Genomic DNA, 60,336 nt, shown 5'->3' with positions numbered 1-60,336 from the left:
CTCTTTCATATGAAATACTAAAAAATTTATTGTTAATTTTGGAAGCTAAAGAAAAATTTTATTTGATTACAATAAAAGAATATTTGGCGGTATATTTTGATTTGTCAAATTACTAATATAAAATATAAATTATATATAGAGTGCGAATGATAGAGAGAAACAGAAAAAAGAGAGATAGATAAGAGAATGTAAGAAGGAGGTTTAGTAATTTTGGAAGAAAATATTTTTTCTAAATTTTAATAAGAGAGTGTCATATGACACATTTTAGTTATTAAATTAGTTAGTAATATATAAATACAATATATAATATAACTATATTCAATTTTAAAATTTTAATTTTATTTGAATGTAATTAGAGAATGTCATGTTGTATATTTTGATTATCAAATTTATAATTAATAATTAATAATGATATATAAGAGAGATAGAGTAAGTAAAAGAATGAGAGATAGAGTAAGTAAAAGAATGAGAGAGATAGAGAAAGGGTGAGAGATGATGGAAGAATTCGTTAATTTTGGAAAGAAAAATTTTATTTTAATTGCAATAAGAAATTGACATGTGACACATTTTGGTTGTAAAATTAGTAGCATATAATAGATATAATACATGTGTATTTATATTTTAATATATATTTTATATTGGTGGCTGACTTTAGTGACTAATTTTAGTGTACATACCCTTTATTTAGTAAAGTTTTAGTCTTGCATGGAATGATTAATTTCATTAAAAAAACTTTTACTGTAAATTTTATACATAATCAATTCTGCAATCAAATCACAAAAATTTATTGAATAATTAATTTACAAAGAGAAAGAGATTTCATTATTTGAACCTAAATTTAAAAAAAAAAAATTGTGATAGTTTAGTTTGAATTTTAGTCTTTTTTAAATTTATGTTTTTTTATCTCTCTTACACAATTATATATTGACATGTATTTTTTTATATTATACGAAAGATAACCAATAAAATATAATGGCACAAAATATTTACGAAAACACTATTATTAAATATATTATAAACAATATTATCAACATATTAAAATAGCAAGAAGATACTTTTTAATTATTAAATTTTTGATATGTTAATTAAGTTATTAAAATTTTATTAATATACTTAATTTTACAAATGTTGATATATTTATATTAATTCATTATTATTTTTTTGTATCATTATTAAAAAAAACGAACACTCCCACAATCCAACAATTTTTTAAACAAATATAAAAAATAAAGCTTACAAATATATCTTGTAAAAAAATACTAATTTTGTTCTCTTAATAAAATTTTTAGGGTATCATAATATTTTTTATCATTATTTTTTTTAGAAAAATACAAACAAATTAAGGAACAAATAAAGCTTAAGCAAATGTCGGGGGTTCGAATCCCGCCTTGTGCATGCAGCAACCCATTGGCCAGCGACAAACCCTTAAATGGAGCTCAGTACCGCGACGGATTAGTCCTTGACTTGCCGGGTTGGGGGATACCGTGGGAAACAAAAAAAAAAGGAACAAATTATTAAAGAAATAAATTTTATTTTATAATCTAGCCAAAAAAATTATTGGACCTTATACTTGAGTAGTTTGATTTTATTTTGTATAATGACCCAATAATATTTTTGTCTAAGATCCAACAACACATGAAGTAACCTCAAATGACAATTCTATCCACAAGGTAACTTTTTAGTAATTATTACACATTCACTTAACCTTTCAGAATATTAAAAAGTTATAAAACCAAACCCACCAAGTGTCACTATTTTATTTGAAAGTCAATTCTTAGCCATCTTTAGTCATTAGTATTTTGACTACCAGAGACTTCACCTATATATATACCACATTTGAGATAACTCCAAGTCAAGTATGAAAGAGTCCTGCATTATATTATCAATAGTACAATAGTATAAGTGATATTTTTAACTTATAGATATGAATAATAATATTGTATTTCATTATATTTCTTTATTATTTCTCAAGATTATCAATTATTATATTCCATATTACAAACCTAGCAAGAAAAAACACTTGCCTTCTTATCAAGATCAGGAGAAAAAGGTACTTTGTAGATTCCTCATAAACACTTCAGTATCTGAAGATGTGCTATATGGTTAGTGGTAAAATCTTGGCCATGAAAAATCATCTCTAATTTGCCTGCATTGTAAATCAACATAGACCCCAACAAAGTATGAAAACAATGGCATACCTGCAGGCTAGCACCAAATCCGCTCTCTGATTGGGACCGAGATACTTGTACTCAGACATAGCATCACATACCATATCTAAAAATGTTTCTCTCTGAACAAAGCAATAACCGTGTAGCTACCTGGTTTGCTTTCCGACCAAGTCCCATGAGAAAGTTGTCAGGCTTTATATCTCTATGTAGAAAATCTTTGGAATGCACATATTCTATTCTAGTCATCTGCATCCCAACAAAATTAAGAAAGAGTCAATACCAAACGCGCTCTTAGCATCAGAACACATAACACACAACAAGATTTATAATAGTGATGCACATGACAATTTTCAGCAGAACTGTATAGCAGATAAAGAATGCTAAAACAATTCATCTGTTTCATCTGAAAAAAAATGAACAAAAATAAAACAGAGAAGTGGTTAATTTTCTGGCACAGTTGTTACCCTTATAACCAAAAAATAAAATAAAAGTGAAAGCAAAGCAAGGTCACCATTTGATCAGCCAACATCAATACTGTCTTCAATGAGAACTTCCTTCCACAATACACAAAGGGATCCTCAAGACCAGGCCCAAGCAAATCCATCACGAGAACATTATCCTCCCCATCTACACCAGACCATCTTATGCTAGGAATGCCACCTACATATTAAGAAAATAAAATCTCAAAAGTCAAAAGTTTAGGCCCTTTCTAATTTTAAGTTTTTAAAGATGTGCTCCGATAATGGTGGTTTTAACTAGGGCTGGAAGTGAGCCGAGCTGAGCCGAGCTAGACCAAGCTCAAGCTCGGCTCACGAAAATTGAGCTTGGCTCACGGCTCGACTCATTAACAATCGAGCTTATTTCTTAAGCTCAAGCTCGGCTCACCAAAAGCTCACGAGCTGGCTCGAGCTCACGAGCTGGCTCAAATAAGAGAAACATAGATACATAATCTATAATTTTATATCAATAAATTATAACATATATTTTTAAAAATATTTGAAAAGATAAATTTTATATATTGTTTATCTATCAATAAATTATCATTTTTTTATTTATGTCCTATATTAAAATTATATGTAAAAAATAAATATAAATATTAAATAATTAAGATTGTTATATATATATATATATATATAATCGAGCCAGCTCACGAGCTAATGAGTTGAGCTTATCCAAGCTCAAGCTCGGCTCATTTAATTTATGAGCTCAATTTCAGGCTCAAGTTTGGCTCACCAGCTCACGAGCTTAGCTTATCGAGCTGTTAACGAGTCGAGCTCGAGCTGGCTTATGAGCTGGCTTGACTCACTTCCAGCCCTAGTTTTAACCGCCAAAATCCCGGAATGCTACCATTTTATGCTCATTAATTATGGCACCATCATAAAATGCCATATTACTCGAACATTACGGCAGTTTTAAAGAACTGTCGTAATGTAAATACCATTTTAAATTCTTTTTTTTGTAGTGACTTAATTGAATAATTTGATTAATTTAAGTTGAATAATTCTGAATTTGATATTTATTATGTTTGAGATTAAATTTTATTGGATTTTATTTTATTAAATATGATTATCTAATAAATATCATAATTGAATTAATTATATTTCATTGAGTTAATTAAGTGAATCAAACTCATTTTTTTTCTCTAAATTTAGATAAAATAATAACTCAAGATTTAAATTTATTTAAAGATAATAAAATTAAGAATTATTGCTCTATAAAATATTAAAATGTTTGGGATAGAGAATGTTAATAGAGAACAATTATCTAAATTAAAATTCAAATGACATACAGAAGACACTAATTAGTAGTAATTGTCAAATAAAAATATTATTTATAGGGATAAATAGTTATTTTTAATCATCAAACATTTAACTGCTGATAAAATTAATTACGAAAAAATTAGTATTAAATTACTATTAATAGGAGTAAATAGCTATTAATATTCTATTTATAAAAGATTAGTATCGTTTGACAAAAATATTCTGTCATTAAATTTAAAATAAATTTTGTTAAAAATGATATAAAAATCCCAAAATACCATTTTATCATCTTCTCCATTCCAATCTTTTAACTTAATTAAATTCATCATACAACTCTAATAATAACGACTCTAATCCCTCACTTTACCTCCCTCGTTTTTTCACAAAACGACCTCCTTCTTTTTCTTCTTATAATAAACACCATTCTTCTTCTAAACACCAAAAGGGTGACAATAGGGGTGGTGGTAATGCATCGAAAAAACCGGTAACAACAGCAGAAGATTCTAAAAAATTGTATACTCCAGAAACCACTGTTGATCGTAGAGAATGCCACACTGCTAACGACGCTCAAATTGCCGGCAACAATGGCAAAGTTGATGCCTTGCCAGCTGTACTGGTGGCAGCGCCGACCGCCGATGGGTGTTCACCAAGTTTGGTGGCTAATAAATCAAGGAGCTTCGCTCATTTTAAAGGCTAACAAGGTGAGTAGCGAGCAGGATAATATCTTCTAACAAACAAAGCAGCAAAAGTAAAGAGGAACAAGAGAGTCCTGATTCAATGTCACTGAAAATGAAGAAACAAAACAATATCTCCATTTCACTGGAAACTAAAAAATAAAGATCTGTCATGGATATTGGTGGTGGGAACTCGTTGCCATTCGCGGCGGACGGCGGTGAAGCAAAAAATGTGTTATTTTTATGATCCAGAAGTTGAAAAGTGAAGATGAAAAGGGTATTTTAGAAATTTTATAAAATTTTAAACGGAATTAATTTTAAATTCAACAATTGGATATTTTTATCAAACGATATTAATCTTTTATAATTATAACATTAATTTAATTTTTTTTATGATTAATTTGGTCAATAATTAAATCTTTGATAGGAAAAAATGATCATTTACTCTATCTATAGAGTTAAGTAATAAAGTAATTTTCATTATACATTAAAATCGTTTTCAAAATTTTAATTATACCGGTCATATTTTTAAAATTGACAAAAATATATCATTTAATTCATAACTAATTTTTCATTAAATATGTACTAATATGATTCCACGACATAAACTATTAGTAATTCGTGTCATTTCATGATTTAGTATAATGATAAATCAATCAACAATATATATTATGCTGAAGTGACCATTATGACACACATTACAATACTAAATCACTTATTAAATCAATTTTTTTTTTTTTTACTAAAAATAGGAAACTCGAATCTACAACCTCTTAATTGAGTATGGAGAGACTATGCCATTTGAGCTATTACTCATTGGCCACTTATTAAATCAATTATAATATATTTATATACGTTATTTAATTAATTTTTAATATATATTTTAAAATAAAAATTTAAATACAGTTAATTTTATATAAAATTAATAATTAAAAATTCGTTAAATAATTTAATTAATTTGATTAAATTTTTATCTATTTATTTTTAACTATCAACTTTGGTTAAAATTGATTGCAACTAACTTTCTAGCATATTTTAATTATGCACACGATTATTACCAAATTGTGCGAGATGAATACAAGGATCAATTATTGAAGATTTAACCATTTCTTTAGTAGATGCTCGAAGATGAAAAGTTTCACTCGCAGATAACAGCGCGTGAACTTTGAACGTTCAGCAATGATTCACGTTAGGGATAATAATCCCAAATCCCTAATCTCCTAATTGCCAAAACCCTAAGAATTTCCCTCTCGAAAAAGTCAACCTCACCGGAGTTTCGCCGGTGATGGAGCCCCTCCAACTGGAGAAGCGAACAAAGCCGCTCTGGAAACCCCCCAAGACACGGGAAATCCCTTCAAATCACGTTATGGAGTGTTCATCGCAGAAGAAAACTAGGGATTTGCCGAACTTGACCGAATGCCATGCGTGCGGATTCAAGTTCGACGTTTGCACCGGTAAGAATGGACTCAGAACCCTTTATAGCGAATGGCGTGTTGTTCTTCTTTGCAGCAAGTGCTTTTCTTCTGTTGAATCTTCTCGAATTTGCACATATTGTTTCTCTGAAGCTTCTTCCGATTCGTTTCGTTGCATTCAATGTCGGCATTCAGTGCACCAGAACTGTTTCTTGAAATACAGGAATGCTGCACCATGGTCTTATTCCTGTATAGGTTCTGAATTTTCTGTTTGTGTGGATTGTTGGATTCCCAAACCAGTGGCAATTTCTAGAAGTAGAAGAAAGGTTAAGGGTGGAGTGATCAAGAGAAAGGGTAGGGTTATAGTAGAGAAGGTGAATTCTAATTCAAGGGTTTTGAGAGGTGGGGATTTGGTGAGATCTATGGAGGATGTGGTTAAGGATGCAAATCATGATATGGAAAAGAAGGATGATGCAGCTGCTAAGGCCAGAGAGGAGGCGGTAAAGAAATCTGTGGTGGCTAGAAGGGCTGTTGAAGTGGCAAATAATGCTTTGAGCTTGGTACCGAACAGAGAAGAGAGTGGTCTTAAGGTTGATGATGTAAAGTTTGTTGATGGTTCAGTGATGACGTCTGAGTTGCATTTGAATAGCTCATCGAAGACTTCAAAGAGACAATGCTTATTGAATACAAGTTGCTTGGATACTCCCAAGATATGGGATTCAAGTCTTGATTCATCGTTGAAGAGATTGGATTCATGGGATGCTAGTGGTTATGAACCTTCTATTTCTGTAGGATCTTTGGATGGTGGTTCTTCAAATGACCTGAATCGTCGCTGCATTGGCACAAGTGACATGAAAACTTGTGCAAATGATGGTGGACGCACAGCTGAAATCAATGCTGAAGAGATTGAGGATGAGGTCTTGAATGAAGGTGAGGGAAGTTGTTCTTTTCGGTTGATAAGCCATGGAGGAGAAGACAGTGGGTTAGAATCTGATCGCAAGCAAGCAGATCCTGCATTGTGTGGGGATGAAAGATGTAATGGAAAGCCTGATCGCTATTTCTTGAAGTATATGAGGAGAAGGTGTAGGTTAAAACCAAATATAGAAAGTAAACCCAATAATAATAAGGCTTATCTTGAGAGTCATGACGCTGCTGTTGGGCTTCGATCCAATTGTTCTGGGGAATTGAGAACAATATACAATGCTTCATTTCGGTCTTATGCTCCTTTGCAAGCACGCATCTGCTTGCAAAAGTGAATATTTCAAAGCACCTTCCTGGAAGTTAAGGGAACAGGTGAAGTGAATCTTTTCTTCTCCCTGTTTATGGTTAATAGTTAATTTGTTGTTTTTGTGTGTTGTCTTGTATTTGCTCTTCTGCTTTTGCTTTTTAAGCTGTGGCTGTTTTTTTTTTTTTTTTTTTTTTTTTTTTTGTTGGGGGGGGGGGGGGGGGGGGGGGATACGGGATATTTGGTTAATTCAAGAATTAATGGCTGTGGAGTGGATAAAAGATCATCAATAACCTTAGTGTTCTTAAGAATTTCTTTGATTAGGCAATGCAGCAGTTTTTATAACTTCACATTTGGAAGTTCATTTTTCATACATAGTTGTAACATTTGAGGCTACCAATTTCATAAGAGAATTTCTCAAGTTTATGTTTGTCCTCCATATGGAAGTTTGATTGTACCTGTATGATCGGTCAAGTCTTCCACTGTTATTTTTGCTTGTTTAGATTCTGTGCCTAATTTTGCTGACTTTACCCTGAATTCTCAATGACCTATAGTGTACAGGTGGGAAATTAGTTGGACAAGAGTCACAGACTGGAGACGAATGCAATATTCTGAAAATCATGTCATTTTGACTGAGTACCTTAACAATGGTGGCTGGGAATTTTTTGGTAGTTCTGTAGTCTGTTTGTTGTTGTAAGATGGTATGGTTTTCAAGTTTCAACTTTAGAAAGTTTTCATTCAAATAGGAATAGAGTGCAGTCGTGCTACATTCAATGGCTCTAATTGGTTTGGTCATGATAGGGCCTGATTTTTGAGTTCTTAGAAAATTGTAAAATGAATACCCGGGAAATTAGTTATTGAATCCAAATTTTGAGTATCCTGATTTGCTTATTACATTATTCAGATTTCTAGCAGTTGCTTTAGATCATTGGTCCGACTGAATAGATTGGTTAAGTTTGTGGAGTTGCTTGGCCCCGTATGTGTAGCTTCTTATCCTATGCAGCGATGTGTGGAATCATGTAGGTCCTTTTCTTTAAAGGCCAAGGGTTTGTCAAGTTTCTATTTCAAGGCTTGGATAATAATCAATTCACTTGCCTTAAAAAGTGAATGGTTAAGTAATAAGTATATCTTGGGAGGTCTTATGGTTTATTACTTTTCTACATTTGTGAAGTGTTTGGTTGGAGTGAAAATGAGGTACAAGTTTTTATGAATTACTTTCTTGTGTAATTTACTCATGAAATAGGTTTCTACCCTATTTTTACCTCTTAACCAAACATTTTTATGATGCCCGGACATATGATACAGCTGTTTGTTTAATTGTTTTACATATGTTACCACACTGCACACTCTATTACTGAAAGTGCAATTTATGATGTTATAAGTGCTGAACTTTGTTGTAGTAAGCTTCCATTTTCAATGTGGACATGTCCATGACCCCTCCAAGATCATCCCATACCGCTAAATATGAATAATCATTCATATGCAAGCGATTATTATTTTCCCAAAGTCGCTTGAGTACTATAATGATAATAGTGATGAAACCCCAGGAAATGAACTAGTAATAGTGCATGGGGAAAATAAGTACGTTTTCTCAGTATTATATCTTGGCAATCGACATCTGGATATTCATTATTATAAACAAAATTGCAATAATCTTCTAATTAAAGTCGGATACAAGAAATTAACATTGACACCCAAAGAGAAACTCTTACGAATTTAAATAATTCCGCATTGTGTCCGTAGGCATTGGGACATGTTAAATGACTATTAGAATTTATTGTTTTCATTAATTAGTCATCAATATTTAAAAATGTGAGTTAAAATATGTTGTTTAATTATTAAACTAAAATAATTGAGTTAATAACTAAAAATTATGACTAAAAACAATAAATTCTAATAGTTTTCTAGGGTTTTTCTTATTTAATGACACGAGCAAGCCAGTTTGACAAGTAATTTCTTAATATTGGACAATATGTAGTTATGTATACGCTGCATATTTCTTTTATTTTACTTTTTAGAAAACTATTAAAAAATCGTAAAATTTGTTAATAAAAACGAACAAGAGAATGGAGGACGGCAACAATATGCATGTTGACAAACAAAAATAGAATGTTGATATTGTTACCAGTAATAATGTGAATATGAAGTTAATTAATTTATGTCAACTCTCTTTGCTTAGATACTGTGATTATATGCCACCAAGATGGGGGGAAACCTGAATTTGAATTCCATTTATGAGCGATAAGAAGACACGAAATCAAGAACAACACTATTCGTTAAAAGTAGTTTTCTAATTGGAGAAAAAGAGAGAGAAATGATGACCTTTTGAAGCAAAAATAAGTACATTCAAAAGCTGGCATTCTCTCCATATAATTTTTTATAATGATGAAAGGTTAGCATAGAACCGATGGTACGGTTTTTTACATATAGCTTAATTATAGTTGCTGCCACTCTGCTCTTAAAAATGACAAATGATGTAACATAAATTGGAGGAGAGAAGGCAATAGGAGAATTTCAATTCTCCGAAGAGGCATTCCTATAATTTAATGGTTAATTATAATATTATGTTATACTTTAGGAAAGTTATCCCATATACCGGTCGAAAAGTGCGGAACATGAAATTCAGCGTACGATCAAGTAGCCCTGTTAAATTTTGTTTGTTAGTGAAAAACAAAAAGTCAAATATAACCTTGAAAATGAATATGGAATGACATTAATGACCAGCTATAAATGCACAAAAGGTGTGTGGCTTCTTAAAGGGTACTGGTAGAGTAACTTTGGGAGCTTGGACTCTAACCCTTTTTGTGCCCAGTAACACAATTTTTTAAATACTTGTCTAATTTTAAAAATTTCTATTAAATTCTCTTTAATTTCTATTTAATTCTCTCTATTTTTTAATATAATATTGTATAAAAAAATTACATTACTTTTGGTTTACTTGTTAAATTTAAAAATATGAAAACACATACATTTGTCGAACTGAATTTATTTTTTTATAAACTTTTTTTTTCATTGATTTATTTATAATTTTTCATCATCATTACTATTATTCTATCACTGCCATTATCTATTGCTATTATAATTGTTACTATAATTGTTGTTGTGGTCATCATTATTGTTATTACTATTGGTTAATCGTGAACAAATTCTATTTAATTAATTAATTAATCAATAAAAATAATAATTGTGAACAATTTTTCTTTTAATTCTTTTGTAAATGCAGTCTTTTATTTAATTTGGAAAAAATAAATATTATTTAAATTATAATTATTTTTATAATTTTTTTAGGTAATCATCTTATAATAAATATATTAAGAATATGTTTAATTATTCTGTTAGTCTTTGTAATTTTATCAAATTTGTAATTAGATTTATATATTTTTTTTCAATCATGTTCCTACACTACCTTTAATTTTATAATTAAGTCTTTTTGTGTCAAAAATATTAAAATCAACGAAATATTTCCTCTAAAAAATTTCTGGTCAAAGTTCTAATTAAATTTTTAATTGTGGGTACATTCAATTTGTATAAAAATATTTCATTAACTCTAGCATTCTTATACTGGAAAGGATTGAATTACAAAATATAAAATAATATAAAAATTCAATTAAAAGAAAAAAATTTAGTAACCTAATTATAAATTTGATAAAATTATAAGGACTAATAAAATATCAAATCTTAAGAATATAGTTGAATCAAATTTCAACTCTTTTTTATATATAATTAGACTCTTAAATATGAACTCTATCAAAGATTTTTTTTTTTCGTAAATTAAAAGTTTTTTCTTATTTTTCTGTAAAAAAGAATTAGTAGTGAATTTTTTTACTTTCAAATACTTTTATTATGTGCTCTTTAAAACTAGTTATTTTAATTTTGAAAAATATTTTTTTTTGTTGTCTTTTTGTATTATAGTCATAACATATTGTAACACATACATTTAGTTTAGTTTTATAATAATATCTCTGATGTTTTAAATATATTTTAGTTTTATCTTTGACAGTTATTTTAGTTATACCTCTAAAAATATTAATATCATATAACATGACAAATTGAACTATTAGTAATACCTGAGTTTAGTACTGCTATATGTAAGTGACAAATTAGCATAACATTATGAGGTTATTAATTTGCCATTAACTATTGGTTATTACAATCAATTTTTATAAAATTAGTCGTGTGATTCTTATTATGAGTAATACAAAGCAAAAAAATACAAAGTTAAAAGAAGAAAAAGGTGCTTTCAATTATATTAAGTATAAAATAGACATAGATTTCATATTTAATTAGAATAGAATTAAAAAAAATACAAATATGTGATATTTTTATTTTAATTAGCAATTGAGGTATATATATATATATATATATATTCACTCATAATCTCATATAATGGGTATTTATTACTCTCTTTTTTTTATGAAATATGATAGTATAATATTTAAATCCTAACTATTATTGCATAATCCATGACTTGTTCTATTCATTTTTTTTTTTATGATAGTTATATTCTATCCTATCTATGTAACCATGAATAATTTATATAATAATTTTGGTAAATAAAAAATCAATAATTTTGTGATAATAAATAATACTACATACATCATTGACTAAACTAACTGTATTTAATCAAATTTGTTTTTTTTTAATCATAAATTAATTAGAAAAATACCATTCATAAACCTTAAAATTTAAAAATATGATTGATTATGCAATCATATTGATGATATCAAATTAAACTTTTAGATATACTCATTAATCATTAAAAGAAGAACCCCTATTGTACTTAATTTAAAATATTTTATTTCTTATAAAGTCTATCAACTTTACTCTATTTTTGATTAATATTCAAAATTCCTACTAAAATAACTTTTTAGGTTTTACAAAATATAACATACATAATTTTAATTACAAACAAAATTAAGAACTTACCATTATTTTCTATCAAATTTTAAATGAATGTTTAAGCTCATTATAAATTAAATATATTTGTAAGTTAAAAATATTATGTGCATATAAAAAATTAAATATTAAGATAATTACAATGTATTAAGGTAATACATAGGAACGGAGTTATGTTATATTTTGAAAAAAAAACTAAAAATTAATTTTATAAAAAAAGAGTTAAATAAAAATTTATACATAATTTGTTAAAAAAAATTAAGAGGGAGCGTTGTCCCTTTTACTTTATACAAGATTTTGTCTTTGTTTATACATATTAATTTACATATTTTTAATTAAATAATTAACTATTAAAATAATTAAACTTAACATAATAGAATAATAAAATAATAAATAAATAATTAAACTATTTTATAGTACTATAATGAAAAATTTTATGAAAATTAAATAATATTTTTATACACAATAACTGAATTTTTTTTATATACATTGCATGATTATTTTGTGAGACTCGTTAAAAAAAAAGAAGAAAAATAACGCCATTTAGTGCAGCTCAGCCAAGACATATCACATATGGCGGCTAGAAAAAATGGCTTTTAAAATTTGTCTACGAGGACAAACTGACAACTTCAATGTACAAAACTTGTTAAAGGAAAAAACGGTTACATGTCTACATGCACCATCCAGTCTTCATGTTCATCCGTGTTTCATTCGCCTAATCTGGACCTTATATTTTTTTTATTATTATATCTAAATGGTTAATGTTGTTGGAATATCATATTTCAAAAAGGATATCGGCATACGTGAACATCTTCCTATACTTTATATATTTCTAATTTAATTACGTGATGTGCACTTTAATTTTCAAATTTTAAAAATCTGTAAAATTAACTTTATAATTATAAACAAAAAATATATATGTGTTATTTTATATATTTTATATTTTAATACGTAATTTATACGAATATGAATATTTAATAGCATGCTTGAATTATAAAACAGGGTAAGCTGTATCTGTGTGCTGATTTCCGGCATCATATTTTTGTATTAATAAATTATTTTAGGCAAAAGTAACAATCAAGAATTGAAAAGAATCTATATATTCTGAGATATCTCATTTCAAAATCTCCTTCACTAACCTGTGCGATGGCTGCATTTGTACCCTCTGATATGGTTTCAACCAACCATAACAATGGTGGAGTTTTAGTTGTTGCAATCAACAACAAAGACGAGAAGGGACAACAAATGATGAGTGAAGAAAAAGAAGAAGAAGAAGAAGAAAAGAAGATTGACTACTCGCAAAGAGCACAGTGGCTTCGTGCGGGTGTAATGGGAGCCACGGACGGATTAGTATCAGTGGCTTCGTTAATGATGGGAGTGGGAGCGGTTCGAACCGACGCAAAAGCAATGCTTCTTGCTGGTTTTGCAGGATCAGTTGCAGGAGGTTGTAGCATGGCAATAGGTGAGTTTGTTTCTGTGTACACACAGTATGAAGTCGAAGTTGCTCAAATCAAGAACAAAACAATTTCTCAAGACGTGCAAATGGTTAAGAAAGCGTTACCTAATCCATTGCAAGCTGCATTGGCATCTGCATCGTGTTATTGTTTAGGTGCGGTGCCTCCTTTGGTGGGAGCAGCGTTTATTAGAGACTACCGTACAAGGATTATGGTGGTTTTGGCGGTGGCTACTCTCTCTTTGTTTGTGTTTGGTTGGATTGGCTCTGTCCTTGGAAACACACCAATGCTTAGGTCTTGTGCTAGGCTTCTTCTTGGTGGATGGATGGCTATGGCTATTACTTTTGCCTTAACCAAATTGTTTGCTTTTACCGGTTTGCAATTCTGATCACTTATTATTATTATTAACTATGTGATGTAATTTTCTCAATTTACTCATCAAACTTTTTTGCTTTCTCCAATCACTTGTAAGTGTGATGTTTTTTAAATTCTTAGTCACGAAGTTAATAAATAATCGAAAACTGTTAGATAATAATTTAGAACAAATATGTTTAGTAGGCTCAACTATTAATTTTATACAAAATTAAGCATAAGTATTATTTCACATAAATATAAGTATTGACCAAAAATGTTAGGATGAGTATGAGTATATTAATAGAGAGTTGAAGTGCGTGCAGCGAGGAATGGTATTTGTATTTGACACGTTGGTGACATGAAAGTTAAGAGGTGTCAGCAGGAAGTTGCAAAGTGATAGGAAGAGGTATGGGGGTGGTTGTATGGGAGTTGTTGTGGTTGCTAATGGTGTTGACAAGTTGTTGTGAGGGTCAGTTTATTCTTCAAGTGGGTTTCTACAGAAACACGTGTCCTGAAGCTGAGTCCATTGTCCATGGCGTAGTGAGAGACGCCGTTGCCTCTGACCCCAACATGGGGGCGGCCTTGCTCAGGCTTCACTTCCATGACTGCTTTGTTGAGGGATGCGACGCTTCCATTCTCATCGACGTGTCATCACAGCCGGAGAAGCTTGCATTTGCTCATCAAGGCCTCAGAGGCTTTGAGGTCATTCAGAGAGCCAAGGCTCAATTGGAAGCTTCTTGCCCTGCCCTTGTTTCTTGTGCTGACATTCTCGCTTTGGCTGCCAGAGACGCCATTGCTCTGGTAACAAACCTTCCGCTTACTGCTTACTCATGCATGTTATGTATGCTTCTTATTCATTCAATTATTTTAATAGACCAATGGACCAATATATCAAGTTCCAACTGGACGCAGAGATGGTTTCGTTTCCAATTTTAGCCTTGCAGATGAAATGCCTCAAGTTACTGATTCTATTCAGATACTCAAGGCCAAGTTCCTCAACAAGGGTCTCACCCACAAAGACCTTGTTCTTCTCTCTGGTACTCTCTCTCTCTCTCTCCCTCCCTCCTTGTCATGCATGGTGGATGAGATGGTGGTTGTTGAGGAAGTAAAGTAATATGAACTTGTTAGCTAATTAAACTATGGAATAGGCCAAATTGCCACGTGTATACACAAATATATAACGAACTAATTTGATCGTAAATTTAGGAGGTTAAATTTAGGGAAAGTATGAGGAGCCAATGAAATACTTGTACAATGTGTACAATGGAGGTTTATGGAGTATTAGAGATATAACCATTAGTATTACCTTTTTCCATCAGTTGAAGTTTTTGGCATGAGTGGTATCATGATATGATATTAGAGCGGGAATGTTTAAAAAATTACTCTATTGGCTCCTTAGCAAGATTCATAATATTATTATTATTATTATTATTATTATTATTATTATTATTATTATTATTTACAGCTGCACATACAATTGGAACAACAGCATGCTTCTTCATGACAAAAAGGCTATACAACTTCTTCCCGGGTGGTGTGGGAACAGACCCAGCTATCAACCCAAACTTCCTCCCAAGGCTGAAGGCTAGGTGCCCTCAAAACGGCGATGTTAACGCTCGCCTCGCCATCGATGAAGGCGGTGGGACGGAATTTGACAAACACATTCTCAAGAACATAAGGGAAGGTTTTGCTGTCTTAGAATCTGATGCTAGGCTTAATGATGATATATTCACCAAGAGTGTTATGGATTCCTACTTTAGTCCCCTTAATCCAATTTTTGGACCTTCTTTTGAAGCTGATTTTGTTGAGTCTATTGTGAAAATGGGCCAAGTTGGTGTCAAGACTGGTTTTCTTGGAGAGGTTAGGCGAGTTTGCTCAAGATTCAATTCATGAATTCAAACTACATTATAAGTTCTTCTAATTTATATGTATCAATCTATGCCTTCTACTAGTCTTTATTTTTAATTACCTAATTCTATTGTTATTGTTATAGAATATTGGTGTTATGATTGGTGGCGAATCCAAAAAATTCTAGTTATGGACGCAAAAGTATACTAAAATAAATTTTGTTAAACATTGATATATTTATATTTTGAAATGACAATCATATATATATAAGAATCCAAAAAAAAAAAACACTAGATCTATATATAAAAACTGAAAGATATATTAATTAAAATAATAAAAAATTAATTGGAATAGTTTTTTCTAGTTTTTTAATAATTAAATATTATATTTTAATATATTGTCAACTTAAAAAATATTAATTAATAAATAGATAACATTCTTTCTTTTCTCAACCAATTTTTGAAGGAAAAAACTAATAATTTCACTTTATATTTAGAAAATTAAGTTTCAACTTAGTAATTAGTTACTTGGTTAGTTTTAAAAAATATATTTATTAATGTTTATTAATGTTGAATTTGTTTATTTATATTTTTAGTTTTGATACTTATAATAAGATAAATATGGTTTCATGTTAAATTTAATAATATAAAGTTTCTTTTAACATAAATTTTAATGGGAACAAAGATGATATAATAATAAGCAAAATATATTGATCTATATGTATTTATTAGTTTGTTTTCAAACTTGTAGTGGGGACAAGTGCCGCCCCTCCTTCTCAACTATGTCCGTTCCTGGTTATAACAATATACCAAAATAAGATTATATAAAAACAACTTTAAGAATGAAAACTAAAATAGTTATCTCTTTAAACAAAACCCATCACAAACATATATCTGATTAAGTTTATTTTCCGAGGAATTGGCACTGACTAAGCTAACTCCAAGCTGTCCCAAAACCAATGCTCCTCAAGATGCAAGGAATTAACCAATTAATCAAAGAGATTCTCAATTTTATAACAGGTGCATTGCATTGCATGTATTTAACTGTTAAGATGATATACCTTGGGTTGTTAGATTAGTATCGAATTGTTAAACTTTAAGATGGTTACATTAACATTGAAACGGTCAAAGGTGGCGAGAATATGCAAACTAAATAACCCTCCCTACTAAAAATAGAATAACCAAGAATGTTTAAAAGCTTTCTAATGTTGAGCAGTGAATTTATCATAAAATCTTAATTGATTCCCTTGTTTTCGTGCTACAAAAACGGGCAATGTTTTAGCCAATTTGAGAGACGTTGTAAGAAGAACAAAAGAGAGTTAGAAACAAATATCTTTCTTTCTTTCTTCCTCTAAACAAGAAGATTTTCTTACTTTACAATTGCTTTGGATCTCTAATTCTCTCTTAAGCAGTTGTGGTTAATCATTGTACTCTGGTGCTTCCAAGAAGGTATCATCCCATTTACTCTCTGCATTTGCATTCATTCATATTATCTTAGACAAATCTAAAAGCTCATATTGAAGAATCTGATATAACATGTTAGAAATGATTATTGCAGGAAGCAGGAATTGTGAACATATTGAAGATTATATCAGTGGAGCAAAATCAGCAGATACAATAAGAAGGCTTAGAAGATAGAAAGAGAATAGCATGGCTCCAAGCTCATTCAGAAAAGCCATTGGGGCAGTGAAGGATACAACAAGCATAGGCCTAGCCAAAGTTGGAAGCAGCACCTCGCTTGCCGACCTTGACGTGGCAATCGTGAAGGCGACGAGGCACAACGAATACCCGGCCGAAGAGAAGTACCTTAGGGAGATCCTGAGCTTAACATGTTACTCTCGCGTATTCATCAGTGCTTGTGTGAATACCATCTCAAGACGTCTGAGCAAGACTAGAAGTTGGACGGTGGCTTTGAAAAGTCTTGTGTTGATTCAAAGGCTGCTAGCAGAGGGTGATCCTGCCTATGAGCAGGAGATATTCTTCTCAACTCGCCGTGGGACTCGCCTTCTCAACATGTCTGATTTTCGCGACCACTCAAGATCCGGTTCATGGGACTTCTCTGCATTTGTGCGCACCTACGCCCTGTATCTAGATGAAAGACTTGACTTCAAGATGCAAAGCCGCCGTGGGAAGCACGGCAAATTGGGTTTTGATGATGATGTGTATAAAGAAAGGTTCATTGAAAGGCATAGAGAAAGAGGAAGCGATAGCGATGGAGACAGAGACAGAGACAGAGAAAGAGTCTACAGGGATAGAGACATAGACAGAGACAGAGAAAGAGAAAGAGAAAGAGACAGGGATAGAGGCAGAGACAGAGACAGAGACATCGATAAGGACAGGGACAGGGACAGGGACAGGGACAGGGACAGAGAAGTTGTTGTAAGATCTACACCAGTTAAAGACATGACACTGGATAAACTTTACTACAAGATGCATCATTTACAATTGCTGCTTGAGAGATTTTTAGCATGTCGTCCCACAGGTTTGTAAATATTTCAGATTGAAGAATATGGCGAATTCATATAAAAGCTTTCCTTCATCAATGTTTGCTTAATGTAATGTACCAGGGGCAGCAAAGGACCACAGAATTGTGATAGTTGCTCTATATCCGATTGTGAGGGAAAGTTTCCAATTGTATTATGATATAACAGAAATATTGGGTGTCTTCCTTGATCGCTTCCCCGAAATGGAGGCAGTGGATTGTAGCAAGGTATATGACATCTTCTGTCGTGTTGGAAAGCAATTCGACGAGCTAGATGTGTTCTATATCTGGAGCAAGAATATCGGAATTGCACGTTTTTCTGAGTACCCTGAGATTGAAAAAATCACGCCCAAGAAGCTAGAGATAATGGAAGAGTTTATAAAAGGAAAGCTCGTCTTGCCACAGAACAACCAACAAGAAAAGAATGAAGTTAAAGCCGCCAAGGAACCGGAACCAGAACCAGAAGAGGATATGAATGCAATTAAGGCACTACCACCACCAGAAGCATCCATTTCTGAGGCACCGGCAAAAGAGGAGCCAAAGAAAGAGCCAGAAGTAGAAAAACCTGTGCAAATGGAAGCTAATTTGTTGAATTTAGGAGACCAAACCATAACTTGTGAAGACCAGGGAGACAAACTGGCCTTGGCTTTGTTTGATGGAGCTTTACCAGCAGCAACAGGTGCAACCCAAGCACTTCCATGGCATGCATTCGACGAAGCAGAAGATTGGGAGACGGCATTGGTCCAATCAGGTAGCAACTTATCGAACCAGAAGCCTGCATTGGGTGGTGGCTTTGACACATTAGTGTTGAATGGCATGTACCAACGAGCAGAAATGACAACATCAATGCAAGGACCTGGTTATGGGGTGAGTGGAAGTGCTAGCAGTGTGGCACTTGGTTCAGCTGGAAGGCCTGCAGTGCTAGCATTGCCAGCGCCACCAACATCTGGCAGTGGTTTGAGTTCCGGCAGTGTAGATCCCTTTGCAGCCTCTCTATCTATGGCACCACCGTCTTATGTGCAAATGTCGGAGATAGAGAAGAAACAGAAGTTGTTGCTTGAAGAACAATTAATGTGGCAGCAATTTGAAATGGATCGTAGCCAAGGTCAAGCTGCATTCTTGAAGCAGCAGCATCAACAACATAATAAAAATCCTTATTTCGGAGGTTATCCCCAGAATTATGGCAATTATCAACGTTAAGTAGGTCAAATTCCCTCACCTTTCTTCTTTGCTGTAGTAAATATTGTACTGATTAGCACAGTTGTTTGCGGGTTTTATGTTTTATTTCTACATTTGGTGGCTGGTTGCATGTATATATTGTACTAATATAATTAGAACAGATGTTTCCATATTTGGAGATTTCAAATAAATAAGTAAATAACTAACTAATGCAGTAGTGGATTAGTTCAGGATCCATTCATTTAGGCACTCATTTAATTAAATTAGATAAAGGCATAATCGCATAGAAAGGCAGGCACTTGAAAAGGAGTATAAAAAGATGAATATTGTAATCATTCAAAAAATGGAAACAAGAGATCACTAATATTAGTAACACTTTTCACATCTCCCTCACAAAAAAGGTCTTGCAAAATGAAAATATAACTAGGAGAAATCCATAGAGAAACAAAACATTCAGATACTTCAAAAACAGTACAACTGCAAATCCTAATACTCCTGCCTAGAACAGAGAGGTTCCCTTTCCCTTCTTGTCACCACCAATCTCAAAGTGCTTGCACCTCTGCACAACATAGACATGAATCATCCATTAACTAAACATCAACCATTTATTCAAACACAACAAAACATAATGTGTTCTGCCATATACTAACCTTAATTGGATGTTGAGACACATGCTTGCAACCCTGGCATTGCAGCCTCAGGACAATCTTCTTGGTGGTTTTTGCCTATCCAATTAAACAAACAAACTTATAACTAAATGAAGAAACCTTGAACAATGCACTAGGAATAGAACATCACATAGAAATGTTCGGAATAACCATGTTGCAGATAAAATCAATACATCTAACTTAATTCTACATTGAATGTGTGACCTAAGTATAAGTAAAAAACTAGAAATTAAGAAAACTACGATGAAAAATGATGGAAAAAGTTAAAAAGATTGATACCTTCTTGTGGAAGACGGGCTTAGTCTGACCACCATAACCGGACTGTTTGCGATCATAACGACGCTTTCCTTGAGCAGCAATGCTATCCTTACCCTTCTTGTATTGGGTAACCTTGTGCAGTGTGTGCTTCCTGCATTCCTTGCTCTTGCAGTAGGTCTTCTTTGTCTTTGGAACGTTCACCTAAGAAACCAACCACAAGAACCAAAAGGTGCAAGCTTTAGCATTTCGAACTTGACCTAGTATCTAATACCGCCAGATTCCTGAATTTCAAATCTAATTCACCTATCCAAGGCTAATACACATAATAATTGACTATAAAAACAATCTTAAAAGAATAAAAAATAAATAAAGCAGTGATGCAGGGTTAAGGGTAATCTCAGGGAATTTGGGGATAACTGGTGAATAAAATGAAAAGAGAGGAAGCAGTGGAGGAGTAGAGGCTTACCATGGTGGCGCTGTGTGTGGGATCGGATTGTGCAGAGAGAGTGCTGTGCGCCGCGAAAATGAGTGAAAAGAAGACTATGCCCTGCTATTTTAATGGCTAAACCGAATTAGGGTTTGATGGACAATGGAGGGCTGGGATGGGCTTATCTGGTCTCTATTTAGAAAATTGACGGCCCACCCAAGACTGGGCAACAGCATGTCTTACCCATTTCTTTTATTTTAGCTATGGATCTACTTTATAAAAGAAAACTACTAAAAAGCCCTTGACTACTTTTTTAGAAGGAGTTTGTTGATATCTAATCTAATCTAATCTAATACTGTCTTTCTAATAGAGAGTTTTTAAATTAGTGAAATTTCAGCGTGTCAAGCTCTTTAGATGGGGTATTACTGTTCATGACATGTATATTTATACACCATCATCATGCTACTTACAAGTTACAACACGGTCTCTTCCAATGATATTATGCTATATGTGATGTTCTTTCTATTTCTATCATATAGGCATTCATATACACGCCATGCTAAATTCAAATTTTAAATTTATTCTCTTTTCACCCTTTTAGTTCTTCATTTCATCTAATCATCTTCTCTGTTTTTAAATTATTTTTCAATTTTTTCACCTTATATCAATTTCATTAATCTTTCTTTTTATTCAAATTTTAATGCTATATTCCCCTTTCTTTGCCTCAAGAATGATTATCTGCAAGTAGCGTGTAGAGAAATTTCACATGATTAGTCGTTCTCTAAGTCAGAAAGTCTTTATCCTTTACTCATTAAACTAGAAGTAAAACACACAAAGAGGTTTACTTATTTTTCAAATTTTAAATTCTTAGACAAATACATCATATGCATTACCTTATCCCCCCCCCCCTTTAATTTATAATCCGTGGAGATGGGTCTCTTCCACCCACCATCCAGGCTTCAAATGAGGACAAGAATGGTGTTGCGGTGTCGTTATGTGAGACTGCCGAGATGATCGATGGTGATGATTATGGGATTTGGCAGCAAACTGGCGGTGATGGCAGTTGGCAATTCCTGAAAGAGGCTTGGCGGTGGTGGTTGCAATGTTCGTGGTGGAATGTGGTGGTGGTGGACACAGAGGAGGAAGAAGAGAGTAGATCCGAGAAAGAACTGAGCGGCAGGCACAGAGAGCACATGCAGCGAGACTTGGCTTCATCTATGGTATTTTCTTTTTTTATTTTTCTCATTGTCTTTTTATACGAATAAGATTCATGAAGGAGGATGAAATTTCAAAATTTAAATTTTGATCTGGAACCTAAAATTGAATATAAATCAATTTTTCAATTCTGTCTACTCCTCACTCTAGCAGTCTAGCATATGGATCTAGGATGGAACAAGAAGATGGTCAAGCATGCAGAAGTGAAAAGGAGAATCTTGAAGCATATGGCTATGAGGCTAGAACTGCAGATCATGATGAAAGCATTGTTTGATCTGTAAGCGGCGATAAGAACGCGGCGTCAATGTGGTGCCGCACCTAGGAATCAAGAACGCTGTGCCGATTTGGTCATCACATGGAGTCCACTAAACATTGCTATGGTGGTGAACGAGGCTATGGCGGTGGTGGTGGTAGTGGAGTTCGTGGTGGTAAATATGGTGATGGATATGCAGTGGAGTTCAAGAACATAGCGGTGAGATCTCACATTCTTCTTCATGCTTTATTTCATCACTTTCTGATTATTCAACCGTGGATTTCGTGATCTTCAGCAGCTTTACGTGATCTTATATGTGAAGCACACTCCGCTGCCTTCGCAACGCAGAACTGCTCCTCTCCCCTCAAGGATATTATACTATACAGTATCCAGGTGATTTTTTACCCAATTGCTACTTTTTTGCATTCTTTTCAAATAATAATAATCTCTTAATTGTTTTACCTTTTTTTTTTTTGCAATTTACCAAATCATTTGTAAATGTGACTTCCATATCCTTAATTTTCCTTTGTGATCCGAATTTTGAATGTATATGAATACTATTTGTTACCTGAGGTTCTCGGGTATTCGATGGATCGCGTGACGGTGAAGGGATGGGGATGGCGAGACCCTGAAGTAACTCGGAGCGGGCTCTTAGTCCAGGGTCGGCGGGAGCGGCGGTAGGATAGATGAGGGGGGATGGCCACCTGTAAGGACACTCCGACGATTGAGTTAGTGCGTACGATAGGATAGCCAAATTAGGTAAGATGATGTGTACCTCGGGGGAGTGCTGACATCTCCCCTTATATACTGTGCTGGGTGGGCCCAAAGATGACCTAGTCCACTGGCTAGGATGCTGTAGTTGTCCCTGTAGTTGTCCCTGTCCGTGTGGGAGAGGCTGGTCGTCCTGGACTCCGGGTCAGGGCTTCGGGTGTGGCCCTAAGAAAGCCAACCCGACTGGGTTGCTAGGTGTAGTGTGCTGGGTTGCGCAAGTGGCGAGGCCGAGTGTCGGCCGGGTCGGGTATTTGGAACCGACCCGTTGGTTTTCCCTAGCGGGGGATAGTTTGGGCCTGGGTCAAGGGGGTGCCCCGACCCGGCAGCTAGTTGGACTTGACCTGCAATGGCCCGTAATACTGTCCCCAATGCGTTAGCCTTGAGGTTTGGAACTCGGGGCTAGGCGTGTTTGTCCTACTCACCGAGAGGGGATGTGTTCTTCTTCTCGGGAGTCCGTTGATGGCGTTTCGTGCCTCGCACGCGTGGTTGTCTCGTCTCTGGTGTTCTACTACTTGCTCATTCTTCTTCATCTTTGTTCATCGCTGCTTCAACCTTTCGGCTTACTTCTTCATCTTTCCTGGTACGTTGATTTTTATCGTTTTTGTTTTGCTCTTTTCCTTTTGGTGTTTGTGCGTTTCCCTCTGTGCATGTCTGGGTTTCTTTTTTGGCTTTTGTCGCTTCTTCTTTTAGAAGGGGGTTCCACTGGGTTTTTCCATGGTTTTTGCTTGAATTCTGGGTTAGTGTAGGGGTATCTAGAGGGTGATTTAGGGATTTGAAGTTTCTTTTACTGTTTTGGGAGTTTCCGATCTCCCGTTCTGACTAAGTAGTGCCCCCGCTGTAGGTATGGCCGAGCGCCTTGTTCTCTCGAATCAGGCTCAGTGACCGCTAGCCGACTTCGTTGATCATTATGCTTGGGTTTCTTCTGACGTGAGGGATACCACTTTCAAAGTCACAAAGGAGGGCCTTCAGGACTTGCACCAGGCTGGGCTCTTATGTGGAGGTGGTCCAGAGGAAGCGTTTTACCAGGTCTATGTTCCTGCTAATCGGGAGCGTGTTTGCCAGAAGAACCTGATGACGCTACAGGTTGTTGATTGGTTGTGGGTTCGTTTACAACCTTGGGGGTTCGTTTGCCCTTTTCCCCCTTTGTCATGGGCTTGCTGAACCGTTGCGATGTCGCTCTGTCGCAGCTGCATCCGAACAGCTGGGTTGACATCTGGTGTTTTGAGCTGGTTTGTGAATATATGGAGCTTCCGACCTCCGTGAATGTTTTTCTCTACCTCTTCCTTCTTATGAACCCTTCTCGCCAGGGGAAGGCGAAGAAGGGATACATGTCCTTTAGGGCCCAACAAGGTCGTAGGATTTTTGGCCTTTTTGAGGATTCTTTCCATGGCTTCAAGTCTACTTTTTTCAAAGTTAGGCCAATTGAAGGTCGTCAACCTTTTTGGCTTACTGCCGAGGGGGAAAGGCGGATCCCAACCTACTGGAGCTTCGGGGCGGGATCTGATTATTTGATTAAAATACCCTACGATTGGTTGTGTCCGGAAGACCGTAATATTGCCGATATCTTGTTGGCAATTTTTGGCGAAAAAAATCTTAACCCTCGTATGGTTATGGGGGATCGTGAGGCCGGCCGGTCGTATGTTGGTGAGTTCTTTATTTTTTGCATTTTGTGTGTTTTGCTCTTCTATCACTCACGCTTTGCTTTCTCCTCCTTCTTTGCTTACAGTTTCCATGGCTGGTGGGAGGAAAACTTTGGCTGACTTGATGAACCTCATCCAAGGGGATGCCGAGGAGGGCAGCGGCCGGCTGACGGGGCCGACCAAGATCAGTCGAAGAAGGTCGAGGCCCCTCCTGAGAACACCTTGGGGAATCCGAACGTGGAGGCGGAAGCTTTTGACGAAGAGGATCTGGGGTTTGCTGACGATGACTTGAAGGTCATTAGCAGCCCTAAGAAGAGAAAATGGGATTCCAGGAAGGTGCTCTTGGTTATGGAGAAGAACTTCGATGCTGGGGACTTCATCGAATCCCAGTTGCTCCCAGGCACTGAAGAGTTTTTCCATGATGCCGACCTTTCTGGGCAGGCGAGGTGGATCTACCGCAGTCTTCTTCGAGCCGCAGCTATTGCCAAGAAGGTGGAGCCTGTTTTGGGCAATTATCATGCTATGGAAGTGAAACTTCAGGACTCCCAAAAAGATCTGACAGACTCGAGATCTCGGGAGGAGTCTCTGAAGACAAAATTGTCCAAGCAGGAGAAGAAGGCTGAGGAGGATGCCAAGGAGATCAATAGGCCGGTGGATCGGGACCTCGCCTTGATGAAAGATTTGAACACTGCTCGTAGTGAGACTGCTGCTGCTGAGAAGAAGGCCAAAGAATTTGAGGAAAAGCTGAAGTTGGCGGAGAGCTCGGTAGAGGCTGCTCGTCAAGAGATGGCTGCTTTGAAGAAGAAAAATAAGGAGCTTGCAAAGGGGGCCCGGGAGGCCGTGAAGCTGACTGGGGAGGGGATCAAGCTTCAGGTGGCCGTGCTGGCTCCCGATCTTGATCTTTCCCAAGTTGGAGCTCTCAAGACTGTCGAGGACGGGAAAATTGTTGACATCTTCAAGTCTTGAGTTCTTATGCTTCTTTATTTTTTGTGACTTGTTTCTATCTCTGGCCTGTTTAAGGCGCCTTTTGGTTGTAGCAAACACTTTGGTAGTCTATCCATATTAGGCCGTACTGTTTCATTTGCTTTCTCGGGCCATTGCGGCCTTGCTTTAATTTTTTTTATCGCTTACTCGGGCCGTCGTGGCCTTGCTTTTATTTTGTTTGTCGCTTACTCGGGCCGTCGTGGCTGTTTGGTTTACCGCTTTTATGGTATTTACCGTTTTTGTTGCTTGTCGCTTTGAGCCATTTTGATTTGGGTCCCTCCGGTTCCCGGGGTGATCAGTCCCGGGTTCCCGTTAGGTCGACCGTTCGTTATTTTTCGTCGTTTTATTGTTTCGACGTGAATCTTGCAAAAAGACAAACTTATCATATACGCATTGTTAAATCTTTGAAGCAAGGAAGTGATGTAATGCATAATTAAGTGAAAGATAGTAAAAGAGGAATGTAAAAAAAAAATTTTTTTTGGGTTGTCAAGTCGTGTGGTTGCTTCTTCTTATGAGTAGAACCTCCTTAGGTTCGCCATGTTCCATGTTCTCGGTACCTCGCTTTCATCCAACTTCTCTAACTTGTAACCTCCTTTGTCGAGGACCTCTCTTACCCTGTAAGGGCCTTCCCAGTTTGCGGCCAACTTGCCTTCTTCTGGGGTTGGTAGCGCTACGTCGTTGCGTCGTAAGACCAAGTCACCTTTTCCCAGGCTTCTTTTTAGCACCTTGCCATTTACCTTAGGGCTGTCCTTTGCTTTATCGCTGTTTCTGCTAGGTGCGCCATTTACCTTGTCTCGTTGACCAAATCCTTTTCGATTGCTTCACTTCCTCCTCCGAGGAGTACCCTTGGACTCGGTTCCCCGACTTCGACTGGGATGACTGCGTCGACCCCGTATGTGAGTCAGAAGGGGGTTTCACCGGTAGATGATTGGGTGGTGGTCCTGTAAGACCATAGTACTGAAGCTAGCTCGTCTGCCCATGAGCCCTTCTTTCCCTCAAGTCGCTTTTTTAACCCTTTTAGGATAACTTTGTTAGCTGCCTCCACCTGGCCGTTGGTTTGGGGGTGTTCGACTGAAGAGAACCTTTGCTTGATTTCTAATCCTGCCAAGAATCCTTTGAACTTCTTGTCAGTGAACTGTGTCCCGTTATCCGATATGACGGTTTCTGAGATTCTAAACCTGGTGACTACTTGCCTCCACATGAATTTTTGGCAATTTGCTGAAGATATGCTAGCCAGTGGTTCTGCTTCTACCCATTTGGTGTAGTAGTCTATGGCTACTATCAAGTATTTCACTTGCCCAGGCCCAAGTGGGAATGGTCCTAATAGGTCGACTCCCCATTGGGCAAAAGGTCGGGGGGCCATCATCAGGTTGAGTTCTTTGGGTGGTGCTTTGTGGAAGTCGGCATTTTCTTGGCATTTTTTGCATTTTTTAACGAACTCCTGGGCATCCGACATCATTGTGAGCCAGTAATATCCTGCTCGGATGATCTTTCTTGCCAGCGATCTTCCCCCGATGTGGTGACCACAACACCCCTCGTAGACTTCGCTTATAACGTAGTCCATCTGGTCGGGGCGCAGGCATTTGAGTAGGGGTTGATGGAGCCCTCGCTTGTACAGCTACCTTTGTTTGGTTACGTATTTGGGGGATTCCCTCTTGGTAGCTTGTACTTCCTTCTCATCTGTGGGTGTTTCTCCATGCTCTAGGTATCGGAAGATAGGGTCTATCCATGAGGAGGGGTTCGGCATCTGGGCTGCGCACATGATGATTCCAGGTTCGGTTGCTAGTCCTTGGATTAAGGATCTGTTTCCTATCCCGGGTTTGGTGCTTGCTAGTTTAGAGAGGAGGTCGGCTCGGGCATTTCTTTCTCTAAGGACGTGCTGAATCGTGACTTCCTCGAAGCTTTTGCATAGCTCCTTTACCTTTTCTAGGTATTTTTGTAGTAGTGCGTCCCTGACTTGGTAGCTGCCATTTATCTGAGAGGTAATGATATGGGAGTCGCTACTGACTTTCACCCTTGATGCTCCGACCTCTTTGGCTAATATTAACCCTCCTATTAGGGCCTCATACTTTGCCTGGTTGTTGGAGACTGTGAAGTCAAACTTGATTGATTGTTCATAGGCTACTCTTGCCGAGTTTTCAAGAATGATCCCAACTCCTCCGAACATTTGGTTAGATGCTCCGTCAACGTGGAGCTTCCACCATGTGTTCGGTGCGTCGGGTGCCTCCTCTATGACCTCTACTAGGAAATCTGCCATGGCTTGGGATTTGACTGCCTGCCAGGGTTTGTATTGCAGGTCATATTGAGACAAATCTATTGCCCATGCCATCATTCTTCCCGCGAGTTCAGGTTTCTGGAGGACTTGCCGAATGGCTTGGTCGGTTCTCAGGATGATCATGTGCCCTTGGAAGTACTGTTTTAGTCTTCTGGATGAGGTTAGCAGGGCGTAGGCCAACTTTTCTAACTTGGTGTACTTCAGCTCCGCCCCTTGGAGTACTCTGCTGATGAAGTATATTGGGCGTTGAGTCTTGTCTTCTTCTCAGAGAAGGACTGCCGCCATTGCTTGCGTGGTCACAGCTAGGTATAAGTACAGGGGCTCCCCTTCTCTAGGCTTGCTGAGTATGGGAGGTTATGAGAGTATCTTTTTGAAGTGGTTGAACGCTTCTTCGCACGCCGGAGTTCACTCGAAGGTGATTTCTTTCTTTATTAGGTTGAAGAATGGGATGGCCCTTTCTGCCGAGGCACCGAGGAACCGGGATAGAGCCGTAAGTTTTTCGGTGAGTCGTTGTACGTCTTTGACGCACCCAGGACTTGTCATTTTAAGGACGGCTTCGCATTTGTCTGGGTTGGCCTCTACCCATCTTTGTGTTATCATGAACCCTAAGAATTTCCCTGCTTCCATGGTGAATGCGCATTTGAGTGGGTTGAGCCTCATTTTGAATTTTCTTAGTGCTTTGAAGACAGCCTGGAGGTCGTCTATTAGCTTGTTCGGTTCTGCTATTTTCACCAGGATGTCGTCAACGTATACTTCTACCGACTTGCCGATGAGGTCGTGGAAGACCTTGTTCATTAGTCTTTGGTAGGTGGCCCCTGTGTTTTTCAGCCCAAAGGGTATTACTTTGTAGCAATAAGTACCCCTTGACGTTATGAATGTCGTTTTATCCTCGTCAGGTCGGTGCATCGGGATCTGGTTATAGCCTGAGCAGGCATCCATGAAGCTGAGAAAACGATATCCTGCCGCCGAGTCGACTAAGGTGTCGATGTTGGGGAGGGGGAAAGAGTCTTTTGGGCATGCTTTGTTCAGATCGGAGTAATCAACGCACATTCTCCATCTTCTGCTAGTTTTCTTAACTAGGACGACATTGGACAGCCACGTTGAATACTCGAGTTCTTTGATGAATCCTGCTTCTAGTAACCCTGCTGTTTGTCTGGCGACTTCGTCGGCCCTTTCTTGAGACATCTTTCTTCGCCGCTGGGCTACTGGTTTGGCGTCAAGTTTTACGTCTAGTTGGTGGGACATGACCTCGGGATCCAGTCCCGGCATCTCTGATGGTGTCCACGTGAAGAGGTTGACGTTTGCCCTTACAACCTCCATGAGGGGGCCCTTGAGTTCATGGGGCAGGTTTCTATTTACAAAGGTAAACTGATCTGCCAACTTCCCTATTTGAAACTTTTCCATGTCCCCCTCTGGTTCTGGTCTCGGCTTATCCTCCATCCTGACGTCTAGGTCTGCCAAGAACACGCCAGCTGCCCTCTTAGATTCTTTCCTTAAGGAGAGACTGGCGCTGTCGCAGGCGACTGCCGTTTCTAGGTCTCCCCTTATGGAGCCGACTATTCCCTTGTCCGTTATGAACTTCATTGTCAGAAACTTAGTGCATATTATAGTTGAGAATTCATTTATGGTATTTCACCCCAGGATGATATTGTAGGCTGTGGAGTCTCTGAGGACTACAAAATCTGCCATAACCGACTTTCTAGTGTCACCGGTTCCTAGGCAGATTGGGAGAGAGATCGTCCCGTCAGGTTTTATGTAGTTATCGCATAGTCCCATGACCCCGTGCTGGTGGTTCTTGAGGTCAGACTCCTTGAGCCCCATGGCGTCGAACACGTTCCTGAATAGGATGTTAGAATCAGCTCCCGTATCGATGAGGATTTGTCTGACTAATCCTGTTCCGATCATCGCAGTGATCACCATGGGGGGTTCTCGGGGAGGTCGTGAAACCATTTATCTTCCGGGTCAAAGGATATCGTAGGAGATCTTTTGCTGGCGATGGGACCTTCTGTCGAGATGGAGAGTACTCGGGTGTCCTTTTTTGCTGCCGATTTGGACTTAGGAGGGCTGTCGTGTCCGACCACGATGTTGACCATGAAGATTGGGGGGTTATTGTCATCCCCCATGGGTTTGTTTTTGTTTGACAGTTTGGCTACGATCTTCCTCGGAGCGCTCTCGTTTTTGTCTTCTCGGCTCCCCGATGAGCCGAGAGAATTCATTCAGCTTTCCTTCTCTGATGGCCTGCTCTAAGGCATCTTTGAGATCGAAGCAGTCTTGGGTTTTGTGACCAAATCCCTTGTGATAATCACAGTAAAGGCTTTTGTTGCCTCCCGTTCTTTCTTTCAATGGTCTAGGTCTAGATAGGATTCCCTTGTCTGCAATTGTTGGTAAACCTCTACCATGGGCGCCGTAAGTGGCGTGTAGTTCGTGAACCTTCCTACCCGTGGAGGTTGCTTGGACTGCTTACCTAGGGTGTCGTCCCTGGGAGCTTCTTTGTACTTGTCGACCTGGGGGGCCTGCCGAGCTGGGGGCTTTGGGAGCTGTCGTTTGTTGGCTGCTACAACCTGACTCACTTCCTCATCATTGATGTATTCCTTGGCCACCCTTTGAATTTCTTGCATGGACCAGACAGGCTTAGTAGTGAGGTACTTCCTAAAGTCCTCGTTTAGCAAGCCGTTCGTTAGGCAGAGACTAGCGACTGAGTCCGTGAGGCCGTCGATCTCCAAGCACTCATCGTTGAATCTGTCTAGGAACTTCCTGGTCAGCTCCCCGGGTTTTTGGGTAACCCTAGTAAGTTGATTGGGTGTTTTTCCTTAGCTATACGTGTCGTGAACCGAGCCAAGAGGCTTTGGAAAATGTCTGCAAAAGATATGATGGATCCTTGTGGGAGGGCGTTGAACCATCGGATCGCTGGGCCGGCTAACGTTATAGGGAATGCTCGGCATCTGACCGCGTCACCTACTCCTTCTAAGTTCATTCTTGCTTCTAAAGCTGTGAGGTGCTCCTGAGGGTCCTTAGTCCCGTCGTACCTCATGTCCATCGGCTTGTCGAAGTTCTTAAGAAGCCGGACCTTGAGGATTGTGGGGTGGAAGGAGGTGGCTCCCATGATGATGGGATCCTGTTGTTTCTTGGCTTTCCCCCTCTGGGACTCCCCACGGCTCTCGGATCTGCCCTGGGTAGGTTGGGAGGTCGCCTGTATGTGTGCCTCGTCGTGCCTTGTTAGGCTCCTTTCTCGGCTCTCGTGTCTTCGGGAGGGGGAGCGAGTGCGAGTGCAGGATCGACTGACGTCGCCATGGGAGTGGCTGGCGTCTCCGTGGGATCAGCTCCTCGCTGCCAGCTCTCGCTCAAGGTTTTGCACTCTGTGTCTAAGTTCTTGCATGATCTTGGCGCTGTCGGCCCCGTTCCTCCGAAAGGACGTCTTTCGGGGGTCTTAGTGTAGATTGGTTGGTTTGGTTGAACGGAGGATCGTGGCTGTTCGCCGGCACGAACTGTCGAGCTCGCTCTGCTTAGGCGGGCCCCGCCTCCTTCTCGGAGTTCCTCCGAAGTGGGGAGTCACTCCATGTCTGCTCCAGGGTCCCACAGACGGCGCCAATGTTTGTTACCTGAGGTTCTCGGGTATTCGACGGATCAGGTGACAGTGAAGGGATGGGATGGTGAGACCCTGAAGTAACTCAGAGCGGGCTCTTGGTCCAGGGTCGGCGGGAGCAGCGGTAGGACGGATGAGGGGGATGGCCACCCACAAGGACACTCCAACGATCGAGTCAGTGTCCGTACGATGGGATAGCCAAATTAGGTAAGATGATGTATACCTCGGGGGGAGTGCTGACCTCTCCTCTTATATACTATGCTGGGCGGGCCTAAAGATGACCTAACCCACTGGTCAGGATGCTGTAGTTGCCCCTGTCCGTGTGGGAGAGGCTGGTCGTCCTGGACTCCGGGTTGGGGCTTCGGGTGTGGCCTTGAGGAAGCCGACCCGACCGGGTCGCTAGGTGTAGTGTGCTGGGTTGCGCAAGTGGCGAGGCCGGGTGTCGGCCGGGTCGGGTATTTGGAACCGACCTGTTGGTTTTCCCTGGTAGGGGATAGTTTGGGCCTGGGTTAAGGGGAGTGCCCCGACCCGGTGGCTAGTTGGACTGGACCTGCAGTGGTCCATAACAAATACATTAATATTATTTCTGTGATTTAATTTTTTGCTCATCACTAACATTATCTATATATTGCTATTTCTTCAATCATATTAATATGTGCTATTTTTTCCTCACTCTTGCTCTTCCGCAATTTCTATTTTCTCATTTCCCAATTCATTCCTTTCTATCTCATAACGTTTTTTCTTCCTTTTGATTTCACACAAAAATACAGAACCAAACCTTGAGTTTCAATTTTAGTTCCGCATAAGGCTCAACCACAGAAGAAACAAGTTGGTACGTATATACTAACTCTTCTTCTTTGGATTTTTCTTTTAAGTTGGTGATATTTAATGGAATATACTTCGAGCTTTATTTATTGTTTTTATTCTTTAGTTCGAATTAATTTTGAGACTGATTCACATACCAGAGAGTTTTGATTCCCTCAACTTTCTCTTTGAAATTTCCACACCCAAAAGATATATGTTATAATAGGTGTGGATTTGGTTCAATATAATTCGGTCTCAATACAAAAATTCTCGAACAACGATTCTCTATTTTTTTGCTTTCTTTGATTATTCAACTCTTTGATCCACTCTTTCCAAATAATGTTCAAATTGTATTCTTTCACATGTGTATTGTTAAAACAAGGTGAAATTTTGTTTTGAGTTTGTTTAGGATAATCAAGAATGTAAGATCGAAGGACTAGAACATGATACCATTGCTCTTGGTTCTGGATTCTTGATGCACCAATTAAATCCAATGAAAAGCCCTTCCTATTTTCGATTTCATGTAATCAAGCTCTTCGAATTAAATTTTTTTGTTATTTATTTATTTTCTATTATCGTTTTTCTTCTTTTCTCTGAGATTTCAAATTTTCAATGTTGTTAACTGTTCTGATAGGCTAATGTTTTCTTGAAATCCAATTAGGTTGGAAAAATTGGTGGTGCTAGGTGGAAGTCTATGTCCAATACTATGAGCAAAGCAAACATGTTCTCTGATTCTCTTTTATTATTCTTTTCTCTTCGATTAACAGTTATTTCCGCTTTTTTTGTTGTTTTATGATTTAGTCTCTAATTCATTATATAATCATATTTCAGGAAAAAAACTCCATAGGGCAAATACTAAGAACAGACTAGCATATGAGGACGATATCGAAACCTACAACAAAAGATTTGTAATTGCTTTAACTCAATGTTTTGATTCTCTCTTATATTATGATTCATACTAATCCTATGGTTGAGCTCTTTTAATGTTTTAGAATGTGGATGGAGATTTTAATAAGTCAAAATCTGTGTTGAATGATGATTATGATAATGAAGAGGTGATGGAGCTTCGTAATTTAATTTTAATTGTGAAATAGATTCTGATAGGAGTTGTTATTGTATGTTAATGAGTTTGAAATGTTATTTTTTTAGAGGATGAGTGAAGTAGCTGCTGTGGTGAAGAAAGAGACCTTGGAGTGAGAGGAAATAATTTCATTCATTATCAATTCTCATATAGTTTTGGGAGTTAATTGACAATATAATTTAATCATCTTAATTTTCTGCTTACTTTTATGTGTGAAGATCATGAGATTTGAGGTTGAGTAGGATTCTGTAATTGCATGTTTGATTCATCGAAAGGAATATAATTTAGATGCCATAATATACTTTTCTTATTGTTATGTTTCTTGGACAAAAAACTGTATTAAGTATTTTTATTTATTTTTAGTTTAAGGGAGTACTTTACCTTTGTAGATGCTAGAAAATAAGTTTGTAAAATTCTATATTTATTTAAGTTAGCTATCATTTTGTGTTTGAAAGTATTATATTATACTGAGAAAAATATTATGTTGAGACACTATTTATGTTTGAATAAATTCTTTAATAATTTTCTTCATTTAAAAGTTTAGAATTTTCTATTATATTACTTTTTATTTTTCCTCAATTTTATTTATTTACCATAATTCTATTGGAGTATTAGTTTTTCTAAATTTAATTTGTTTTCCTTACCAAAATTTAAAAATTAGAAGAATGATTCTAAAGAAAATTGAATGATTAATCTTAAAAGAGATTTTATTAGTTTATAGATTTGTCAAATAAGGTTTATAATTTTTTGGAGGGATAAAGTTTAATTGTTTTACTTAGGAATACTAAATCTCTACTACTGACAATTTTTTGGCGATCTACCAATGTTTCATTATTATTTTATTTTTGGGACATGTGATTAATTGTTTAAATTTATATTTTATTATTAACAAGAAAATAATAAGTTAATTAGGATTGGAGATTAAGAGAATTGAATTTTAAAATTCAGAAGAATAATTTTAGGATTGATGTAAAAGAAGCTGAAAAAATATTTTAATAATTTTTCAATATAATAAAGACGTATTAAAAATGTAATAATAGATGTGATAAAACTGTATATATGCAATTAATGGTTTTTAACTCTCTATCCAGAGATTCGAATAAATTATCATAATGGAATGTTAAACATTGGATGAGATAAGTTGTCTATTTTGTCATAAAAAAAATTTATGTTTTTAATTTTTTTTACAATCTATCTACTTAATATACTAAAACTGGATTTTTCCCCAACTAATAAAGGTGACGTGGCGATTCCTCGTGAGTCCGTTTTCCCTCCAAAATGCATGAAATTTTTCATCTATTCTAAATTATTTTATAAAAAATATCTTTATTATAATTATATTATAATTAATATTTAATGAATAATATATAATTATACCAATTTAGGAACATATCTTCATTATTATTATATCAAGTCAATATTTAATGCACTATTAAACTACTTTTCAATTATCAATTAAAAATATTTTTAATAACAATAATAATAATAATAATAATAATAATAATAATAATAATAATAATAATAATAATATGATAATGGCACCAGTCGTAGTAATCATGATAAGAATATTTGATTCTAATCATAAAATGATCAAATCTTATAATATTAATAATGTACGTTAATTTTAAATATTTTTAGTTATTTTAATTATATTAATTATAAAGATATTGATATCATTTTAATTCTTATTCATTATTCAATAATACTAATAATAATAATAATAAATTGTAATAATAACATTGAAATTATCACGTGGGTAAAGTAATATCTTAAAATTATAATAATTTATCACTGGTAATTGAAAAAATTATAATAGGGTTACGTAAAATTATTTTTAGCATTAGCATATAATAATTCTACAAGTTATTTTCTTATTACTTTAACCTGTTATAATTCTATCTTCTTATGATATTTATTTCAAATATTTTTAGTTATTATACCCGTTCATGATAATATATCTCTACCCCTTTCTTTTTCAATATGTGTATATTAGGTGTAATATTCTTATTTATTGTCCGAGATTTCTCTAATTATGATTGAAGATAATGATTCTAATTATGATATGATAAAATTATATAATTTTAACAAAATTAATATATGATGCAAAATTACTGTATATAATACAAAATTACCTTAATAATAAATAATTTACATATTATTTTTGTTTTACTAAAGTCTATATATAGTATTTTTCTGTGCTACATGAATCTAAATTTGAGAGTCAACTCATAATTTTATATATTTTTTTTACTACTTCATAGAATAAACATGTATTCTTCGTTTTTTATTGAAGTTGATCCTTTTAAGGTACAATTTATAATTTTTTATAATATTTTTCATATACTCATCATTCTATTATATTATTCTTTTGATAATGTATTAATTGTGGTTGCTCCAAGTTATTCTTATCATCTAATGTTCCAGTTCGATTGTCTTTTGCCACAATCGTTTACAATGCATCACATCCATGAAATACCTCATCGAGTTGTCTTCACTTATTCGGGTTCCAACTACATGGATCAATGTAAGCGTTCAAAGAAGGGGCAATAATCTCTACTTTATCGAAGGATGGTTGGATCTACTCATCTATTATGACTAACCTAATGGAATGTGGTTAAAGTTAGCTTTCTTGGGAGGAGCTCGATTTTTTATTGAGGAATTATTTCCATGGAACTTTATGGGGCAAGTTCAAGTTCCATCCCCTCCATGTTTTTTACGTCTGCTCGAGAATCTTCGAAGTGGAGCACATAATGAGATTGAATTCCCTCAATTTAAGTTTAATTTTGCTAAATTCGTGACAAACTCGGATATGCAATTTCAACTATTGGTAATATATTTAAATTTTCTTATTTTAAACTTTTCGTTATTAGAATAATTTTATAACATATTGCTTTCTTTTGCATGCAATGCAATGCCATTGAGGGGAATAAGGGTTAGTTCGGTTTCTCAGTGTGGCAATTCTATACCTTGCCGCATTGCATGGATAGCGGATAATGAAGCTTATTTAACACGAGGATGGTTTGAATTTGCACGAATTCTAAATGTTCAAACTTACGATATTGTTTCAGTTGGTTGTCGTTACGAGAATGACTCTATTCTATACGTAACTAAGGACTAGAATAGAATCAATATTGTTTAAGTATTTTGGTTTTAATATTAGTATTTGATTAAATTAGTATTAAAAAATTTTAAATTATTGTCACAAATTATATATTATGAGTATTTTTTGTGAATGTGCTATTTTTAAATATTTTAATAAAATAAAGTACTGTAAGATATATTTAAGTTTATTTTTATCCTTTATTTCTTTAGTTGTATTTTTATTAAATTAAAAAAATCTCTACCTAAACATATAGTAAATCGTTGACCTAAACACAATTTTTTTGCCGAAAAAAACAGATTTTATCTAAAAAAAATAATGAAACATGCATCTTCTGATGATATATACAAAGTGTAATAGGATGAAAGTAAATATTATGTCATAATAATATCTTTAATTGCATTATAATTAGTTCATAAATAATCTATGATTATATTATTTTGAAAAAATATTCTCATTATAGTTATATCAAATTAATATTTAATATATTATTAAACTAATTATCAATTAATGATATTTTTATTTAATATATTATTAAACTAATTATCAATTAATGTATTATCATTTAACTGAATTAATCTATAAAGGATAAATTTTAATTTTGAATATATATTCTTTCTGTATTAATATACGTATGCATGTCACTTCCATATTTATTTTTTAGATTACTCAATTTTCATTAAGCGTAATAGAAACAAAAAAAACTAATAAATAATTACTTGAGTTTTTCGTTATTTTTATATATAGGCTTTATTTTTTTTATAATACAGTTTATATCCATTTATTTTTATTTTTTATATAAAATTATATTATATATATTTATATATTACTTTTTTTTAACTCATTCTTATAAATATTGGCATATAATTAATATAGACAACATATATATCAAATAAATATCTTTATTGAATTAATTATAACAATTGATACAAGATAATAATATAAGAATAACTTAATTATAGCAAGAATTTTTATTAAAATAATTGACTAATAATTTTAATATAATTAATATAATTAAATTGATATAATCGATGTGATTGAGAATATATGGCAATTATAGCAATTATATCAATTTCAAGCATAATTAACGTGACTTCATAATAATAATTCAGGTGACTAATAACCTATTATGCAATAATAATAATAGTTTCGACTTCATAGAATTGATATATGCCAATATAGTTCTAATCAGTATATAATAATAATAATAATAATATTATATGGATATAAGATTAATTAGTTAACTATATTTTGTTATTTTTTCATTACATGACATATTTATTATTATATTTCAAATTTAGAATTTCTTTGATCTAACATTGCAGTGAAAGAATAGCAAGTAAAACAAAAAATGAAAAAAACATGGAAACATTCTAAATATGATTACCGCTAATATTTTTTTCTTTAGTTTTTAAATATATTATTTATTTTATTTATTTAGAGTAATAACTAAATTTATTATAACTATAGTAAAATTATCTTTAAACTATTAGTATTATTAGTAAATTTTTAAAATTATTGACATATTATCAGTATATATAATAAGTAGTAAATTTTTTTTTATGTTTATTATTTAAAAAATTTATAATTTTCACATAGTCTTTATTCTATTTTTTTTCATACCTAATGATTATTGACTACGATCCTATTAATAGTGTCACCTATAATAGATTATACGAAGAGAAAGTATGAAAAATAAAAACAAGAATTATAAGGCTATAAAAAGTTCCATTCAAGTTTGATAAGAGTAAGACGGTTTACATAGAAATAATTCTAATAGATGATAAGATTCATTGATTCATTTACTAAATTTTTTCAAGTAATGCTAAGTTCAATTTATAAATAGAGTTTAATTTTGATGCACTGACAGTGTAAAGCGTTTTACATAGTCGTGTAATCACATCCATTCTTTTGGATGACCATTCACGCGGTCAATGTGAAATGTATTTATTTTTATTGATGTATCATTACGTAATTGGATACACGTGTAAAACTACTTTACAGTGCATCAAAATTAAATTCTTATAAATATTTGTAGTTCATATTTTAAGTTAATTTTATAAGTACACCATTTCACAAGTCAAAGACAATTCTTTTTAATAGCTTTGTAAATACTAATAGTTTTTATATTTAATTTGTTTTGCAACACGATAAAATTCATTGTTCAATTAAGAATTATTTGACAAAAATATTTGAGAATAAATTGGTAGAAAGGAAAGTCTATGTCTTCTTAAATTTTGAGATCGAGAAATCAAGTGGAATATATCTTCTAACTGTACACACGTGCAAAATATCTTTTAAGATGGAGTCAAGTATAGTACATTTGGTCGATGATCGTAAAATTCTGGATAATCATTTTAATTTGCTTGCTCATGCTGATATATTAAAACAAACAAATGAACAATTCTACTTATTTGGTACGTAATTAATTTATATTAACCCACACAAAATTATTTTCCTTTTGATTTTAAATTTTGCCAAAAAATTGTATAATAGCATCATTTTATCGATAACAAAAATTTTAACAGTTTATTTATGAAAATATTTGAAATTGTATTGGGACTTTTTTTAAAGGTATATCCTTTTATTAATATACTATTGTTAGATTTATCGTTTAATATAAAATAAATCAGTAAATTCTTTTTATTTTATACACGTTCGAAGTTATAATTTCTTATATTATTCACTCATTTGTCCTTAATTTGGTACTTTTAATTCATTTTTTTGTTCAATTAGATGTTATTAGATTCTTGACTAGAAAAGAAAAACTCATATCATGGTCGAAAATAGAGAGAAATGACCAGTATATTGTGATTGATCTTCATGATTTGCAGTATGTAAAATTTTAATATGAATATTTCTTTAAGTTATAATTATGTGTTGTGGTGCAAATTTTTTTTTCTTTATATATTACTACTTACTCCCTTAATTCTCACTTTCATTCAAAAATGAGAAAAAAATAAGATGTACACTATGAGATCATTTTACAATCCAATTACTTGATCATCTATGTGATCACCAAGCAACCAAATACATAATTTATTCTCTAATTTATAAAATTTAACAAAGACATTGGTAAACATATTGGTTTCGCATTTATTTATATATTTTATTTATTTATGTTATATTTGTAATTATATTATATCTATTTTTATCAATATATATTTTTTTAAATATCGTTAGTGTTAGCACATTGTGTATTAAATAAATTAAATGATAGAAACACGTAACTATTTTCTTTTTCAGTCAAGATTAAGTAAAATACTGTAATTTAGACTTACAATATCAACATATTAATAGTAAAATGAAAAAAATGTAATATTATATCAAAAAAAAATTTTAAATCATAATTGTAATTTATGATTGAAATCATAATTTAAATATTTTAAACGGGATAATTTCATTTAGAGAATTCATAATTTAAACATAATTTTTATACACTTAATAGCTACATTCGAGTTAATACATTTAATACTATATTTAAAAAAACATGAACAATTCACATCATATTATTTATTTATTAATTAAATTATTACAATTCAAATTAATTTTAATAGAATAATTTAAAATTATAATTTCAGTTTTATCACGTGCATGGCACGAGTTATTACACTTGTTTTCTTTATATTATAGTAATTAATAACTATGAACATAACTTACATTATGTGTTTCATAGTTGCATATATTTATTTATATGAAAATGTTATTCTTTCTATTACCGTATTAAACATGATATATCATCTCCTTAATGAATCATTGTTGGTCTGATAAATAATGTAAACATTATTTGTTGTTACATACTTACATTTGCTCTGTTCAGAGTCAAATTTAAAAAGAGTTGGAATTTTAATTTAAAATATGTAATTGTTATACGATGGAATGCAACTTTTTTATTGAAAGATAAATCATTTATATAATTATATTCATTTAATTGGCTTTTAAATAGAGGATGTGCGTAGTTATTTTGTCCCGATCAAAATCTCTGATATGCATAAATATGATATTTAAATTTAATTTATCTTTTTATCTCTAATAAATTATTATATTACCATTTATATCTTTAGTCCTAATATTCTAGTAAAAACTAAAATAGTATAAATACATTAAACATTTAAAACTTAAAATCCCTCCTTATTTATTTTAGAACAAATACTACATAATCAATAAATATTATCATTTTTTGCCAACACTTCATCAATAAGAATTTGCACTCATATTTACAAACATCTTATACACAAAAAATACAATTTACATTTATATTTATCAGAATTTTACACATAAATCAATACAGTTTGCACTCATATTTTTTCAAAATTTACACACATAAATTAATAAAATTTATTTGTTAAAAAAATTTAATATTTATACTAACCAAATAATAGCAAAAAATACTAAAAATTATTAGCCCCAAAAAATTTCTCTTTATTTTAAACTCAAAAGATACCTCTTATCTTCTTTCCATTCATCTCTCTTTCCAATTCGCGAAACCAAACATTGGAAAGACAATGATACAGGTTAACTGCCAGTCGATACCACCAGTGATCGGTTTATAAATCATTCAATTGTTGAAGTGAAACAATAGATTCTTGAATTGCGCGAGAGAAACACGTGTAAAATTCTTTATACATTATTGGTTGTTCGATGTTCATTTGCTTTACTAAGCTGAAACTGCAAGCAATGATTTTGTATCACGCTTAGCTAAACCTATATTTTATTATACAGATAAAATTAGCTAGAGTTACGGCTGAAAGAGGTTGAAATACGTCTGTGCTTTACAAAATAGCAATGACATGGTTATTGGTTAGAAGAGAATGGTACACAAATTGAAAATTCCAAGTTGGTCAACCAGATTTCAAGACGATTTCGTAGAGATGCCCAATCTCATCCCCACACAAACCAAGGTTTCTAGTGATCTGCTGCTATTTGCTAGAAGATCTTCATCAATTGCTATTGAGTTCTGCAGAGCACAAATCAAAACAAAATGGACCTCACCCCATGCATAATTTGCATGTATTCATATAATTAAAATCTTCAAGCTAAGACAATATCCAGAACAAAAAGAACATAAGAAGTATAACCGATTGTAATACCAACCTTTTCGAAAACACAAATTACAGTGCTTCCACCAAAGGAGAAATATCCAAACTGTATATTAAGCAAATAAATGTTGATTAGAAGCAAAAACAACATCAGTGTTTATATAGCTTCTAAATGTTAAGTGTAACAATCCTATTAATTCAAAATCCCACTCATCATGTTATGTGTAATATCCACAATATTCAAGGACCATTTAATAGATGCAAGTGAAATTTCAAATAAAAAAAGTTTTTGACACAACAGTCAAAAATCTAATTTATCATTTCTCAAGCAACAGAAAAATTGGGAGATCAGTAATAAACTGTAACTTGCAAACCTCATCTCCCTTCTTGACATAATCACCCTTTTTCCTTGTAAAAGTAATGCTGCCGACCATAGTAGCTCCTATTGCAACAAATGCCACCTGAATCCAAATCATATATTACTCCCAGGTTAAAAAAAAAACACTAAATATCAGGCGCGCAGCTATGGGATAACTTTGTTACAAAAAAACATGTAGTTTCAATCCTAGGATGATGGCTATTTATAAATTGTTCAAGGTAAGAAATGTAAGCCTTTACATTTTTGCAATCCAGCCAATGGTGAAATAACAAATTGGACTTGTTATCCACAAAGTAATATTCTCCAATAAATTCACGTGGCAGAATTTTGAGCAGGACCTAGTTATGAACTCAGGCATTTGTAAATTAAAATTGATAGGGATGACAAACCTTTCCAAAATCTACAGTAGAAATTATTGAAACAACTCGCTTATTCTCCGTGAATACATTACAGTACTTGCTATTTACAGCAATTGGATTGACCTAAAAAAAAACACTAATGACAATCAGCACCAAGAAAAGTAGAAAACATAAATGTAAAAAATGATTCTCCTTAGGTCATCTTCTCATACCGTATATAAGCATCCAGGGATGTCAACAAATTGCTCAATAGTTCCTGATACTGGAACATGGAAACGGTGATAATCCTGCAATAAAGAAGCATTCAAATAAAAATTTGCAATCAAATTACTTGCAAAATTAAAGTGAATTTGAAAGAAATAAGACACAAAGAAAGCAACAAATACCTGTGGTGCCAAACGGAATATTACCAAAGTTCCATCAACAAAAGCATTGGAACACATTTCTTTCCCCAAAAGACCTTGAACTGAAAACTTTCGACCCTAAAAGGAACAATCAAGAACCATAAATATACACAATTTAAGTTGAAAGAATTAAACGATAGAATATATTCCAATTTTCAAGGAACATAAACTCTTCAAAATTAAGGGGGAAGTTGAAATATAGAATGTCATAAAGAAATGGTAGTAGATATACTAATAGTTACCTGAAAAGTGTATTCATCATGCATCACTTGATAATGTGTAAAAACCAAATGGTTTCATATGTTTTATTTCAGAATTGACTAATTAATATGCCTAAAAAAAATCTGTTGGCAGATTTTCAATGTGAATATCTACATAAAAGAAGTGTTGATTCGAGACCAGGAACCTTCGATAAACAAGAGAAGTAACAAACGAAGTACCTTAATCCAAAATCTTGAACTGTCATCAACTGTTTTAAATGCCATTAGACGGCAATCAGCAGCACATACAGCAATGTTATCACATTCTGGAGAGGAAATTGGTCTTGAACCGGGCTTTAACTCTCTAATGAAAAACTCATTGAATGTCTGCTCAGAAAAAAGAAAAAAAAATGGTAATCTTCCAACTGCTTGTATACAACCAAACCTTTAGTACCCAGTTCAATGGAGAGAGATTTTTTTCAGTTCTAGGAGCAAGTTCTAGCAGGATCAATAGAGATATATATTCTACTAGCAGATAATAGATATCATATGGGCCTTTTTATATTTCAGGTCCCCTTTCTACCCAAATTTTGTCCTATTAACTTACAGAAATCTCATTAACAACTAACAGGCTCAAGAGAAGTTCAGGAGCAACTTTGCATCAATAACAAATGAATTAAAACTCTTTCAGAAGTTTTAGCCCACCTTAAAGTGTTCCAGTGGATACTTGACTTCAGCCAAATTGATTTGACCCTACAATAATAGTCACATTTTATATTAAGGGTTAATTATAGACACACAAGTTAAGAACATAAAGAACTAAAGTAAAACTGTAACTAGAACTAAAGTGAAACAAGGGGGCACCTCAATAAAGAGAAAATTTCATTGAAACTCCCAATCAAGGGACACCATATAACTACAGACATACATTTTCCTATGACATGCCAACATCAAATTGTTTCATAAAAGAAGCAATTTCCAACCTTATAAGATTCAACAAACTTGGGTATATCAGCAGCGGATTCAGGTGAATCCATTCGTGCTCCCTGCTTTTCGGAAATGCTTTGCAAGAGCTCCTTAACCCCTGCGCGTAAGATGTCCACCAATGGAGAATACAATATTAAGAAAACCCAATACATAAAGCAGATCTGATATAACGTGACCCATGGTGCTAGAAGTATGCAGAATACTTCTAATTGTAAAAAACTCTGATACTTTTTATTACTCCTAATCTATTGGTATTTGGCACAAAATCAACTTAAATGTCAATGACAAAAAAACAAACACAAAAGAGGAAAAGAAGTATCTACAAGATCCATATCTGTATGATGACTTTCAACCATCAAAATCATAATACGTTCTACTAACAACAACACTTCGGAAGATATAAGCTTTAAGGCCCAAAACAATGCGCAATGACTGGTTAAGTCACGTGAATTTATATCCTCTAAAGTGAGGAAGTTGGTAAAGTGATAAAGTGAGGGGTTAATCACCATTGAATTTGAAACTTCCAAGAAATGTGTGCCCCACTATCTTAATTTAAAAGTGATTAACTCCTCACTTTACTACTTTACCAACTTCCTCACTTTACAGGATCTTGATCCAAGTTACATAAATAAAGAAATTCTTTTGAACTAAAAGGTTTGAGGTTATCTCATACCTACATCCATTAAGCCAAGGCCTACTTTTGACTGATAAATAGCTCTCATAGACAAAACAATTTTTTTGTCAATTATTTCTTCAACAAGCCTTTGAGACTTCCGATCATATACCTGATACCAAAAATAAGATAAATAAATAAGAATTTTAAAGGGAGAACAGATACAATTTAAGACTAAAATCCCAGTAAATTTTTTTTTTAATATCAAATTCTCTTAGAAACATTCATGATTCTCTACTTGAATGACGTTATTGAGTCAATACTATTCAAATTCTCATGCATTTGAAAAAATTGGCATGCATGACAAAAATTGATGCTTGATAAAAGAGTGAGAAGGATGCAACGATTGATGTATCTAGCAAATGAGCATGGAAGCCTTTCTTCAAATTATTATAGTTATGTGGCTAACTCAGACATTAGAAATGTGGAGAACGGATTTTCCAAGAGGTTCCGCACATCCTGGTATAACTATAAAACATACATGAATCTATGATGTATCATATAAATCTCATTAGATTGTTAAAATAAAGAGACAAAAAGGGATAGAAAATGGCATACCAGGATATGGGAAGCACTAGATCCAGATCGAATACCAACATCATAGGATGAGAAATGGGCCCATTCACTCAGTTTGAAGAACCACCTAAATAAATAAATAATAAGTGAAGTTTCTTATTTGATTGACGAGCTCGTTTCTTATTTTATTGATTAACAATCATAAATGCATAGCCAGATTCCTTTTATGTCACACTAAAAAAATTGATATGTAATCCATTAGGTCAATAATGATCATGCTCTGGTATCCTGTCTCTCAAAGTCTAAACTAGTAGCAATGTAGAAGATTACCCATATGAAGCTTGCTTATCAGTCAAGAATCCTCCAGTCATCACCTGATTTCCAGTCCCTTCGTCAAAACAGAGTGTTAAGTGAATCATGCTGTTCAACTGGTCGGAAATATTAAGAACCTCACCACAAACAGGACAGCAATTCAACAGTGGTTCCCTGCAAATACCAGCAGCTAGTTAAGTTAATAAAAATCAAACAAAAGTAATTGGACAACAGTTTGAAAAACAAGTTCCTAATCCAAGTGCATTCATTGTTGACGATTTTTTTAGACTGAACTAATAGTTTAGATTGAGTGGTTAATTAAATCATTCAAAAATAATACATCATCAGCAATACAAATGAAAAGCTGGAAATATTTAACACAACATATGATAGCTGAAGACGACAATAGGTTTAAAAAACCAAAGCTTTTACTCTCTTTGCATCAAGATTAGTCATTACTTTTCTTGTTGAAATGTAAGAAGGGCAGCCAATTCATCCATGCTAACAACACCATCTCCATTCTTGTCAGCTGCTTTGAACAACTCCTCTTTCTGTTGAGAAAGAAATTGTACCGGTGAAGCAATGAAACAAATATATACAAAACTAGAAATTGTATTGGTTCAAGATTTATTATTTGAACCGTGAGGTTCAGACCTTCTATGATGAAGAATTGGGCTTGGGTATAGCCAACAACACAATAACAAAGCCTTATCTCACTATGCGGGATCAGCTTAGGCTTGGATATAACCATGAAAGCAAATTTCAATTGTTTGAATTCAAGGTTCAAAGTTTAAACTTTCGTTAGTTAATCCCAAGAGAAGATAAGAAAATCATACTCCAAATCCAAATTTGGGTATACAAGCAAATGAAAGATAATTCAGCAAGCTCAAAATTATTGAGAAAAAAAAAATAGGTGTAGGCCTGTACCTTGCTGGTTGCTAATTGATTGCCAAAAGCATCGATTAGATCAGAAAATTCAGACAGTGAAAGCATCCCATCTTCATTGAAGTCCTGCCAACAGCATAATGTCTCAGGTTGATAATACTAAATGAGATAATTATATTTAAATTATCAAAACAATTGTGAATTACATATTGCACTTTCTATGACGTATATAATTCAAAGATTATTCTATCATATATATGTTCAACTTATATGGAGTTCCTTTCAGTTTTATAGAGCCTCAAACAGAGAAAAGGAATCACCAAGAAGAAACTGGAATAGTCACATTAATATCTACTAGCAATTGGTACAATGTTGTATGAAATCAGCACTCTCATGTAGCAATAGGATGATTAACTACTACTTCTGATAACCTCATATGTCAGTTATTCAGGCCCACACTAGACACAGGTTATCAGAATGCAAAGGAAATATCAAACTTACCACTATAGATAAGATGCGTCTTACAAAACCTTTCTCCGTCTCAATTGGGTCCTGTTAGGTTTTATTCATAATTGTTAGAAATCTTTGTCATACTTAAATTAACAACAGTATACACATTTACGTCATATACCTCTATAGAACATGAAATAGAAATGCTGCCAACCACTTTTCCTGGAACTGATGGATCTAAAAGGTTGATGATCTCAGTGTCAGAATCAGAATCCTGCATTGCCAAGTCATCGGCATCAAAGTTTAGAAAATGGATAATGCTTAAGGGTGTGTTCATGAGTTTGATCTAGAATGAGAAGGGAAGTAAGAGAGGTTTATAGGGTTTTAACCCTCACCCCTATCCAAAAGTTTTGTTGTTTCAAAGGGAAAGCCATTTAAAGGGTATTATTAATCTCTCAACCCCCACCCATCCTAAAACAAATACCCTGATTTTATAATTTCCCCCAAATCTTTTTTCCTTGGGGAATAAGATAAAACTATCTAAACCCTCCCATTACACTTCTTTTCCCCTTGATGCCTTTTCCTCCCTTTTCAGCATAACTTGTGCGTATACCCTAAAGAGCACATAAAGTAGCTGGTAAATGAATAGATCCAACTACACACAATTAAAAAAATTATATATGAAAATAAATCAAGTTTCCTCACCTGGGTCAGAAATTCAAGCAGATCAATCTCACAGTATCCAACAAGAGTATTGCTGGACAATTTATTGGTCTGCATGAGAAAAAAAAATTAAAGTTAGATGCAGTATTTAAACTTAATTTCCTTCTAGCACATAGAGATTGACAAACACTTCTTCTCTTGAAATGAAGCAGAAAGGCATCCCAGATGTAAAGCATAATTAAATAAAGAAAACTAAAACGGTTCTTATAGCATACCTCGTAAACTGAGATTCTTGCAACATGTGGTCCATTCTGTTCCAAAAGAAGTTTCTTTTCCTGGGAAAGAGAATATCAGTCTCAGAGAAGAAACACTGCCCTATAGTAAAAGTAATTGAATAAACTAATATCACAGCAAACTAAACTCAAGTTCCTATAGTAAAAGGAATGATGAATGAAAGCAAAGCATGTCCACCTTTTTTGTGGTCACCCATAATGCCTGAACTTTTAAAGCATGGTTGTAGATACTTACATAAGTAGCATTAATCTCCAACACAGTAACGTAAGTTCCTAAAGTACTTCTTAGTTACATGAGGCGCATAAACATGAAAGCACATATACACAGCATGGTAGCACCAACTCAAAAGGAAATTAAAAAGAAGAATAACAGTTGAAGAGTACTCACAGAATTCCAAACAGGCTTGTCTGTACTGCACCATCATGGAAAAAAACACAGAATGAATACATAAACGGACTACATTTTTTTTAATTCCTAAAACAAAGGCAGAAAGTAGAAAGAACATCTTCTTCAAAGAGTTACGATAGTGAAAAGAATATGAATATTAGTTGATTACTTGTCGGAGGTCTTAGTACGGAATGTCTGTTCTCCGAGTGAAAGGCATGCAATCCATTTGTCCTTGAACTGCATCTCCGCCTACACAACCACAATAACTGTAAATTTCAGCTGAATTACAGAGAGAGAGAGAGAGAGAGAGAGAGAGAGAGAGAGATTACGCGGAGTAAGGTAAAGAGGGCGATTCCGGCGAAGTTGTCGGCGGAGATGAGTTTCTGTGAGGAAGAAGATCCTTTGCCGTTGCCGTTGCCGTTGCCGTTAGCGTTACCGTTAGAGTTAGCGGTGCGGTGGCGAATATAGTGGCCGATGTGAAGACGCTGCTTGAAGCGAGCTCGACGGGAGGCTTTCTTTTCCGTTACGGAAGAAGACGACAGTTTGGAGTCTCCGTGACCCATTCTGGCGTTTCAGAATTCAGAGCTTTGGAAACTGAGAAATGAAATGATGATTTACTACTAATTATGATTAAATGGGAATTTGGAACCCAAAATCACCCGTTAACTTTATTATTAATGGAGCTACTGTTATTACTTTTATGTTAATTAGAGTGAGTAGTAAATAGTAATCAACTAATCCATTGACGTGGTTTGATGCTGATGCGAGCGGCTGACGAGAAACAAAAGAGGGTGATGAATATTCAATTCAAAATTCACTACTTTGTGCCTAATCTTTTTTTCCCATTTTCCATCATTCATCAACACGCACAAAATGATTCCTTTCAGTTTTTTGTTGTTTTCGCCCCACCAATTTTTTGTTGTTTTCGCCCCACCAATATACACTCGCTTTTTATTCCCAACAAATTCAGTTATTAACATTTTCCTAATTTTAAGGGAAAAGTCCATTTCATTTTTTTTTTGTGACTGAAATAAATTAAACAAAGAAAAACAAAAGAAACAAAACAAGGAACTGCTTAAATAGAGGGACAGTCCCGTTTAAGACTACTCTTAAACTCCTCCCAAGGTGAAAGAAGCTCCACATGCGAAAGTTGTAACTTCATCGCCATCTTTGCCATAGTATCTGCCACCGTGTTTGCATCTCTCATAATCAAACGAAAGTCAACACGCCAATTCCAATGCATGATATCTCTTATTTTGAGCACCAGTAGATCAATAAACCCAAAACCATCTTGAGTAACAAGATTAAATGCTTCCACACAATCCGTCTCACAAATAACATCTCGTTGACCCACATCCCAAGCTAAAAGATATCCTCTCCAAATAGCAAACAATTCTCCTTGAAGAATACTATTACTCTCAATCATTCCCAAACACCCCCTTTGCCAGCTCCCATTACAATCTCTAATAACACAAGCAAAACCAACACTATCACCCGAACCAAAATAACTAGCATCACAATTAATCTTAAAAGTACCAATGGATGGGGGATTCCAAAAACCATTTAGAGTAGAGGGAAGGGACATACGTTGTAATTCAAAAATATTTCTAAGCTCCTTTTCTGAAGTTAATGCCAGACAAATGACTTTTTCCGGAGGCCAAGTTTCATGGGGATTAAAGATGTCGTTATTCCTTGCTCGCCATATCCACCAAAGTCCCGAAAAGAACTTGAATGGGTGTTCTCTGCTATGATACAAGAACCAGTTCTTCAAATCCAAAGGATGACAAGGAATATCCAACCTTTGCCAGACAAGCTGAGCTTTTGGACAATCCCGAATACAATGTATAACCGATTCCTGGCTAGAAAGACATCTTGGACACCTATCCGATGACGACATCCCTCTTCTAAAGCGAAAACTTGCAGTAGGAAGAGCCTCCTTAAGACACAACCAAGCCAAAAACTTATGCTTTTCCGAAACAAGCTGACGCCAAAGCCAAAGCCAATTCTCCCTCTCCTCCCAACCAAACAGCTGCTTACACAACCACAAGTAACCATTGCGTGAGTCATAGACTTTGGCAGCAGACCCACTCCAATACCAACCCACTTCCGGACCTGCTTGTTCATCTGGATTGTAAGAGAGAATATTATCTTTCAGATTTTGAGATAAAGGAGAATAAAGAGTATCCAAATGCCACCTACCAACCGACCAAATATCCTGTATCCGGAGATTCGAATCAGAAATGTGGACATAATCCATCTCATTAGATAACCGTCCTTCTCTCCTCCAGCTAGAAAACCAAAAATTCTGGTTCAAATCTCCAATACACCAAGCAAACCCATCCTTCAACACTTTCCAAGCCTTGCAAAGACACCTCCAAATGGGAGAGTCCTTGTTCTTAGGATAACTAAAACAGTCATATAGAGATGATCGGTATTTGGCATCCAATAATTGGACCCATAACTTGTTTGGCTGCTGGAAAAAAGTCCAAACTAGCTTCCCAAGAAGAGCAATATTTACACAATAAGGATCTCTAATCCCCAAACCTCCATATTTTTTTGGAGTAACCAGTACCTTCCAACTAACAAGATTCAATCCTCTTCCATCAACTTGTCCTTTCCAAAGAAAATTCCTCATCATAGACTCCAATTTACTAATGATTCCTTTGGGAAAAATAGAGACCTGCATCTGGTACGTGGGAATAGCAGCGGCAACAGAATTAACCAAGCAGAGTCTACCAGCCCGATTGAGTAAACTCCCTTTCCAGCTTGCTAGCCTACTCCGAATCTTATCCAAGACACCATTGAAAGCTGAACGAGTCACTCTAGAATGGCTAAGGGTAACTCCAAGATACTTGCCCAAATCCTGGACAAATCTGATAGAGGATACCCCAGTGAAAACCTCTTTCCTTGTTGCAGAGACATTCTTGGAGCAAAGCGCTTTAGACTTCTCCACATTAATCTTCATCCCAGATGCTTTGCAAAAAGTCTCTAAAACCAACATCACATTTTGCACTTGTCTCTTTGTAGCTTTACAGAATAGAAGCAAGTCATCCGCAAACATTAAATGGGATATTCTTGGTCCCCCTCTAGAAATAGCAACCGGCTCCCACAAGCCCAAATCAACCTGATGACTAATAAAGCATGCCAGTCGCTCCATACACAACACAAAAAGATAGGGTGACATAGGGTCTCCTTGTCTAAGACCTCGGCTAGGAGTAAAGCCATTCAGACGACTCCCATTCCAAAGAATAGATAAGGAAGAAGCAGTGACACAATTCATAATCAAATTAAGTGTAGGAATAGGAAAACCAAAGCTCTTAAGGGTATGAGCTAAAAACCTCCAGTCAACTCTGTCATAAGCTTTCTCCAGATCAATATTAAAGGCCAGTGTGCCTTTCTTTGATTTAGTCTTCTTCATAAAGTGGAGGACTTCTTGAGCAATAATGATGTTGTCAGGAGTTCCTCGTCCCGGAATAAATCCTCCTTGAAGCGGGCCAACAATCTCCGCAAGATGAGGACGAAGCCTATTAACAAGGACCTTCGTGATGATCTTGTAAACTACATTGCAGAGACTAATCGGCCTGAAATCTTTCATAGATACCGGTGATTCAACCTTTGGAATGAGAACCAGTAAAGTCTCCAACATTCTCGGATCAAGAGTAACACCGGAGAATGCCTGCTTAACCATCTTCCAAACATCAAGACCAATGATCTCCCAATATTCTTTGAAGAAGAAAGCTTGAAACCCATCCGGACCTGGAGCTTTAAAAGAGTTCATGTGAAAAACAGCTGTTTTGACTTCCTCCATAGTAACTGGTGCCGTAAGATTATTGCAAGCTTCCTCATTCAGAGAAGGAAGAGGCACATCACCAAGGCAACCCAAATCAACATCATCCAAATGACAGAATAAGCTTTTATAGAAAGACTCTGCTTCTTGACTCAGAACCTCTGGATCAGTTTCCCACACTCCATCCTTGAGAAAAAGGCCATGAATCTTATTATGCTTCCTTCGCGCAAGAGTTTGAATATGAAAGAATCTTGTATTCCTATCCCCGAACCTTACCCACTGCTCTCTGGACTTTTGGAACCATAGGAGCTCTTCTTGCACTAGAGTATTATTATAATCATCAAGCAACTGTTGCTCTTTCTGACGCAAATAAATACTATCCACCACTTCCAAACGCTTTTGTAAATAATTAATCTGCTGCTCTAATTCACATTTCTTAACAAAAATGTTACCAAATACCTTCGAGTTAAACTCTAGTGAATTCTTCTGTACTTCTGAAAGCTTGCCATGAATTCCTCTATTACCAGACCACCATGACTGGTTCACAATATCTTTATACCCAGGATGAGTAGCCCAAGCAGCAACAAATCGGAAAGGTCGATTCCCTTTAGGCTGAGGACGACCTTTACAACGCACCAGAATAGGGCAATGATCAGACTGAAGCCTATTTAAAACTTCTGCATAAGCCTCTGGAAAGATAGATAACCAACTACTATTTATACAGACTCGATCAAGCTTTTTTGCCACATCAACATAATTTTTCACCCTCCTGTACCAAGAAAACTGCCTCCCGATAGTCTTCAGATCAAACAAACCACTATCCCCTAATGAAGTAGCAAACATGTCTGCTCTTTGATGAGAAAATTGACAGCCTTTAGATTCATGAGAAAATTTGACTTCATTAAAATCACCAAGAACAATCCAAGGTCCTTGAAAAACCATGGATTGTGCAACAAGATAATCCCAAAGGAGAACCCTTTTATTAAATTGAGGACTGCCATAAATACCACTACACCTCCAAATTAAATTATCAAAGTGAACCTCAACAGTAACACCCTGATCAAAAGCATCAATGAACTTACAACAAACACCCTTCATAGAGGATAGAAACCAAATACCTCCCTTATGCCCCTGTGCCTCTACTATACCAACAGAGTGATACCCCAACCTTTCCCAAAATAATTTTAAATGCTGAAAAGGGGAGTGAGTTTCAACCACAATAAAGAAAACAGGTCTAAATTTCCTAACAAGTTCCTTACAATGCACCCGGGCTAACTTATTAGAAGCACCCCTAATATTCCAAACAATCATATTTAAACTATCCATAAATAATAGGGACAGAATAAATAAGAACATAAACTCTAAACAGAATCACCAACCTCAATAGGTGGTTTGTCCTGCGGTACTGGCACACTCTGATCCTCAATAATTGTCACCTTTGGACCCCCTGACACTGCACTTGCCATGCTTCCATCTACTAAGGCTTCCTCCGTTGTGCCACCATTTTTATCAACTGGCGAGTTCTGCAAGGAGGAAGGCCGAGGACGCTTCCGTAGAGAAATTCCACGACGTGCAGGAGTTCTGCGCGATGGAGATGGCGCAATTTCATGTTTTTCTTGCTTCCCCATCCTAATGCCAGTTGATTTGCCTCCATCACCATGCAAATTGGGCCTTGGAACCCTTCTCGAACCAAACTTGTGCTGCTTTCCATCTTGGTCCTTCAAACCTGATGACTGGCCCATTGTAAATTTTTTCTTACGCAGCACTTGTTGCCAGCCCTCTCCATCATCCATGCATGCCTCATTAACAAGACCATCAGGCACGTGAGGAGCCAATGATTCCGTAACCACATCCTTCCCTTTAACAACTCCTAATTTCTCACCCAAATCACGAGCTTCTGATTCAGCCTCTTTTTGAATCTCATGATTGTTGTGTGGCACTAGTGTTGGGGCTTCATTATTTTTTCCATCACCAAAGGAATTTATGTTTCCTTCCAAGGACTCCTTCTCCATGCATAACGATTTATCATGCCCATACCGTGCACAAGTAGCACAAATCAACTGTAAACTCTCGTACTCCACTTCATAAGTCACACCCTCCACTATAATATGTTTGATTACAGGCAACTCAAGATTAATTTGAACACAAGCTCGGGCATATTTTCCTCTTTCTGCGAGCTTAGTAGCCAAATCTACTTTCACCGGAGTCCCAATTGCAGAAGCAATTCGCAGCATTGCTTGTTCCTGGTAGCACCAAATTGGAAGTCCCGAGACTCGAATCCATACCAGCGTTGATCCAAAGGATTTTTCGCATGGCCTAAAATCCACATCCCATGGTTTTACTGCAACATAGTGACCGTCTATCAACCACGGGCCACCAAGAATGACTTTCTCACGATCTCCAGCAATATCAAATTTAACCAAAAAATATCCAAATCCCACATCCAACAAATCAAATCCTCCTTTGATGCGCCATACTATCCGGAGCTTATGCATGAGAGCCGTGTAGCCATAATACTTATCCAGCACCTTGATCACGATGGCTTCCTTATAAGGTTCAGCTAGACAGCTCTTTGCCTCCTTGGTAAAACTGACACTTGGTGGACGAGAATCACCCTGCTTACCTGTCACCGTCGCGATACCATCCCCAGATAAAGACCCTACTAATGCAAAAGCCTTGGACTTTTCTGCACCAATGACTTTATCTCTAAAAGAGACCTTGGATGGCTTTCCTAACCCCTCTCGAGAAGAACCCTCTTTAACACCGGATACACACCCACCCACGCTCTCCCCCTTATCTCTTCCGATGGCATGGCCATCTTCCTCACCGTGTTTCACCCTCAACCGCTCGCTCCCGCTTTCTCCTTCTCTCATTCTCTTTGAGTACGGAGTACGTACTCTTTCTCTGCTAGGTTTTTTTTTTTTTTTTTTTTAAACGTTGATTAATTGGTCAGATACAAAGTCCATTTCATTTCATCCTTTGTTTATGACTTTATGTGTAGCCTACTATTTAATTCTTTTAACAAAAGGGTGAAACTAATATTACACCTCATTCAATTACTAGTTCTCTAATTCTCGCTCATTGATGATAATAATAAGAATTGTATATATTAGTAAATTGATCAGCAATGCAATTAACTTGAAAAATCGAACTGACGTTGTTGTTGATAATTTGTTATGATGTGTGAGAAAAAACACAATTAGATAAATCAACTCCCACTAGATATATTGCATGAAGTCAAATTAAATATAGGATGCTATAATTTTATTTATTTACTTATTTTTTTTTAAATAAAGTAGCTCAACACAATAGAGTGGAACAAATTTAAAGAAAAAAAAAACGATCAACACCTAGAACAATACAACTTAAAAACTCTCTATGTCATCTCCGGCATAGCCATCAACAACACAAAGAGCGCACACCTTTCCACTCTTCATTGCTAAGGAAGGTCATATTGATGATTTCTTCGACACCTTTGCTTTCATTCTGAAATATCCTCCTATTCCGTTCCATCCAAATGTTCCAGATGATCGCACAGAAACATCTCAATCGCTGCTTTCGTTCCTCCTTTCTACGCGGCTCTTCCGTCCAACTTAGGAAGTGGTCCTTCATTAATTCCGGAAGAAACCATAGTCGGCCAAACACAGATAACCAAGCATTCCACACCTTCCAGGCATAAACGCATCCAAGGAACAAGTGATGGACCTGCTCAACATCCCTGTTGCATAAGACACACCGCGTATCATCCTGGTTGAGAATCCCAATCCTACTTAGCCTTTCCTTCGTGTTCACCCTGCCTATCAAAACAAACCAGGTGAAGAGCTCTACTTTTGGTGGAACTAGACCTTTCCAGATGGAGTTAGTGAAGCTGTAACTGGTAATATCCTCCCCAAGCATTCCCTCTTGTAGCACCTGCACAAAGGAGTTAGTCGAAAAAAATACCAAGTTTATCATATTTCCACACCACTCTATCCTCCCTAGTATTTACTATCCTCACAGGTCGCAAAGTCTCGTGCAACTGACCCAGGAGCCCCAACTCCCACTGGAAGAGCTCTCGCCTCCATAGGAAGTTCCAAACCCATTCCAGCCCATCCCAGAACCCACACTCCCAATAAAAGAACCACACTGGTTTGAAACAGAGAAGAGACGGGGGAACCGATCTTTCAAGGCACCAGACTGTAGCCAAACATCCTCCCAAAATCGAGTCTGACGACCATCACCAACCTCCATGGAAAGACCTGTAATCATCTTTTCTCTTAAAAGTGGATCTGTTATCTGCATCTGGCATATATCCTTCTAAGGGCCTCCTCTGATAGGTAACACCTGAGTGGAGAGTAACTCATCCGGTTTCAGATTATTACAGGAACAAACAACCTTTTTCTACAATGGGCACTCTTCCTTAGCAAATCTCCACCACCACTTAAACATGAGGATATATTCTAACTCCATACTAGAGCAACCTTTTCCTTTATCATAAATTTTTTTAATTAAGAAAAACGAAGAGAATAATGCACCTATATTTAAAAATCCTCTATTTGATATTATTAAATGAACCTGCTTTAAGAAAATAAATAAATTACTTTGATACGATTCTTTCACTTTGAGTATAATAGGTATATAAATTTATTTTGTTTATTGATAAAAGATTAAATTACAACTGAATGAAATAACCATCTTTTTTTAATTTTTTTTTTGTCTATAGTTTAGTATAGGAATCTCCTTTATACATACTAATAATTAAAGATATATACGTAAAAGTATGAGCATGACAAAGAAAAAGAGACCAACACTCAAAATTCCAATCATAATTATATGAGTTGTAAAAAAAAAAAAATTGTGTACAGTTGTAAAATATATTTATTATAACTTCAAAGGTTTTTTTTTTTTTTGTCAAAATACTTGTTTATTGTTCTAAAATTTCAGCTTTTTTTTTCGGTAACCGCAAAAAAAAAAAAAAAAAAAACGCAAACAAAAGAAGAAGAAAGAAAGAAAGAAACACTAAGAGGCAGAAGCAGAATACAACTGCATTTCAGTTTTTTTTTTGGTCAGTTTAATTTTCATAAACATCTTCTTTTTATAGTTCTTGACTTTTTAGTAAAAAGTTCAGCTTCGTATTTTATTTTATTTGTTAACAAACTTTGTATTTACTATTGGCTAATTCTGTAGTGTCTATTATTTGATGTTTAATTTTTGTTAAATTTACTTTTTTTTATAGAAAAATTCAAATATTTAAAATTTATTAATTTTTAAACTTAAAAAACAATGTTCGTTATGTTTCATACCAATGTATAATGTATGATAAGCCCAATAATAACATAGTCGACCATACAACTAGCCCATTAATACAACTGACACGTTAACCGAAAACAAACAACAGAAAAAAAAAAAAAAGCTCCGTACCTTCTTAAAGTTGAACAAATATAAATTTTGAAACTCATGTCAAATATACTTTAAAATGATGTAAGTTAATTATTTAAAATTTAATTTTAAAAAATATTTTATATTTAGATAAAATACGCAAAGAAATTTATTTCATATGTTAAAAGTGCATAATAAAATATATCATGTAATAATACATTAGAAATGATTATTTATCTTCTAATTTTCAAAAAGTACCAGAGCAATTAACAATTAAATTTTTTTATAGAAATATACTACTTTAAATAGTTAAAAAAAAATAAGTTTTTATATGTGTTCCGGCTCAACTCAGCTGATCCATTGCCCGAACCCGACATACCGGACGACCCGCCGGCATCATACGACCCGAACTAGGAGGCGGCCCGAATGTCGCCACCTCTCTCGCGAGGTATTTGACAGCTGGGGAGGAAGCTTCTTGGAACGTGGGACTGCTCCTGTGGGACCTGTCCTAACGCAGACTATATAAGGGGAGGGTCCTACCCCTTCCCAGAGTTACGTCCACATATCCTTTATCCTAACTGCCGCCTTTGTACGGACACTGACTAGAGCGTCGGAGTCCCTTTGCAGGTGGCATCCCCCATCTTCACTCCACATCATCAACTCGGGAGGACCTCAAGCTCCGACCTTCTCCTCTACACACTGGTCCTGAAGGTCCAGATGCATGAAGGTGATCCGAATCTAGTTTTCCCATCATCCCTGAGCATTTAGCACACCCGACCCATTTGATACACGAGCAACCGAACATTGGCACCATCTGTGGGGACCGCTGGCATCAATGGATTTCCTGTTGGGGCCGGTTGAAGGGCAAGAAGGAGGCGAGGTGCGCGAGGAAGAGGGCGCTCATCGGACGAGCAGGCCAGCCTCCCTAGCGTCCTCTCGCGACCGTACGAGATCCTCCTCTCGCAGGAACGAACCCCCCCTCCCACTCTCGCGAAGGGCGTCCCTTCGGAGGGACGGGAGGCGACAGTGCGAGAATCATGCAGGAACTACACCACCGGGTGCAAAACCTCGAGAGGGAGCTCGCAGCCAGGGACCGTTACCGACCTAGCCTGAATCCCCCTCACACCCGATCTCCTCCACCAAAGCTGGAGCCCCGGGGAAGAAGTCCCCAGAGAAACGAACATGCCAGGCGTAGAACGGTCACTCGGTCTCCCCTGGCCCACGCTGAGTTAGAAGGGCGAGGCGAGTGCAGGGAAGTCCAAGAAGACGACGAGACCCCATAATCTACACTCGGCCCTTCGCGACTCATGCTGAGGCGGGGGACCGAGAAGAGAGCAGAGAGAGGCCGAAAAGGCGGCGAAACCCTATAATCATAGGAGCAACCCCTTTCCACCACTCCATTCTCGAGGTCCGGCTGCCGAAACACTTCGACAAGCCAACAGACATGAGATATGATGGAACTCAGGACCCTCAGGAACACCTAACGGCCTTTGAGGCCAGGATGAACTTGGAGGGTGTGGCCGACGAGGTGAGGTGTCGCGCTTTCCCTGTAACCCTAGCAGGACCGGCATTCCGATGGTTCAACGCGCTCCCCCAAGGGTTCGTGATGACTTTTGTGGACATAACTCGTAGCTTTCTAGCGCAATTACCACGCGCATTGCCAAAGCCAAGCACCTGATCAACATCCTAGGGGTAACCCAAAGAAATGGGGAACCGACCAGGAAGTATCTTGACAGGTTCAACGACGAATGCCTGGAGATCGACGGCCTGACCGACTCAGTGGACAGCCTGTGTCTGACAAACAGGTTGTCGAATGAAGACTTTAGGAAACACCTCACTACCAAGCCTGTATGGACCATGCAGGAAATTCAGAACGTGGCAAGAGAATACATCAACAATGAAGAGGTCATCCAAGTGGTGGCGGCCAACAAACGGCAGTCCACCAACCATCCTCCCCGTCAATCCGGGAAGGAGAAAGGCCCAAGGAATACTCCAAGGAGGGAGGACTGACTAAACCTTTCAAGCCTTTCCCCCGAGTAGGAAAGTTCACAAACTATACCCCTCTGACGGCCCCGATCGTTGAGATATACCAACAAATAGCCGACAAAGGCATCTTGTCGAAACCCTGCCAACTCAAGGACAGAACTGGGGGGAACAAGAGTCTCTACTGCGACTACCATAAAGGTTTCGACCACAAGACCCATGACTATTTTGATCTAAAGGACGCTTTGGAACAAGCAATCCGCGAAGGCAAATTGACGGAGTTCTCACAGTTTATAAGAGAACCCAAAAGGCATGAGCGCGACCGATCTGACGACAACAGAAGCCGGGCTGTCAAGCCAAGGCAAGATCCTGAAGAAGGCAACAACCGCGGCTTCACTGTCGTCAATGTTGTAGTCGGAAGAGACGTAGCACCAAGGTCGAAGTTGGCAGCAAAGAAAGACGCCAAGATCTTGGCTGTATCATCAACTAACAATGGGCCCTCGTCTAGGAGAAACCCAAGGATATCGTTCGAACCAGAGGACAAATGGTTCCACGACACCCCGGAGAACCCTCCCATGGTGATCACGGCAAGAGTCGGAACAGGTATGGTGAAATGAATCCTTGTAGACACCGGAGCCGACTCCAACATCATGTTCAGGAACGTTTTCGATGCCCTGGACTCCGAGAAACTGATCTAAAAACCCACCAATACGGAGTGGTCGGCCTAGGGGACAACTTCATGAAGCCCGACGGGGTAGTTTCTCTCCCAATTTGCATCGATGGAGGGGGAGGTAAGAGGTCGGTAATGGCGGAGTTTGTCATCCTAAGAGACTCTACGGCTTACAATGTCATTCTGGGAAGGAAAACGATCAATGAATTCTCTGTTGTGATATACACTAAGTTTTTTGTCATGAAATTTGTCACTGACGATGGATCGGTGGGATCCCTTAAGGGAGACGTAGAAACGGTGGTTGCATGCGACAACGCCAGCCTCTCCCTAAGGAAGAGATCAAAGGAAGCATCTGGGGTCTTCCTGGCCGACTTAGATGCCCGGGTTGATGACAAACCGAGACTTGAGCCCAAAGGAGATTTGGAAAAATTCAGGATTGGGGACACGGAGGACAAATTCACCTTCGTGAATAGGAACCTC

The 60,336-nt window shown here is 35.9% G+C and overlaps 5 protein-coding genes and 1 long non-coding RNA gene across 8 annotated transcripts; 4 read left to right on the top strand and 2 right to left on the bottom strand.

The window, feature by feature from the left end:
• Window positions 1-5,634: 5,634 nt before the first annotated feature.
• Window positions 5,635-8,116, top strand: LOC112786904 (uncharacterized). 2 transcript variants are annotated; one of them, XM_025830284.3, is made up of 2 exons: window positions 5,635-7,307; window positions 7,794-8,116. In XM_025830284.3, the coding sequence occupies exon 1, from the start codon at window positions 5,888-5,890 to the stop codon at window positions 7,268-7,270; it is 1,383 nt and encodes a 460-aa protein (XP_025686069.1). In that variant the 5' UTR covers window positions 5,635-5,887; the 3' UTR covers window positions 7,271-7,307; window positions 7,794-8,116. The 2 variants fall into 2 exon arrangements, with proteins under 2 accessions (XP_025686069.1, XP_025686070.1); XM_025830285.3 differs by having other exon boundaries at window positions 5,696-7,307; window positions 7,801-8,116.
• Window positions 8,117-13,233: 5,117 nt separating this feature from the next.
• On the top strand, window positions 13,234-15,894 carry LOC112785414 (peroxidase 43). The gene is made up of 4 exons (XM_072230920.1): window positions 13,234-13,974; window positions 14,316-14,744; window positions 14,818-14,980; window positions 15,409-15,894. Exons 1-4 carry the CDS (start codon window positions 13,282-13,284, stop codon window positions 15,834-15,836), a joined length of 1,713 nt encoding a protein of 570 aa, XP_072087021.1. The 5' UTR covers window positions 13,234-13,281; the 3' UTR covers window positions 15,837-15,894.
• A 760-nt stretch (window positions 15,895-16,654) lies between these two features.
• LOC112786903 (putative clathrin assembly protein At1g03050) lies at window positions 16,655-19,623 on the top strand. Its single transcript, XM_025830283.2, has 3 exons — window positions 16,655-17,239; window positions 17,349-18,272; window positions 18,358-19,623. The coding sequence occupies exons 2-3, from the start codon at window positions 17,441-17,443 to the stop codon at window positions 19,470-19,472; spliced, it is 1,947 nt and encodes a 648-aa protein (XP_025686068.1). The 5' UTR covers window positions 16,655-17,239; window positions 17,349-17,440; the 3' UTR covers window positions 19,473-19,623.
• A 135-nt stretch (window positions 19,624-19,758) lies between these two features.
• LOC112786905 (large ribosomal subunit protein eL42) lies at window positions 19,759-21,155 on the bottom strand. Its single transcript, XM_025830286.3, has 4 exons — window positions 20,844-21,155; window positions 20,399-20,578; window positions 20,102-20,176; window positions 19,759-20,010 (listed from the first exon to the last, which is right to left on the bottom strand). The coding sequence occupies exons 1-4, from the start codon at window positions 20,844-20,846 to the stop codon at window positions 19,951-19,953; spliced, it is 318 nt and encodes a 105-aa protein (XP_025686071.1). The 5' UTR covers window positions 20,847-21,155; the 3' UTR covers window positions 19,759-19,950.
• Window positions 21,156-32,231: 11,076 nt separating this feature from the next.
• On the top strand, window positions 32,232-33,298 carry LOC140182520 (uncharacterized). The gene is made up of 4 exons (XR_011878259.1): window positions 32,232-32,357; window positions 32,739-32,852; window positions 32,991-33,052; window positions 33,161-33,298. It is a non-coding gene; the product is annotated as an uncharacterized lncRNA (long non-coding RNA).
• A 7,803-nt stretch (window positions 33,299-41,101) lies between these two features.
• Window positions 41,102-48,983, bottom strand: LOC112783307 (phosphatidylserine decarboxylase proenzyme 2). 2 transcript variants are annotated; one of them, XM_025826208.3, is made up of 22 exons: window positions 48,388-48,919; window positions 48,228-48,307; window positions 48,059-48,083; window positions 47,653-47,712; window positions 47,420-47,488; window positions 47,272-47,328; window positions 46,896-46,988; window positions 46,766-46,816; window positions 46,307-46,390; window positions 45,839-45,930; window positions 45,398-45,553; window positions 45,110-45,194; window positions 44,552-44,663; window positions 43,875-43,975; window positions 43,597-43,644; window positions 43,132-43,278; window positions 42,674-42,769; window positions 42,500-42,574; window positions 42,318-42,410; window positions 41,924-42,010; window positions 41,605-41,655; window positions 41,102-41,467 (listed from the first exon to the last, which is right to left on the bottom strand). In XM_025826208.3, the coding sequence occupies exons 1-22, from the start codon at window positions 48,619-48,621 to the stop codon at window positions 41,363-41,365; spliced, it is 2,001 nt and encodes a 666-aa protein (XP_025681993.1). In that variant the 5' UTR covers window positions 48,622-48,919; the 3' UTR covers window positions 41,102-41,362. The 2 variants fall into 2 exon arrangements, with proteins under 2 accessions (XP_025681993.1, XP_025681994.1); XM_025826209.3 differs by lacking the exon at window positions 47,272-47,328 and having other exon boundaries at window positions 48,388-48,983.
• Window positions 48,984-60,336: the final 11,353 nt, after the last annotated feature.

Source organism: Arachis hypogaea, chromosome 20 (genome assembly GCF_003086295.3).
Source record: "Arachis hypogaea cultivar Tifrunner chromosome 20, arahy.Tifrunner.gnm2.J5K5, whole genome shotgun sequence".
Classification (NCBI taxonomy): Eukaryota; Viridiplantae; Streptophyta; class Magnoliopsida; order Fabales; family Fabaceae; genus Arachis; species Arachis hypogaea.
The sequence above is the reverse complement of the archived record's forward strand: the minus strand, read 5'-3'. Positions and strand labels throughout refer to the sequence as shown.

Coding starts and splice junctions, on each gene's coding strand:
- LOC112785414 (XM_072230920.1), top strand. CDS start 13,282: ATGGCTGCATTTGTACCCTCTGATATGGTTTCAACCAACCATAACAAT. Junction 13,975..14,315: donor CTTTTACCGGTTTGCAATTC/TGATCACTTATT, acceptor GAAAGTTAAGAG/GTGTCAGCAGGAAGTTGCAA. Junction 14,745..14,817: donor CCAGAGACGCCATTGCTCTG/GTAACAAACCTT, acceptor TTATTTTAATAG/ACCAATGGACCAATATATCA.
- LOC112786904 (XM_025830284.3), top strand. CDS start 5,888: ATGGAGCCCCTCCAACTGGAGAAGCGAACAAAGCCGCTCTGGAAACCC.
- LOC112783307 (XM_025826208.3), bottom strand. CDS start 48,621: ATGGGTCACGGAGACTCCAAACTGTCGTCTTCTTCCGTAACGGAAAAG. Junction 45,554..45,838: donor CTTACATTTCAACAAGAAAA/GTAATGACTAAT, acceptor TGGTATTTGCAG/GGAACCACTGTTGAATTGCT. Junction 42,411..42,499: donor TCCCTGGATGCTTATATACG/GTATGAGAAGAT, acceptor GTTTTTTTTTAG/GTCAATCCAATTGCTGTAAA.
- LOC112786905 (XM_025830286.3), bottom strand. Junction 20,177..20,398: donor AGCCCGTCTTCCACAAGAAG/GTATCAATCTTT, acceptor TTAATTGGATAG/GCAAAAACCACCAAGAAGAT. Junction 20,011..20,101: donor TGTCTCAACATCCAATTAAG/GTTAGTATATGG, acceptor TATGTTGTGCAG/AGGTGCAAGCACTTTGAGAT.
- LOC112786903 (XM_025830283.2), top strand. CDS start 17,441: ATGGCTCCAAGCTCATTCAGAAAAGCCATTGGGGCAGTGAAGGATACA. Junction 18,273..18,357: donor TTTAGCATGTCGTCCCACAG/GTTTGTAAATAT, acceptor GTAATGTACCAG/GGGCAGCAAAGGACCACAGA.